Source organism: Lissotriton helveticus, chromosome 11, assembly GCF_964261635.1.
Source record: "Lissotriton helveticus chromosome 11, aLisHel1.1, whole genome shotgun sequence".
NCBI lineage: Eukaryota > Metazoa > Chordata > Amphibia > Caudata > Salamandridae > Lissotriton > Lissotriton helveticus.
This window is the reverse complement of record NC_136072.1, coordinates 109,530,932-109,603,020: the sequence shown is the minus strand read 5'-3', so window position 1 is coordinate 109,603,020 and position 72,089 is coordinate 109,530,932. Positions and strand designations below refer to the sequence as shown.

The 72,089-nt window shown below is 42.4% G+C and overlaps 1 protein-coding gene across 3 annotated transcripts; it reads left to right on the top strand.

Annotated features, from left to right (window-relative positions):
* The first annotated feature begins 23,932 nt into the window (after positions 1–23,932).
* Positions 23,933–67,800, top strand: ZMAT3 (zinc finger matrin-type 3). 3 transcript variants are annotated; one of them, XR_013602307.1, is made up of 5 exons: positions 23,933–24,052; positions 49,953–50,119; positions 53,861–53,952; positions 62,158–63,135; positions 63,378–67,800. XR_013602307.1 is itself a non-coding variant. In XM_078665792.1 (5 exons), the coding sequence occupies exons 3-5, from the start codon at positions 49,953–49,955 to the stop codon at positions 62,364–62,366; spliced, it is 468 nt and encodes a 155-aa protein (XP_078521918.1). In that variant the 5' UTR covers positions 23,950–24,052; positions 41,423–41,470; the 3' UTR covers positions 62,367–63,312. The 3 variants fall into 3 exon arrangements, 2 of the variants coding, with proteins under 2 accessions (XP_078521918.1, XP_078521919.1); XM_078665792.1 differs by lacking the exon at positions 63,378–67,800 and adding an exon at positions 41,423–41,470 and having other exon boundaries at positions 23,950–24,052; positions 62,158–63,312; XM_078665793.1 differs by lacking the exon at positions 63,378–67,800 and adding an exon at positions 33,993–34,080 and having other exon boundaries at positions 23,982–24,052; positions 62,158–63,312.
* Positions 67,801–72,089: the final 4,289 nt, after the last annotated feature.

Here is a 72,089-nt window from a genome sequence, read left to right as displayed (position 1 = left end):
ATGAACAGTGCCAAAAATTGGACGCACAAATAACACCTTGTGTACTGCATCTTTTGCTTCCCTTTTGCACTTCTACCTGCACGCTTATGCTGGTGATAATTTCGTGAAATAATGTGGCATTACCACATTATTCCAATTCACTGAAATGGTGGAAATATGCAGTGATGTGATTATGGCAGGTTTATACAATTCAGACATCTCTCCAAATGAGCAGCATCGAAACAGAGATATTCATCTGCCCTATTATAATGTCTTCTGGACGGGTGGTGGTCAGAAACACAGAACGCCAGGGTCCGACAGGCGGTCTTTATTCGACCGCCTGACGGACCTCCATGTAGTCCCAGAATGGCACGGTGCCTGTCAGGCACTGATATAGGGATTATAAAATCCCTCTATGCCGGTTGTTCTGCGGCGGTCATCCTGCCGCCAAACTGCAGGTAGACATGACTTTGGGGGCCCAAAGCAGGCCTCCCTTATTACCTGGACCTGGGACATGGGCCCTGGGGGGCACCTTTGGTGGCCCCCTACATATTCCGTATCAGGTGGTGCCTGCTATGTAGTGCAGGGATATGTGGGGGTTGTTTGTTTTGTACTGCGGCGGGTGCTGCAGAGCACAGCACCCGCCGCAATACAAAACGGGCAATGTGACCGCCACGGTGGTGGTCACATCCTAATTTGCCCTGTGGGACCACCGCCTTTTAGGCGGGTGGTCGCAAATATGATTGGATGGCGGACGGACGAAGGTCTGTCTGCTATCCTAATGACCCTGATAGTTCGGAAGTAGCAACAGCAATGTCAAATATTCACAGATACACTGCATTGTTGGAAAGCTTCTTATTGGAAAGCCTTGGGAAACAGGAATTAGGTCTGTGTATGGGCCAACCATGTCTAAGGGTCCCTCCCTGCACTTGGCCTTATTTCTAGGCTTAATGATTCCTTTTTAGAGAAAACACTGACATGATGAGGACCTTTGTTCTAAGGAACACATGTGGACTCTCTACTGGTTCTTGCTAGTCAGGGGTCTCTTCTAACACCTGCTTTGTTGCGTGAACCTGAGTAGGGCATCATGCCGGTGGGCCTCAGTCAGAATCAGACCTGAATGGGAAAGAACAAATACCACGACCGCCAAACAACACGTTGCCTTTGCAACGCTGGCTGAACAACGAATGTGTCTGAACCACTCATTCCATTTACAAAGCAAGTTGTTACAACGACATGAGTTAGGTGAAGTGGTGTTGGACTTTATAGTCCAACGCTTTCCCTACTGTTGCAGGGGCTGGATTTGGAATAGTAAATTATACTATTCCAAAGTCCAGGTCACCCCTAAGGCAAGTCGTTGTAAATTGGATGTGTGGTTCGGATGCATTTGTTGTTCCACCTGCGAAGTTAAGGAACACGTGGGAAGGGAAACAATGCACCATGGCTTCTCCAGTGTCTGAGCAAGCTCCTGTGCTGCTGTGAGAAGGAGCTCCTCCCTGGAATGAGTGAGCCACAGAGCTCAAATGGTCTGAGAAGCTGAATAGGGCCAGGCAAGCCGGAAAGTCTCTTCTCGGGGAGTTTCAGGCTAGCAGATAACGGTATACAGTCAAAAATATCGCGTCTAAAATATAGAATTGCATTAATATCGAGTAAATAATATAGAATGGACTAAATATCGAATGGACCGAATATAGACAACAAAAATATCGAATGTAATGGACAAAATATCGAATGGACAGAATATAGACAACAAAAATATCGATTTTGAGATAAGTAAGTTAATATGTAAATGTACAGGAATTTATATAGCGCAAATCACCGAGCGGTTTCTAAGCGCTTGCTTAGGGAACCCGTCCTGGTATTCCCCTGTGAGATAACCCCGGCAGGGTATCGGCAAGGTGAAAGCCAGGCATCCCGCCGCGAGGGGCTGTTGTTGAGATTAAGCAAGCTATTGCCCAGAGTCGCAGAGTGTGACCCCGTGAATCGAGTAGGCACCGGAGCGAGAATTGTCGAGTCCATGGACATTTTAGGACTCAAGACCCCGCCGAGCCAGGAATTGAACCCTGGTCCTGGGCTGACCTCTGCTTCCAGATATGCCTCCTCTAACCAGTGAGCCACACTTCTCCACTATCCGCTACAAAAACATATACATATATCGATTTACATAAATATAGAAAGTCAAAATATCAAAGTATATAATATAGATGTTAAATATATCGATTGTTTAACATTTTTTAAGTGTTTTTTATGTTAGTATATGTGTGAAAATGTGTGAATATTTATTTTATATTTTATTTTAAGTAATGAATTTTATGGTATTTAATTTTTGCGTAATTTAATTCTGTAGCAGGTTATAATTAAATTAAATTAAATTATAATTGGTAATTTATTATTATTAATTGATTAATTGATAATTATGTTAATTTTATTATTATTTTTTCTGTAGTGGGTTGTGGGTTTATAGGGGAATAGGGTGGGAAGTAATTTTATTATAATTGATTAAATGTTTTAATTTATTTATTGGTATTTATCTTGAATACATTGTTAATTAATTTTTAACTGGTAATAATTAAATTATAAATGGTAATTTATTTTTATTAATTGATTAATTGATAATTATGTTAATTTTAATAATGTTTTTGTAGCGGGTTGTGGGTTTATAGGGGAATAGGGTGGGAAGTAATTTTATTATAATTGATTAAATGTTTTAATTTATTTGTATTTATCTTGAATAAATTGTTAATTAATTTTTAATTAGTAATTAATTAAATTATAAATGGTAATTTATTTTTACTAATTGATTAATTGATGATTATGTTAATTTTATTAATTGTTTTGTAGCGGGTTGTGGGTTTATAGGGGAATAGGGTGGGAAGTAATTTTATTATAATTGATTAAATGTTTTAATTTATTTGTATTTATCTTGAATACATTGTTAATTAATTTTTAATTAGTAATTAATTAAATTATAAATGGTAATTTATTTTTACTAATTGATTAATTGATGATTATGTTAATTTTATTAATTGTTTTGTAGCGGGTTGTGGGTTTATAGGGGAATAGGGTGGGAAGTAATTTTATTATAATTGATTAAATGTTTTAATTTATTTATTGGTATTTATCTTGAATTAATTGTTAATACATTTTTAATTGGTAATTAATTAAATTATAATTGGTAATTAATTTTTATTAATTGATTAATTGATAATTATGTTAATTGTTTTTTTTATTTCTGTAGCGTGTTGTGGGTTTATAGGGGAGTAGGGGTGGGAAGTAATTTTATTATAATTGATTAAATGTTTTAATTTATTTATTGGTATTTATCTTGAATTACTTGTTAATTAATTTTTAATTGGTAATTAATTAAATTATAATTGGTAATTTATTTTTATTAATTGATTAATTGATGATTATGTTAATTTTATTAATTTCTTTTGTAGCGGGTTGTGGATTTATAGGGCAATAGGGTGGGAAGTAATTTAATTATAATTGATTAAATGTTTTACTTTATTTATTGGTATTTATTTTGAATTAATTGGTAATTAATTTAACTTATAATTGGTAATTAATATTTATTAATTGATTAATTGATAAATATATTAATTTAGTTAATGTATTTACTGTAGTGGGTTGTGGGTTTATAGGGGAATAGGGTGGGAAGTAATTTAATTGTAATTAATTACATTTATAAATTTATTTATTGGTATTTATTTTTAATGAATTGTTAATTATTTTTCATTTGCTAATAAATTAATTGTAAATTGGTAATTAATTTGTATTAATAGGTAATGATTTTTAATAAATATTTTTTATTTGTATTTTTAATTGATTATTATATTATATTAAATTGATAATTATTTTTAATTAATTTGTAATTGGTATTAAGATATATTTTTTTTAATTAATATATGAAGTATTTACTTTCCCTACTGTTGCACTCACTGGAGTGGGAATAGTAATTTTTACCCTCCCGCTATCCAATGCTTTCCCTACTGTTGCACTCTCTGGAGTGGGAATAGTAATTTTTACCCCTACGCTATCCAACGCTTTCCCTACAGTTGCACTCTCTGGAGTGGGAATAGTACTTTTTACCCCTACGCTATCCAACGCTTTCCCTACTGTTGCACTCTCTGGAGTTGGAATAGTAATTTTTACCCCTACGCTATCCAACGCTTTTCCTACTGTTGCACTCACTGGAGTGGGAATAGTAATTTTTACCCTCCCACTATCCAACGCCTTCCCTACTGTTGCACTCTCTGGAGTGGGAATAGTAATTTTTACCCCTACGCTATCCAACGCTTTCCCTACTGTTGCACTCTCTGGAGTGGGAATAGTACTTTTTACCCCTACACTATCCAACGCGTTCCCTACTGTTGCACTCTCTGGAGTGGGAATAGTACTTTTTACCCCTACGCTATCCAACGCTTTCCCTACTGTTGTACTCACTGGAGTGAGAATAGTAATTTTTACCCTCTCGCTATCCAACGCTTTCCCTACTGTTCCACTCTCTGGAGTGGGAGTAGTAATTTTTACCCCTACGCTATGCAACGCTTTCCCTACTGTTGCACTTTCTGGAGTGGGAATAGTAATTTTTACCCCTATGCTATCCAACGCTTTCCCTACTGTTGCACTCTCTGGAGTGGGAATAGTAATTTTTACCCTCCCGCTATCCAACGCTTTCCCTACTGTTGCACTCTCTGGAGTGGGAATAGTAATTTTTACCCCTACGCTATCCAACGCCTTCCCTACTGTTGCACTCTCTGGAGTTGGAATACTAATTTTTACCCCTACGCTATCAAACGCTTTCCCTACTGTTCGAACTCACTGGAGTGGGAATAGTAATTTTTACCCTCCCACTATCCAATGCCTTCCCTACTGTTGCACTCTCTGGAGTGGCAATAGTAATTTTTACCCCTACGCTATCCAACGCTTTCCCTACTGTTGCACTCTCTGGAGTGGGAATAGAACTTTTTACCCCTACCCTATCCAACGCGTTCCCTACTGTTGCACTCTCTGGAGTGGGAATAGTACTTTTTACCCCTACGCTATCCAACGCTTTCCCTACTGTTGCACTCACTGGAGTGAGAATAGTAATTTTTACCCTCCCGCTATCCAACGCTTTCCCTACTGTTGCACTCTCTGGAGTGGGAATAGTAATTTTTACCCCTACGCAATGCAACGCTTTCCCTACTGTTGCACTTTCTGGAGTGGGAATAGTAATTTTTACCTTTTCCGCTATTCTTCAGTAAAAATATTGTATATTTTGTATTAATATTACGTTCATATATATATATATATATATATGTATGTATTAACAAATAAATTTGTGTTTTTTTTACTTACATTAATTAATTATTAATTTTAAGGTTATTTAAGTATTTTAAGGATGTTTACGTTAATTATATTTATTATATCATTAATTTTTAATTACTTTAAAGCATTAAAAAAAATCGATATTTTGACTAACTATACTTTTTTACAATGATATTTTGGATTCGATATTTTTGTACTAACCGTTTGAGATAGGAATTCGATATCTTGGCATTCTATATTTTTTACTTGATATTATGGTAGTTCTATATTTTTGTCATCAATATTGTTTCAGTGATCCGCAGATAACCTTCCTTGTGGTGATGTCATGTCCTGGGAGCCTTGGGAGGTGGGGACCAATCAGAAGGCTCCATTCCAGTTTTGAGGATGGTGCCTTTTTTCCAGTACAAAGAAGCAAAATTAGTCATAAAAGTGAATGTGAGTGCTTTAAGTGAGGCAGATAGGGAAAGTATGGTCCTTGGCAGGAGGCAAATGCACGACTGTGCATCTGGTTGCAGTAGCTAAGAAATTGCAGAGGGTTCCCATTACTCCCTGTGCGCCCATAAGTCAATTTAGGATCTGGTGTGATGCTTACCTACTTCTGTGTCCTTGAAACAGTCCCCTGGCGTTTGCCACCCTCGTGTGATCAGTGGCAGCGCCAAAAGGGTGCTTTGTAGCCGCTGAATGACTTTGACATGCCAAACTAGTTGTAGCGTTGACCCTGGAAGGTGGTATTTGTGCATATCCTGGATTGATAGCCAAGCTTTGGTGACCTTATTGTGGATCGTGAGGCCAACGTGAACTGGCCCCCTACTTGCAATGGGTGGACTCGACTCCCTTACCGAGGCAAATACGCCTGTTTCATTCTCCCTAGTAGCTGCGTACTGTGTCTAGTCCAGACATGTACCCCATTTATTTTATCTCGGAAGACTGAGTTCTGTCCAGTTGTTATGAACAATGTTATCAGTGGGTAGCCCCCACTACTGGGCACATTGGGGCACCATGAATAGTGCGGGTATCACTTAGAGGTTCTGTGTCCTATGTGGTGGGGCCTAGATCTCATTTACTAGTACACAGTTTTTGCTTCTGGGTCCCTGTCCTTAGCCAGAGATGTTACTCCTGTTTGGAACAGCTGCATCATGTTAATTGCAAATGTTGAAGACATTCCCTTGTTCTTGGCATATCTACATTGGATTCCAGGAGATGGTGACATTGTGTTCCATGTCAAGTTTGAGTGCATTCATAACTCGTTAGAGTGCTCTGGCAGATCAAGTTGCCAGTGGTGTCACCGATGACCGCCTTGATGAATCCAGAATGCATAGTAGCTACACCTGTGATGTGTTTCGGGGGTACCCCATTGGACAAGACCACTTTTAGAAATTCCTGCTCAGTAAAGTCAATGAATGCTTCCGTTTGCGTGGACTATCTGATCTTGTGGGCTACACTCCCGTCGTCCCTCATGAGGATGTGTGTTGGCTGTAGTAATACATTGAAGAATACAACTAGTCTCACAGGTCCTGTCCTTGCATAGACCATTGTGTTTCACTTCAAAAAGGCTTTGCTATGCTCCCTTCAGTGCTTTTAAAGGATATGGGAGTGTGTGTATAGGTGTACATGATTAGGTGGCTTTTTAGGGATGACTGGATGTTGAAGGTGCAAGTAATTAGGTACATATTTGTCCCTTCATTTGTGTGCTCTCTTATTGCAACGGTAGTCATGTCTTACACTGCATTTGATCGGTGATTTGCACATGAAATATATTTTCTTCGTATATTATTTACCACTTGATTTGCTTTTAGGCAGGTAGGTTTATAAACAGACCTATAGTGCAAGTTGGGTTTTCAGGTGTGAGGATCATAGGACAGCTACAAAAGGAAGTGTCAAATTTCCATGCTAGAGACATGCACAGCTTCCGGTGGGAATCCTAGGCACAATTCTGCTTTGCGGTACACCATTCCAAGATGGCCACCAAAAACATACACCACTCCAAGAAAGACACTAAACATAAACTCTACACCAAGATGGCAATTAACAAACAAAAATTATTCCAAGATGGCACTCAAACACAAACACCATTCCAAGGCAGTGGCGTCCTGAAGCCCCCGCTTTAGCAGCTGCAGCGGAGGTGGGGTTCTTTACAGGATGCTTCTGTCTGCAACTGGACAGATACAGCATTAATAAAATAAAAGCGAGCAGGAGCAAGGAAAAACCACCGCTGGTGAAATAGAACAGGGAAAGAAAGAAGGGATATTGGAAGTAAGGGTGAAAAGAAGGAAGTATGGCTGGATGAGTGAGTGGATAAATGAAACTGTGGATAAACAAGTGAATGAAAGGATGAGTGAATGATAGGTGGATGAACAGGTTGAAGAATGGCAAAGTAAAGGGATGGGTGCCTGGATGAGTGAGTGAATGGATAGGTGGATGGACAGGTGAAATGATGGCAGAGTAACGTGATAGATGGATGAGTAGCTGTATAGGCGTATGAACAGGTTAAAGGATGGCATAGTAAAGGGATGAATGGGCAAGCGAAATGATGGCAGAGTAAAGGGATTGATGGATAAGTGGGTGAAAGGATGAATGGATGGCAGAGTGGATGGATATAGGCAGAGTTGACGAATGGATGGCAGAATGGATGAATTGATGCATGGTTGGATGGATGGCAGAGTGGATGGATTGATGAATGAATGGCAGAGTGGATGGATGGTAGAGTGGATGGACGGCAGTGTGGATGAGTGGATGGATAGCTGGATGGCAGAGTGAAGGGATAAATGACAGAGTGATGGATGGCAGAGTGGATGGATGAATGGATGGCAGAGTGAATGGAAGGATGGCAGACTGAATGCGTGACTGGTTGGATGAATGGGTGGCAGAGTGAATGGATGCATGGATTGCAGAGTGGATGGATGGGTGGATGGATGGAAGAGTGAATGGCAGAGTAAATGGATGCATGGCAGAGTGGATAAAAGGGTGGATGAATGGCAGAGTGGATGGATGGACGGTAGAGTGGATGGGTGGAGGATGTATATAGAATGGATGGATGGCGAGTGGATGTGTGGATAGATGGCAGAGTGGATAGATGGATAGAAGAGTTGATGAATGGACGGAAGGATGGATGTAGAGTGGACAGATGAAGGATGAATGAATGGATGAGTGGCTGGAGGAGTTAATGGATGGATAGCAGGCTCGATGGATGGCAGAGTGGATGGATATGGGCAGAGTTGACGAATGGATGGCAGCATGGATGAATTGATGCATGGCTGGATGGATGGCAGAGTGGATGGATTGATGAATGAATGGCAGAGTGGATGGATGATAGCGTGAATAGATGGCAGAGTGGATGAATGGCTAGATGGCAGAGTGAATGAATAAATGACAGAGTGATGGATGGCAGAGTGGATGGATGGATGGTAGTGTGAATGGAAAGATGGCAGAGTGAATGCATGGCTGGTTGGATGAATGAATGGCAGAGTTGATGGATGGTAGAGTGGACGGATGGCAGAGTGGATGGATTGCTAGATGGCAGAGTGAATGGATAAATGACAGAGTGATGGATGGCAGAGTGGATGGGTGGATAGCAGAGTGAATAGAAGGATGGCAGAGTGAATGTGTGGTTGGTTGGATGAATGGGTGGCAGAGTGGATGGATGCATGGATGGGAGAGTGAATGGATGTGTGGATGGATGGAATAGTGGATGGCAGAGTAAATGGATGGATGGCTGAGTGGTTGGATGGACGGCAGAGTGGATAAAAGGGTGGATGAATGGCAGAGTTGATGGGTGGATGGTAAAGTAGATGGGTGGCTGGCATATAGAATAGATGGATGGATGGCAGAGTGGATGTGTGGATAGATGGCAGAGTGGATAGATGGATAGAAGAGTTGATGAATGGACGGAAGGATGGATGCAGAGTGGACAGATGAAGGATGAATGAATGGCTGGAGGAGTGAATGGATGGATGGCAGAGAGGATGGATGGGTGGTAGATTGGGTGAGTGGATGAAGAGATGGCAGAGTGGATGGATGGATGAAAGAGTGGATTGATGAGTGGCAGGGTGGATGATTGGATTGCAGCGTTGAGGGATTGATGGATGAATGGCAGAGTAGATGAACGGATGGATGGAGACTGGCTGGATGGATGGTTGCTGGATGTATGGACGGATTAATGGATGCCAGAATGGATTGGTGGCAGAGTGTCTAGATGAATGGATTGTAGAGCGGATGGATGGCAGAGTAGATAGATGGATGGATAGATGGCAGATTTAATGGGTGGATGGATCGATGGATCAATAGAATGGGGAAAGATAGAATGATGAATAAAAGAATAAATGGATGACAGAATGTGAAGGTGGATGGAAGGGTGTAATGATTAATGTGTAGATGCATTGATGGAAGAGACAAGGATCTGTTCTAGTGAGAGTTCGGCTCACTTGCTTCGCTTGTTTGGTGGCATCAGCGCTTTATTTCAAAGTGAGGGCTATTTTAATTTTCTGGCTACTCCATTGTTCCAAGATAATGCAGTGTTTCTGACCACCTAGTAGTGAGGCCCTGTGTTTTACAGGGCAATTCTTCGATCAAATTATTTGGTGAATACAGGTTTGCACAATCAGAATGGTTCCAAATCATTTCACCGTTGGTTAACCTAAGGACTCAGCACACATTTTTAGCTTGTTAAGATCTACAACATCATGGAAAACATACAAACAAAAGATTCAAATTGTATTATCCTTATTCTCATTTAATAACAGTTTCACAGAATCTAAAAGTTAAAAAAGGACAAACATCTAATAGCCAGTAGTTAAATATATGCACATGCACATCATATTATGTCACTGTCATTCAGCTGAATAAATTATCACACCACATGTCCTCAAGAAGGCATTTAATTGTATTGCTTAGTCATTTAAAGCCACTGACAATGTTAAACAGTTAAAAGATTAAAACATGTCCAAAATGTATAGGAAATTCTGCCTTCTAGACAGGTCAAAAAACAAGAATTAGGTATGGGCTGACTTGTTCGAACCGTCCTTACATCTTAAAAATGAAATATACCAAAACAGTATTAATGCACATATTTAATTGTGAAACAAAATCAATGTTTCACAAATCTGGAAACGAATTATAGATGCTCCCCCCAATGCAGAGCAGAATGTCATCATTGCAGGTTATTGTTCCTGTTTATAAAAACGTTGGATGGAGCCATTTCCTACATTCAACTTGAAGACTGTGGCCGGTGTAGAGAATGTGAAGCATGGATTCCTTTTAATTTCCACAGACCCTAGATTCACTGTAGTGGAATATAACTTTGAAGGTTCTTATTAATTTGTTCTTTTTAAAAAAAAATGTTTTTATTAGAAAATGTGATACTCAGCATCAATAACAATCCATAATACCAGGCAAATGAAATACAGTCCTAACAAATCAAATCCGAAGGGACACATATCAAATTCAATGAAAAGATCACTTCCCTGACTTGGACAATATTCCATGACATCTTCTGTCCCATCTAGCATAGTACCAGGCTTCCCTATGGCTAACTTTCCTCATTTTATCTCCCATTGCTCGAAGCTGATCCCAGCAGAAGTCTTCCAATTAATTTGCTATTAACCAAAACCGAGTATTGGTTACTAAAAAGGACAAGAGATGGTTATGTTTATACAAATCCACAGTCAGCCAGGAATAGTTCCACTTTGAAAACTTTGGAGAGTCCTTAAAAATGTGTATTGAGGGACTTATTTATTTTATACTTGAAATAATCTTGTCTTGCATTAGCCTCCAGAATTATTTTAAAACTTCCTCTTTCAGAACATCATTTAGAGGAGCCCATTGTGTTTTTAGGTCTCACAGACCTAGCGCTGGAGCGCGCATTCGCTCCTTGCTCTGCGAGGCTTGTTGTATTCAATAAGATTTCAGAAGGGGACTTAAAGCCCCCGCCCATCATTCCCCTTGGCTGGCGTCATCATTTATGCTAAACGCTGGGCTCCGATTGAAAATGATGCTTTTTTGTTACCGCCCTGTCTCCTTTTTAGGTCTCGGACTGCGTAGGCTGCGCTTGCGCAGACTCGCCGGCGAGATCTTATGTTTCTCAGTGTGGGGCTTGAACTCGCCCCTCTTCTCCATTGGCTGGCTTCCTAAACGGAGGCCAGCCATTGGAGGAGAGGGGCGTCTGTCCATTTAAGCCCCGTCTTTTTGGAATTCGTGGGTGTGTTTTTTAGTTTCTTTCTCTCCTCTTCCCACTGGCTGAAATTTTACATTCCAGCCAATGGGAAGAGGAGAGATAGAAAAACACGCCCCCCAGTCGGAAAATGACGGGCTTTTCGTAGAGTCATTTCTGCTTGACCGCCGCCGGAGAAGCAAGGGAGAATGTCCGAGTCCTCCGCCCTAGCCGTGACGTTCTGAAACGTAATGTTTTCTTGTCCATAATCGGTGTCATTAAACGGATTCGGTGCATGTAGGGCTCACATCCATCCACACACCGAGGCGAGACTTCCGAAAGCGGAGCGGGCAGTCACATGCCGCGGAGCCCCTGCAAGCAGCAACTCAGATGAGGTGCGCCCATCTCTGAGGGAATGGGTAAATCATTGTTCTTTTGATTTTACTAGAACAAGTTTTCTGATGTTTTCAGCCGCTTGGTCTGAGCGCTTGCTGCGGTTAGTAATTGAGGTCAATCCTTGAGTTTAGTATTTGGTGGTTAACTTAAGTTGGCAGGAATTACCACCTCGGGGGCGCAGGAGGGGTGGCGAAGTCCCACACACAACTCGCTGTGCTCCGCTTCCCTCCCCCGGATGCATTCATGGTTCGCTCCGGGAGTGCTGTGTGAATGGATTTTCAGACTCTGACTGGCAGGCGGCTTCTGTAGAATGTTCCATGAGTGATGCACGACGTGCTGCTCAGCGTGTGGGAGTTGCAGCCGTTCTCGCCTACGCAGCCCTTCCTCTCGGGGCACATACTGCTTTCTAGGCTTTTATTTCATTTCGCTTGAAATTATGGGGATTATTTTTTTTTTAAAATGTTTTTATTAATTATAATCATCAAGTTTGCAATTCTGACAGTTATCAAATAATCATTTTGCCTGGTCGATCGACACATGTTCAAACTCAAATTCAGTATCCGAGCAACAATACATCTTACAGTTCCTAACAGTTCCTAACAGTTCCTCTAGTACCCGACCCCTCCCTGTCTCAACCCACTCTTTTGCTCTTCATCCGAGCTGTCTAAGTCAGATTCCGGCAGTGGATCACAAATGTGCCCTCGGAAAGAGTTCCAGGCTGCCCAGATTTTAGTCCATTTCCATGGGCTCCCTCTATTCTTGTATACTGTGCTTTCAGTGATCATAGCAAGATCCATGTTCTTGCACCAGGCTGTTAATGATGGTAACTCTGCTACTCCCCATTTCTGTGCAATGTCCCTTTTATCAATCATGAGACCCAACGTGACCCAAGTTTGTCCATGGCAGGTGAGGTCATTGGGCTCCCATACATTTAGCAGACATCTTCGTGGTTCTGGCATGAAATTATGTTTTTGATGTGTTTGTGCAGCACAGGCAGCTCCTGGTAATTACTTCTGGAAGCGCTGTTTTTCGGAAGAATGCTACTCCCGTCTCCAGCGCTTGTGTTGGTATGAGGACAGAGGTTGGGCCACTCTTCCTTCCCCCAACTGTTCGCACCATGGGCAGGGTCCCGTGAGAGGTAGCTTATTGGGTGTCAGTTAGGACAGGAAAAAAATTGAAAGAGGACAAAGGAGTGTAGGTGCAGGAGGGCGTTGCGGAGTCGGGGGAGAGGGATTTGGGGGAACATGGTCGGGAATGTGTGCGGAGTCAGTAGGACCTTTCTGGCCACTTAAAGCAGAGTGAACATGACTGAAATACGCACAGTACAATAAAGGCATTAATTCCAATACATGAAATACTAATATATCCTATATCTGACAATCTAGCTTTTGACGAAGACACACGATCAACCACAGGCACTTAAATAATTAGAAACAAGCATTTGCAAATCCAGTATGTCTCATTTTAAAGTGCTAAATGATTAGGCAATAGCACACTAGTGGGGGAGACATAAGAGAAAGTAAGCAAAAGAGCTATCGTTGTAAAGTAGTCCCTCATGCCGGTCCATGCAAGCACTCAAGTAGTTGTGAAAAGATGCACCCAAACAGCCACTAGCATTAGGTGAGAGGTAAATATTATATTGGGCTGAGTCAAGATACAATTGATAACGTTTTGAACGTTCAAGCCGATGTCTGAAAGGGTGCTAGTCAAAGCAAGAAAATTACTGAAATGTGTAGAGTGCGAGTCCTTTTAAACCCTGCAGTCTAATCTGTCTGTTGTGTAAACAATGTTAAATTATTGCTAATCTCTCTCTCCGAAGCAACCCAACCCAACATCAAAACCACTTCTTAGATGACATTACTATCTGATCTATAACATCAGCATTACTTTACCTGAGTATGCAACACCCTTACACTCACCTCGTCACAGTAAGAGGCCCAGTCACAATAACGCTCTTCCAAGTGAAGCTGAATATGCGATTAGTCATGCAAAAAGCTTTTTTATTGACTCCATGTTAGTCATTCGAGAGGCAATAACCTACAGTTACCTCTTAAAAAATGTAGGTCATGACTCACACAAGTACGGTCCCCGGATTCAAAGAGACGCAGTTGTAAATATAATCTCACCGAATAATAAATGCTCTGTAATTATGACCACATGTAAAAGCACCACAGTGCAAGTCAGAAACAAAATACCTTTCTTTCCACCCGCCATGTGAAAGACGGTGGGATGTCGCATCACCGAGGTGAAGTTTCAGATGGTAACTGCGTCATTGGTGTGGGGGGGATGGAGCAGGGTGGTAATGTGGGCGGGTGTACTTGTAAAGCGCACTGCGACTCCATGGAGTATCCTGGTGCTGAAGACCGCTGGGGAACCCGTCCTGGTTTTCCCTGTGAGATGGTCCCTTTCTGGGTATCTTCAAGGTGAAACCAGGCATCCCCGGCGTCTGTGGCGGGGCCGTTGTAGAGATGAGGCAAGCTTAATGCCCAGAGTTGCCGAGTGTGTTCCCTGGTTAGAGTAGGCACCGAGGCGAGAATTATCGAGTCCGTTTTGACCCTGGTCCACGACCCTGCCGCGTCGGGAATTGAACCCTGGTCCCGGGCCGTTCTCTGCTTACAGTCTACAAAAATGCAGTATCGAGGGGATACTGTGAATGATCTCTAATATTTTTTGTCTTCTGGGTTCCGCTGCTTATTTTATGTTCTCAGTATGCAGCACACATCATTTTGGCATTCGTTTCTTTTTGTGCGTGTGACGCCCCTCCTGTGCGTGTGACGCCCCTCCTGTGAATATGGCCCTGTCCTGTGCTTGTGAGCCCCTGTGTGTATCTCTACTACACTCTACTACACTCTTCTCACTCTACTACTCTCTACTACTCACTCTCTACTACTCTCTCTACTACTCTCTCTACTACTCTACTACTCACTCTCTAATACTCACTCTACTACTCTCTACTACTGTGTGTGTGGCTCTGTCTGTGTGTGTGTGTGTGGCTCTGTCTGTGTGTGTGACTCTGTCTGTATGTGTGTGTGGCTCTGTCTGTGTGTGTGTGTGCGGCTCTGTCTGTGTGTGTGTGTGGCTTTGTCTGTGTTTGATTGTGTGTGGCTCTGTGTATGTGTGTGTGTGTGTGGCTCTGTCTGTGTGTCTGGCTTTGTCTGTGTGTCTGTGTGTGTGGCTCTGTCTCTGTGTGTGTGTGTGTGTGTGTGTGTGGCCCTGTCTGTGTGTGTGTGGCTCTGTGTGTGTGTTTGTGGCTATGTCTGTGTGTGTGGCTCTCCCTCTGTGTGTGTGTGTGGCTCTGTTTGTGTGTGTGTGGCTCTGTCTGTGTGTGTGTGTGTGTTGGGCTCTGTGTGTGTGTTGGGCTTTGTGTGTGTGTTTGGCTCTGTGTTTGTGTTGGGCTCTGTGTGTGTGTTGGGCTCTGTGTGTGTGGCTCTGTGTGGGTAGCTTTTTTTGTAGGTGGGTCTGTGTGAGGGTGGCTCTCTCTGTGTGTGTTGGGCTCTGTGTGTGTGTTGGGCTCTGTGTGTGTGTTGGGCTCTGTGTTTGTGTTGGTCTCTGTGTGTGTGTTGGGACTGTGTGTGTGGCTCTGTGTGGGTAGCTTTTTTTGTAGGTGGGTCTGTGTGAGGGTGGCTCTGTGTGTGTGTAGGTGGCTCTGTGTGAGGGTGGCTCTGTGTGTGTGTAGGTGGCTCTGTGTGGGTGGCTCTGTGTGTGTGTGAGTGGCTCTATGTGAATGACTGTGTAGGTGGCTCTGTGTGGGCGGCTCTCTATGTGTGTGTGGGTAGCTTTGTGTGTGTGGCTCTGTGTGTGAGTGCAAATGCAATAGGTCTCGCATTTGCAAGAGATTAAGCTATTGGCATTGTAAATGACAATGCCATTTATTTATATGTTTGAAAAACAAAAACATAAATAAACATATTGTCATGAGCAATGCTAATAGCTCTAACTTTAACAATGCCGAGACCATTGCACTGTAAATGCTTGTTTGTACAGCCATCCCAACTGGATGTTTTACTTGCAGCGTTATACAGTCTCCTTCAAGTACTCTGTGAGCACTAGCTTCCTCATTCGCGCAATGGCGACAGCTTGTTCTAAATAGCAGCGCTGAACCACGTGCCTGACTCGGTCTGCTCTGAAGGGTTAATAGAGCTGTTGTTATTTGCAGTGCAGCAGCAGTGAAAAGCGCTCCCCTGGGGCAGCTATGTGCCTTAGATGATATCACCACCTCTAGGATGGTGGCTGCCCCAGCCTCTGCTCGTAAACACGATTTGCGTTGCGGGCACAAGGGGACACACAAGATAACATCTTCTCTCTCCTCCAAGTAAACTCCTAGATGCTTACGTTTGGCGACTCCCTCTATTTTGATTTCGTTGAGAAACTATGATCTTTCTCTCCAATACCGTCTCCCAAAAATGAGAACTTAGGTCTTAGAGATGTTAATTTTCAAACTGTTCTGATTAGCATAATGCACAAGGAATTTTGTGACCAGATTATTGTCAAAGAGGACCAAAATAGCAGGTAAATATGTACAGATTTTCAATACCTAACCAACCTCACATTTATGTATCAGTGATGTCACTGACCATGTAATGAGTAATGTAATATGTGAGTTCATAAGCAGTGCATTACGGGACGTAAGTTATAGTTTGCTCAGGTAACTATAAGTGTTGAATTTCTATGGTTTTGTACAAGGGAAACCTGAGCCAAACTATAACCTCCCTGTAATCTTTATTTTTTCAATGAAAGTCTGCTGTTTTTGTAATTCTATTTCCTGACTATAACGTCCTCATAACCTTTGGTTTTTTTAAGTGAATTTCTAAGGTTTTTAAAATTCCATTTCTTAACTATAACGCCCCAGTAACCTTTGTAACCCGCTATGTGGGACTTACTTGGAGTTAACTGGAGGGGTTCTTGGCCCCAAGGATCCGCACCAGCCACCGGGACTTCATCCCCCAACAAGTGGTGCACCAGGAGGTCTCTTTGCAGAGTGGTTGAGAAAGGGGGCAGAGCCTTCGGCAACATGTCCTAGGGCTGGCCATTAAAAAAAAAAAAATATTAGAGAATGGGGCCCACCTTCCCCTGGCCGATTTCGGCCCCGTGGAGCCCATCCCCTGGGGTTAGGCCTTTTTGCAATGATGAAGGGGGGGGACTTGCGGCCCCTTCTTCCCAGGCCGATTTCGGCCCTGGGGACCCCATCCCCCTGGGACCCTGCCTCTTTGTAATAGGGGAGTTGGCCGCTCAGCGACTCTTTCCCAGGCTGATTTTGGCCCAGCCTTTAAAAAAAATAGGTTTTGTATTATGGGAGGGGGCCGCCCCATCACCTGGGGCCCGGTCATGGTTACCTGGGTGTTTCCAGGCCACCCAGTTTGCAATGAGCCCCCCCCCCCCAGGACATAGCTAGTGAGCCGGGGGGCTGGGGTTCCAGGGCCATTAACCGCTTCGATGCGGTGCACATTTCCCCGCTGTGCGGACAAATTCTATGTGTGTGAAATCAGACGGCCCCCAGCCGTCCGACGCACACGCCCACCTTGACGTCAGACGGCCGGGGGCCGTCCGACGCATGAAAGAGGTTATTGGCTCAGGAATGGGCACCCCTCCCTTTTACTTAGCTTTGCAGCCTTGGGGTACCTGAGACCTTCAGAGGTCTTTGGAGTAGCAGCGGGACCTTGGGGAGCTCCCCCAGCATCAGTTACGTGGTATTGGAATGAAGACTCATCTTCCATTTCCCACCATATAGGTTCATCATGTGGTCTCTTTTGTCATAGCGCCAAGACGCCCGTGGGCGTTCGCGCACTCTATAAAATTATAAATCAATCAATCAATCAATCAATCAATCAATTAATCATTTGTATTGTCACCATTTTCCTGTCTGGTTTTCTTAGTGCCATGATGGGGGAGTTTAAAAGGGGGTGGTGATGGACGGAGCATCTGAATCAATGAAACACTCACACCCAGTCAAAAGATCTGGGTTTAATCCATCAACGTTCTTTAGCCCACTCTGCCACCCCAGTTCAGACATGGCTATATGCAAATCAGTCTGACCCTGTGCCTCATGGGAACAGTCCAGCCCAAACTGCCAAGCCATGTCTTTCCTGGACCGGAAACAAGCTTCCGAGGACCGGTTTCTGGCATTCCAGCCGTCTTCAGCCCGGCTTGCTTGAATCCAGTGGCAAAGTGAGCAAGGGACTCACGTCTGAGCATACCCTGCCACACTTAGATGATGGGGGGGTTTGTTGGTTTCTCGTTTGAGTATCTAAGCTAGTGGCTTGCAGGGTTTGTGGCTCTCCCGGTGCAGTTTCTGCCTACACTCCCACCATGTAAACACATCTAATCTATCCCAACATTTCTCCTAATTTCCGTCTGGTGCTCACCAGTTCCGTGAAGAATTTCATGGGTTTCTGTTTCTTGTCTCTGTAATTCTGTTACTTTCATTTCCAATGCTCCCAGTTCCCCCTGTAGCTGTGTTCAGATGCCATATATTTTACTCATACATTGTGCCCACATTGCAACTTTCATCGCCTCCCATTCTGTTCTTCTAATGGTCTTTGATCCCCAGTCACTGGTCAGTTAGGCCGATAATGCTTCACACAGTTTTTCCTTACACGGAAGAGAGGTCTAAGAGGGCATCAGATAGAAGTTATCCGTCTAATATATAATTAAAGTCCCCTACCCACAGCATTTTGTCTGCCATGCAACTAGTCAATAGGTCCTGCATCACAGCATAGAAGTCTTTATCATCATGAAGGTTGAATATTTTTACCCGGTGCTAGACTTTGAAGTGGGGGCATTCCCTTTACTACGTCTGGTTCTGGAAAGTTCTTCCCTTTTCCTGTCATGGCTCCAAGAAGTATGGGGTGTCAAAAAGCTGGTGTCAGGGTCCTTTTGTGTGTGCTTGAGGCAAGCCCTTTGAAGTGCAAGTTGGGCAGGGCACAGCTTAACTACAGCCATCCGGGCAGGATGTCCAAACCTAGTTCCCTTTGTGTCACTGTCTGGGGTGAATACACAAACCCCAATAGCAGAACCATTCACTGGTAGAAGGCACAAATGGTTAGGACACAAAAATAACTTTCTAAAAGTGCCATTTTAAGAATTGTGATTTAAAGTCCACAAAAGATGATTTTAAATTACTACATATTTGATGCTAAACATGAAGAAATCGCTATCTGCTCCCAATCCAGAGTTAGCACTTATTAACTGCATTAGTGTAACCTCTCTTATTGCAGTCCTTGGAGACCCTCAACATTTGGGATCAAAGTCTTATTTAGGCAGTAAAAGGTAAAACATGTGGGTTTCATATTGGATGCATATGTTTTTTCTTCAACCCCAAATGCATACTATGACTAAAAACTGTTCTCACAATATTATTAGTCTGAAACCTACTCTTTTGCTACTTCTCTTGAGGAATTGTGCTCTGGTGGTGGGTACTGCAGTCAATGGACCGTTGGATTTGTATAACATGGAATAAAGGTGGTGAATACCACCACCTTGTGCGAGAATGGGAGAAAATGGCAGAGTGTCAGGATGCACTGACCTTGCGTGTGGGATCCAGCAAGAGTGATGTCCTTTACTGTCTCCTAAAACCTCCACCAGTGACCACATACACAGTAAAATGAGGCCCAGTGGTAAAAGCAGGGAAGGGGAATGAGATTAGTGAGAAAAAAGAGACACAGAACTCTACCAATCTGACCCGTCCCTTATGCTGGTTAAGCAATTTTGCAGGATGCAGTGGGCATCTCCAAAGACAAGAGATATGTTGGAAAGTGGAGTATTATGAAGAGATGCTGGTTAGGCTTCACTATGCAATACTCTCACAGCACCCCAACGATGGTCCTAGAATTCACAATAATAAATCCTTACCTCAGTTCTGGTAGAGTGGCAAAGAGCAATCAGGCTTAGAGGACCATGTGTTAAGCATTTCAGAGTACCAACATGGACAATAAGAGATTGACATGACTCAAAATAAATCTGATAACAATTTATAAAAATAAAGCAGATTAATTTTTTTAGAAGCAAAACAAATCTGTGTAAATCAATGCTGCCACGACAGACAGTTCGATTTTACCTGGCTCGAGAAGCCCGGGTGCAGAGTCGTCCTGGCTGTTCTAGGTGCTGAAGCAGGGGCCGCGTGGAGTTGGTTTTTTAACCACTTACACAGTGCTTGTGAGGAAATGGGTTCCAAAAGTCGACAAAAGGGCCATTGCTTTGGTTGGCTGAAGTTACTGCAGAGTTCCGTTGAGTTGCAACGTCGAGTAAAGGGGGTGGTTGCCGGAACTGTCACCAACAAGCCTTGGCAGAGGTAAGCTCAGCAAGAAGTTATTTTGACGTTCGGAGGTCTGGGGTAAAACGGTAGCTGACTGAAACTTGCTAGAAGTCAGGACTACATTTCCCACAATGCACAGGAATATCTACTTTTTGACCAACCCTCTAAGGGCCCAATGGCAAGCGATTCTTTGGTTCTGGTACGTTGTCTTAATATGCGGACTGCAGGGGGCTAGTGCCCCAGTCCAGGGAAGACTGGAGTTGCATTTGGATCTCAAAGGGGTCCTTCTGTCTGGGGGAACCGGTCTTTAGTCCCAGAAGTGTTGCAGTTGTGCAGTTTCAGGATGGTTGCCACAGGTGCAAAGTATCCCGCCTTTGGTTTGTGCAGATCCTGTTGTCGCACACTTGGTCTCTTCTGTGCCCTTTTTTGCAATTTGAATCAGAACTGAGGCTCTAGTGCCAGGGGTGCCCCTTAAATCCTAGATTTTGTGGTGTGGGTGCAAGTGGCCAGTGGGCTACTAGGCCCAATGGCCAATCCGCCCCTGAGGTGATCACATCCGGGAATGCTTACACCTTTTCTACCTAGAACCCTCTATTCTGCCACTTTTAAAAATGGCAGAAATCTTCTTAGCTGTACAGACCAGGAAGCCCAGTCTAGAGGTGTGGCTAGCCTTCTGGGAGTGTACATCTCCTGACTACATAATTATCCCGTCTGCTGGGGTGAAAATATGCCTGGGGCAAGGGGGGCTGTTTTCTCCTTTGGGAAGCAGCCTGGTTGCATATCACAGGCGGTGCAAGCTTTGAAGGGCACCACCTTGACGTGCCATTTCACTAGCCAAAATGTCTGGAACGGAGGTGTGATCTCCTTCCCGTCCAGGTAAATGTTTCTGCCTCCTTAGAGAGCTTACACCTTCTGGCAGGAGGGTCAGATTTCTGTCTTGGCAGCTTCAGCTGTGGGCTGACACCCATAGCACAGGAGCGGCTGGGGAAACCAGGTGGGAATTCTCTAAGGTAGCCACCTGAGTGCACATCGACTTTGATACAAGAATCATGTCAGGGGTGATTACGCAAGTGGTTTGATTCCAAACATGCCATATTTCGGTGGTACCATATTGGCGCTGACAAGCTCAGCGGTGCCCAGGTACCAGCCAACATTATCCTTTGGACTGCTGATCACTTAAAGTAGCCCTTATAGAAAAATGCTATTATAGGGACATATAAGATTGCACTTATATGTCCTCCCCTTTAATATAATACACCCGGCCTCCTGGGCTCAGGAGGCCTTCCTTAGGCATATATTAAAAATAGTGCATTGTCCTTGCCACACATGGTGAGAGCAAAGTCGCGTTTGAGCAGCATGCACCGCTCCTGCAGCCAGCAATGGCTGGACTGCTGTCATCTGTTTACTTTGGTCACTCCACTCAGGGTGGCATAATCTATGCTTCTGGCCCTGGAGAGCCCTGCAACTCATATGCCCAGGGTACCACTGGTACCATTTACCAGGGACCTATAAGGGGTTTAAAGTCCATGCCAATTTGGGTTACAGTTCACATGTTTCAGTTTTAGGGAGAGAGCACTGGGGCCTGGGCAACAGGCTTCAGTGCACTTTTACAGTCACAACCATCAGCACTGGAGCAAAAATTGTGTGTGTGAGTGTGGGGGGGGGAGTTACCATACAAAAAGTGCACTTAGCTACAAGTTATCTTTAAGTAACTTGTCATTTTGAGTTCTATTCTTAACTACAATAGTAAATGACAATACCTTAACAATATCACAGTGTAACAATCTCTCTGTACTTCAATATCAAACCGGTAATTCTTGAAAACTAAACATGCAAATGTACACACACACACACACACACACACACACACGCACACATATATATACAGAGAGAGAGAGCGATCTATTATAGGTAGCTAACTCACAATACAGTCCTCAGATGAAGGAAAAAGGCTTGCACACCAACCTCTTCTGTCTGTTCGTTACAATACAGAGTGCCCACGTGGATCCATTTCAGCAGTCTTTGCCATTATTTTGTTTTTCATGAGCAAATGTGTGTCAAAGCTTTGGCCATAGAGAGTGCCTGCGATGTATCAGTTTTGGCCATTTTGGGTCAAACACAATGGTGATATCTCCTCCCCGTATAGTCTTTATCAATAGTTCCTGTACCATCTCCATTGACTTAAGAAAGAATGTCGGGTCATCTGAATTAGAAGCCTAAGTATTGACCACAGTATGTTTCCATCCATCTTTAGCACTTGCATCCAAGTCGGGTCCTGAGAAACACCTTTGTGGTTTTAACATCGAATGGCTAATTAGGTGTTGATAAATACTCAACTTAACTGTTCCTCGCACCTTGCCTCTTGGGTTTTTCCTTGTCTGGGGTTATTGCTTTCCTGCTACAGTGAAGTCAGGAAATATTGATATGGTGGAGCCTTCATAGTTTAATTGCTTTTACAACCATTCCAGGTGCAATATTCCCATAAAAACATGCAGCCTTTCTACAACTAAGGTTGCATAACTGTCATCCCACCCTCATTTGGCGGGCCTCACGATTCTTTTAAACATATGTCCTCAATCTCATTCAAAAGCTAACTGAGTGATAGGTATGAAGTTGTTTCTACCCATTAGACTTAACATGATTGATGGGAACCTCTCAATGTTTCCATGCCTATCAATACTTTATACAATAGGAAATGTACCATATATTTAGCACCCTGATACTGTACAAAAAAGAACCGTCCAGGCAGAAACACAAAGCTTTAACAGAAACCTTTACATTTTATGAATTTTAATGTATTCACAATCACAATTTTCCTGAAAGTTTTTTTTTGTCTCACGCCTTTTCCTGCTTTTGGGCTAATTTTCCATTTCCCACTTTTTAGGTCGTGTGTTGGCCACAACCTTTTGATTTTACTATAATTACAGGAGCTTTCAGCAATTCAGCCACCCCCCTTCATCCATTGATCTGTTGTTGTGTCACTCACATTTCTCATCTGCCCACTGTAGCATATTCTCTTGGATAACACCATCGTGAATTAGGGTATTTTGCTCTTTCACAAAGGTCACATCTACATACGAAGTAGTTCCCTTTAGTGCCAGCGACTACTATGGCAATGTGTACTTTTTGAGCTACAAAATTTTTTTGGGGTTTTAGATTGATGAGAGTCTGTAAGCCTCTTTAACACGTTTTGCAAAACCAATGTCAAAATAAAGCAATTGTTGACAAAGTCAAAGGACTAGCATCCATCGCCAGACCTATTGGCTTTGCCAATGCTTGTTATTGTCTGACTTGACAGCGCAGCTGTCGTTAGACAAGTATGTGAGCATCACTAGAGGGGCTTTGGTCTGCCCATATTTTGTGAGTAAGAAATACATGTTTTGATTGGGCAGAAGTTGAATGCTTCCACAAAAAAAGTTCTTGGTCTCCACGCAGCTGTGCTCATTTTGTTTATCTATCCGGTTTCCTTAGCTTGAATTTTCAGGGGCATTCACATGACATGCGGTAAACGTGTCTTAGATAACTAGGTAGTTTATGATGTTTGTCTTTCTCTGGCAGCAGCACAGATGGGAGGAGGGCACATGATTAACCTGCATCGATTTATGTGTCCGGTTTGACAGTGAAGCTGTCACCTTACCTTTCAACTTACACTAATATTGTTCCACGGCTCTTTGCTTCCACACAACCACACATAAAGTTCCCTAGCTATTTATTTGTGATGGTTCGAATCACATTACCATATTCCTTTAAAACCAGATCTCTTGCCATTGCCAATGCTTGTTTTTGCGTGGGCCGTTTGTCCTGTCTGGTTCCCATGGAAACTCTCTCGTACTTTGTCCCTCTCGGGAGTCTGTAGCTGGGAAGTGCCGTATGTAAGGCTGTGCTGTAAAGAAGGCTGTGAGGAAGTAATGTCTGCATCCTCTACGTTGTAAACCTCTCCTCAGCTGGGGTTTGAGAGCCTGATTTCGGTACTGTATCCTTGCGCGCGCTTCTTTTATTTCAGTCGATTGATGCTCTGCTTAAGAGAGGTTGAGCGTATGTCACGTTTTGAATGTCTCTGCTGCAGAAAGGATGCTGCAGCCAGTCCAACGACTGGCTGCAGTTCAGAATGTAAATGGGTATCAATCAGTGTGTGCTTTAAATCTTAAGTTTTATATGTTTTTTTCTGGTATTTTTCGTTTCCAAACATGAAATCTTAATATCGGTCCATGTTAACATTCTTGGCTTCATTTTCATCACACCTAGAAGACTGAGCTTCAGTCTAAGAAGCATTGGCAAAGCCAATAGGTCTGGCCTTTGGGACCTATTAGCTTTGCTAACAGTTTTAACGGTGCCACAGAGCAGCCCCTACACTGTGCAGCATGGATAAAGAGTAAACAAAAAAAGTCACTGATACCCGCCTGCCCACAATATTTTGAAGGCACATGCATCACACATGTGTGGTACCAGTGCTTAATTGGAGCCAGTGGTTGCAGGTGGGGTCCACCGGCACACATTTTTGGGGACCAGCACTAATTTTATTTCACCAGACTGACTCAGAGCAAGAGAGAGAAAAATACAAAAGGATTGAAAGAGGGAGGAAGAGAAAGACAGAAAAAATGACTCATAAAACAGAGATGAAAAGGAACCCGAAAGAGTGAGATAAAGGGTAGGGAGTCTCTGGTGGTGGATGAAAGAGGCATGAGGTGGAATCAAAACTAGGCAGCCTTAGTATATATCACCCAAGCCTTCACAGTGGTGGACGCAGGCTTCTTAGTAAAACCTTGAGCTCGGGCACAAATTCTTTTACAAATTAAGCACTGTGCACACCTACAAAATGACACAGCCTTTTTTTTACTTAGCCATCCAGGGTTGGATTGGTAAATAATAAAAATACAAAAAAGTAACTCAAATGCATTTTTTTCAGTTGGGGGCGGTGAGCAGCAGCACGGAAGGTGCAAGGGAGGGGAAGGAATTGGGGCACGATGGGGAAGGAATCAATAAAGCAGGGGGCGAAGCAACATGGGGGCAGAAGCAATATTGAGAGCGAGGGTGGGGCAACAGTGTGAGGGGAAGCGAGAGGAACACACAGTGAAGAGAAGCGCGAGGATTTGAAAGCGGAACAAGGAGCTGTTGGAGGGAAGCTGAGAAAGGAACACGGAGAGTCTAGCACATGAGGGCTAACACACTATGGAGGGTGTGGGGATAAGCACATCGGCAAAGGAGAGCAACATGGAGGGCAGCAAGGTGGGAAGAGCATTCCACAAGGGAGACAGCTGGGAAACACATGCACTCTTCTGGAGAGCTTAACCAAAAAGAAAAATGTAGTGCTTCAAAAGTGAGCATTGGAAGGACACAAGTAATGCATCCATCCTTCAGGGGAGGAACAAACACAAGAAGTGGAAGTAAAGCCCACATAAGCTGATTAATAAAAAACAAGCAACTCAGAGTGACAATAAAGCCAGCCAATGGTGAACGATGGATGGGCTCTAAGATCAACTTTAGCTGACATTAAATCTTTACACCAATGTCAAAAAAGGGAACCCCTGAGTCTGCTAGAAGTTCCTAGGATAGGGAAACAATGCTTTAAATAATAACAATTCCTAGGCAACTTAACACCTGTCTGAAATCAGGTCTCATACATTCTTCGTTTTAAAATCAAGATATATACATGTATGACCTAAATAAAATTACATATTTTTAACTGTGTTTTGTTAGTACACTGAGTTTCTGTCTTTCAACCCGAATGTGTGAGACCTGATTTCAGACAGGTGTTAAGTTGCCTAGGAATTGTTATTATTTAAAGCATTAGGGGCCAGATGTAGGTAATCCCAGATTACCGATTCTTAAATACCGAATCATATCGATTCGGTAGTTAAGAACTGGCAATCGGGATGTAGGTAATTTTACCGATTTAATTACCGAATCGGTATGAATCGGTAATTACCGAATCAGTATTTACTGATTCGGTAATTGCCATTCATTCCTATGGGTCTGGAGGCCGATAGGAATGAATGTCAATGACCGAATCGGTAAATACCGATTCGGTAATTGGGGCAAACGTTGAAGGGTGGCAGGGTGTCACTTTGACACCCTGTTGCACCCCTCAATTGTGCATGGGTGCACATGTTGCAGACATACATGCCCTTATGGCATGTATGTCTGCAACATGGCACTGTTTAAAAAGCAATAGAAATGCTTTTTAAAGGGTTTTCATAATTTACCACCAACTTCTAGTTGGTGGTAAATTAAGAATTCTTAAACCCCTGTAGCACTGATTGCAGTGCTACTACATGTCAAAATACAGATTCGGTAATTATACCGATTCTGTATTTTACCGATTCGGTAAAATTACACAATCTGTATTTTAACATGCCCCTACATCCCAAACTCCAAATACCGGTCGGTAACGGCCGAAATCGGCCGTTACCGACCGGTATTTGCCTTCCTACATCTGGCCCTAGGTCTTTACACCAAAAGACAACTTGCACTGTCTGGTTGGCGAGACTTAGGGGCAGATGTATCAACATCCAGATTAGCGAATCTCAAATAGCGATTTTTTAGAAATCGCTATTTGAGATTTGCAAATTGGTATGTATGTAGAAAATCACACTTTTTTTTGCGATTTCTTAAAATTCCTTAATTGCGATTATCAAATTGCGAATCGCAATTAAGGAATAATTTCTCATTCATTTCTATTGGCCAGGAGGCCCATAGGAATAAATGTGAAGTTATTCTCAATTTGCGATTCGCAATTTGAGAATCGCAAATTGAGAATAATTTCAAGGGTGCAAGGGTGTCATAAGGACACCCTGATGCACCCCTGAAATACACATGTGTGCGCATATGGCGCACATAATGCCCTAAGGGCATGTATGTGCGTCACATGGCACCTTCACAAATGCAAAAAAGTGCTTTTGTGAAAGAAATCGCGAATCACCACCAACTTCAAGTTGGTGGTAATTTGCGATTTCTTAATGAGAAATCGCACAACTTGGGTGCTTCATACATTGCATTTAAGGAATCGCAAAATTTGCGATTCCTTAAATGCAATCGCAAAATAAGGAATCATAAATTTGCGATTCCTTATTTTGCACTCAAATTTGCTACATACATACCATTTAGCGAATATGAGTTCGCAAACGCCGAAATTCTGCGAATTTCGGCATTTGCGAACCCATTTGAGCTTCATACATATGGCCCTTAATCACTTACATTTCTTTGTGTCATTGGGTAAACAATTTAGCAGCTAGAAGAAAGAGTTGAGATGTTCATTCTCTTGACAGTTCTGACAGTCACGTTAAGTGTAACCAGAAGACTCCATGTTATCGGGACACAGCCTTTCTAGTTCTGGGTTTTGACTTACCATATCAGAGCGTCTCAGAGCTGTAGGCTTAGTTCAATTTAATTGAACTAATTGGACCAATACCCCTGATAACAATGACATTTAAAAGCAAAGTCCATGAATAGAAGAGTGTCTTGGTGACATGGAGCAATCTGCCCACCCTAGTTTCAAATGTGCTTTCCTGAGGTTCAGCAGCAAACTATGAAGTATCTTTTAAAGAACACTAATACAATATTTCCATTCTTATTTTAATTCACTGTCTAAAGCCCATGCATGGTTAAGACTGGCAGCCTATTGCAAGACAGTCCAGTCCATGAATGGAGCAAATGGTTTCAATCCACCCACCATGACTGCCTTCTGTCTCTTGAGTATGGTTAGCTGCCTGACAGCCTTGTTCCAGTCCAGAACCTTCATTGAACAGATGGATGCATTCTGGGAATTGTAGTCTTGGTTTGGTTCACTTGAGCTAATTCATGTAATCCATCTGAAATCAATGGGCCAGACTCACAAATGTATTTTTAGGCATAAACGTATGTTAACTGTTGAAAATGCCTTGTTTATGCCTGCAAGGAATTTTCGAAAGGGTTTCTGGCAGACGTAAGTGCATTTACTAGTACAGATTTCATCCTTGCGAGTGCTGAGAACCTGCAGTAGTGAATCAAATTCAAAGGCTTGGAAGTGGGCATTACAAGTTTGTGAAAACTGAGAGGCGCACTGTCATGGCCCGTGCAAGTAAGAGTGGTGGGGTGGGAGTCGACAGACGACAGCGAGGTCAACTTAAATTTAAAAAAACAAAAACACTAACCTTTCGCTCGCTTCAAGGTAAGTGTTTTTTTTATTTAAATTTACTTTGTCGTCGTCTGTCGACTCCCCCACCCCACCGCTCTTACCTGCATGAGCCGCCCCTGGAAATACATACGTTAGTGAGTATTCACTAAGTAAAATCTGACTCCACCCTATTGTATAAATGGGCAGAGATTTACTCCAGCCTATGTCTGCAGTAACTCCCCTTCCAGAGAGGAAATGAGAACGCTCACCCCAGACTTGGTGCGGCTGTAGGGGGGGGGGCTTTCTACACTAGGAAATATGTTTTCTCCATGAAGATAAAAATTAATTGCATTTGCACATTGGGCTACTCTTCCCACTGTGCAAAAATCCACTTAACAGGTTAAGAAGTATGTGTTCAACCCTGCACCAGACCAGACTTTACAGGCCTACTATTACACCTAATTTTTTACTGGAAAAAGGGTAAAATATATGTCCAAGCAGAGTAATAGAACTCCGTCCATACTGTTACAGTTTTATTAAAGAACCAATAATTTTTTTTTTAATTTTAGAGGTTTTTGTGGAGCACGAAAAAGCCCTCAAGCATCAGAACAGTAGTAGCTTGAGTAATATACAGTTGCATTGGCTAAACAATAACACTTGTTTCTTCGGTTTCAACTGTTTCAATAGTTTCCATGTACTTTCTATGGCCTATGTTATGTCTGACCTTAGATAGCGCATGAGTAGGCATTCAGAGAGGGGTTGCGTCATTAGACGTTGATCACGGAGAAGTGTGAAAGTTGAGGACTTCACTGAGGTAGATTGTGGGTACTCGTTATCCACAAGAAGTGAGAGTAAGCTATTGTCAGAAGAATTCAAAATGTGGTAGAAATCAGTGTATGCTCATATCCTACATGACAGTTGGTGATGACCCCACAACCCGCAAATGGCTTTCGTCTGGAGATACAATTTGACAGACTATGACGAGGCAAAATTAAATAAATAATTTTTTCCTCATCTATCGAATTCCCCCCCCACCGGCCTCACCACTCTTACCTGCACGGGCCTCTCCTGACGCTTTCATCTGGAGATAAAATGTAATAGAAGTCAGTGTGTGGTCATATAACAGTTGGTATTGATCCTACAGCCCTCAAATGGCTTTCATTTAGAGATAAAATGAAATTTGGTTGTGGGAAAATTGATTAAATGGGTAATCTTTTGTGTATTGAAGGCCTGTGGGCTGGTAATGAAGCTAGAGAAAGATTTGAGGAAGTGCTTTTTTTTGTTAAATTGTAATTGCATTTACATAGCACTTATAACCCCTGACGAGTGGTCGAAGCACGTTTCGGCGAGTAGTACACTACTTCGGAACCCAAAAAGAATTAGTGTTGACTTAGTATAGGGATATATGAAATTAATTTGAGCGATGAACATGTGAGTCTGTTATTTGGATTGAAAAAGATAGTGGAGAAATAGAAGAGGGAAGGGCTTGTATTTTTTATATCGCTTGGTACCAAAGAGGGAACTATTTGCATTTATATAGTGCTCGGTACCCCTGATTATTTAAAAAAGTAAAGTCCGTCCTGTGTATAGTTTACTAGCCATGTTTCAGAGTGCTGTACAAACATATAATAAATAGAAGATGCAAATGTCTTATTCCAAGTGCCCCATTAGTTAATTCGGAAATTCTGCCTCCCATAGAGTTACCAACACTGCGGGCGCTGGCAACTATGATGGTGTGAAGTTGCCAGGGGTTTTAAGGGGAAGCTTTAAGTTCTGCTGAGAATTGAGCAATTGCCAGACAATTCTGGAATATAGCAGCTGAGTTTGATGGCTCCCCCCCCCCCCCCCCCCAGGGATTTCCTATGCTTTCAGCAACCAGAGTTGCCAGATGAAACTTGAAACTTGGAGGTCTGAAAGGGCAGTTATACTTGAAATGGGAGCCTTAGAGTGTACACAGCTTGACTCTGTCTGACTAATGGATTTGGGAATTTGGTCTGTAATTCATAAAAGGAAACCCCCAGGCTGGAAAATGTGTTATCAGATGAGATGGAGTTGCAGTGACCTTGTGGCATCTCTCCAAGTGATACTGTCCCTATTTTCACATTGCAGGCTTCGTTTACAATTTTTTTCACGCTCGCAAACAATCAAGTTTGGTAAATATGAGGGTTTGCGACGCCTTAAAAACTTTTTGAAGTGTACAAGTTCCAATTAACCATTCAGGAAAGTTTTTTCAGATCTTTAACTGGGTTTAGGAAACAATTAATAATTAGTATTTGGACGAGTGTGTTTAGGGCGTCCCTTCCAAATATCGATTCCTTTTGGTATGTTTCAAAGTTTTGTGACCAAAATCCGGTCGCCAAACTTTAATATTTAACCACCAACTCAAAGGAAATAATAACCCATTTGTAAACGGAAAAGGGGTTCCTAAAAGACAAAAATGTTGACAGAAATGGTTCTTAAGACCAGGTGGGACCACTGCCTACTAGTAAAAAAGGTTTCTGTAACTTTTCAGTACTTTTTCAAACACATCGCTCTTTCCTTTAAGGAAACCTGGCTGCATTTAAAAAAAAAAAAAAGATTGTTTTATTAAAACAAAATCACAGACATGGTGGTCCACTGACCCCAACAGTCCACCATCGCTGTAATAGTGGCGAATCGTAGTGGGTCGCAATTGGTGTCCTTACTCATGAATATTGATGAGGTAGGTCAAATGGTGACCCACTACCATTCGGTATTTGTGAACCGACCTACTATAACATAGGTCAGTTCGCAAAATTAAAACCGGTTCAGTAAAAGTCAGTGCGCAATTTACGACCACTTATACTGAATCTATTCTTTATACATGAGGACATGCCTTAGCACAAACTGCTGCGGGCTGCTGTGCTATTTATATCTGTGCTAATTAACTAGAGGGTGCTATTTATCTCTATGTTATACATTTGAAGTGATATGCTACTGTAAATGGTTTATTTTTGCTGCAGTTAGTGCTGTTTTTCAGCACCAAAATCATTATTTGCATTTTGAAATACAAATATCACTGACTGTTGCGTAAACAAATGTGTAATACACGAGGAACACAAAAAGATGGCCTATTAGTCGTATTTTTTTTATATTGATAATAACAATTCCAAAACATTATATTGTGTTTGCTTATAATACGAAGTGTATAAAATGTGATTAAAGATTACAAATAGAATCAGAAAAAGGGAAATATCAAATTGTTCTCCCTACCACCTACAGTGTCTGGTAAGTAACACTGGTGGGATCCGTACTTTAAAAATAAACTTATCTCCTCGTCCCACCAGTTTTACTTACCAGACACTCTCCCTCAAGTTGGAGGCATCACTCACCTGGGTAAGCGAATATTCGGGTGGGGAACCCTATGAAGATGCCACCCACAAGAATCACCCCAGCGGAGATGATATATACCGCTGGAGGACTTTAGGGTTTGAGGATTTCCAGGACAACAACTGTGAGACTCTGGCATAATAACTGTGATGGTCCACTCTTTCTTGATTATATAATTACGCCTTTTCGGAGCTGATGGACCCCTCAAAGCATCTGTGTCCCCTCTTTGATTATTGAAGAATTTATCCTGCCACAGCACACCCCTGACCACTAGTTGTTCATCCTACATAGCCCAGGTGACCATTTTTGGCTGTTCTTCTCCAGTGTACCGCTGATGATCAAGTTGATGCTCCACTGACAGGCTCTCCTTCTGTTGTCCTTCATCCAACTCCACAGACACTTTATGATGCTGTCACATCATGATGTAATAGACCGGTTTGTGGGGGATCCAATATATTTTTGGGCTTCTTCGCTAGTGGAATAGTGGATTAGAAGAGCTAAAATTGCTTGTTGCAGTGTATCATCTCTTTTAACCACTTATCCACTGTCAAGGGCAAAAACACAGGCCACCCACCTTTTAGTGAGCAATAGGGCTAGTGAAGTGAACCACCTCACACCTATGGGTACGTGTATAGCACATCCCAGCAATGACAGCTCTGGAGATGGTGCAATGGACTGTTATGTCTAAAATGACTTGGAACACTTTACCCCAAAGACGTGATAAATTCCTGGGCAAAACCTGGCCAATGGCTTAAATTCTGCATCTGGTGTGTTGCATCTTTCACAACAGGAGGTAGCTCGCAGCGTATGTTTAAATACTTAGGAGAGGAGTTGTGAGTGTCTCAAGGGGAGTGTCTGGCAGTGAATTATGCACATTGAAAACCAACAGTTGTGAATTTTCAAAACATCTTTTTTTTTTTTACATATGACAATAACTTTAACCCTTCATTCAGAAACATTGTGTAAGTCAGTGTAAAAAACCTCATGCTCAACATGTACAACTTTGCATTGGCTTTCCAACTCTATGCATGGACATTTACCATGAATCGTATGCCCATAGCCGTCTAGTTAGAGGTGATCATTGCACCTCAGGGAGTTTACAGAAAACTTTATCTTTGCATATGTAGGCTTGTCATGTCAGTGAACCAGAGAAAAAGTGGCAAATATCTCAAATCTCAGGTATTTAATTATGCAAATGGAGATTTACATTTCTTTTTTTTATAAATGATACATTATGATTGGGAAAATGCCAGCATGGTAAAACCAAAATATATATTTTCTGTATCCTGCCCTGCATCTCTCACAATCACCAAAAATAAGCATTCTAGAAAGTTATTTTGATACAAGGTGCCAGCTTGGGCTTTGAGACGTTTTGTGAAATCATTCCCTTTAAGTAGCAGCATGTGGGCCAGAGAATTGTCTGGGCTTCCTTCACAAAACTATTTGTGTCTGTGTGAGTGTGACTTACACGTGCAAATGCAAAATGTTAACAGATATGTTTGCACTTGCTCTGTATTTTTTCATGTGGGAAAATTTACACTTGTATATTTTCACATGATAAAATTATTCACAAAACCTTCTTAGGTAGATACAACTGGTGTAGATTTCCATGCATAACCTTAAAAAGTTTTGTGAGTGCCTAAAAGTCGGAAATCCGTACCTATGAGAGGATTGGAAACCTACAGGTGCAGATTTCTATCTATTTCTTACCCCCTCCCCCTTTAGTGTAAAGTGCAACCTATCATAGACAGCAGTTAGAGGTAGCTACTTCTACTCCTGACTGTGTTTTGCTCCCTTTAAAATTGCCCTTGCTACCTACCCCTGAGACCTAGGGTCATCAGGTCAGTGGCAGGTAAGAAAGTAAGCAGGGCTGTTTTCTTGAGTCTTTCTTTCCTTTCTACCATTACCCTCACCCCTGAACAGCAAATAGGAGTCTGTTGAGGAACAAAGTCTGGGCGAGGGCTGAGCCCTGTGATATAGTTGTCACGTGTGAGTGATGTCATTTCCGCTACCTGTAACGTTTTGTTGCCAGCTCACTGTTCATTCGGGACGGTTACACATTTTCTTGGAAGGCAGTAGCAGTCAGCTCATATACCAAAAGGCTGACGTATGCTGTACAGTGGGCCACAAATAAAAGCTTACAGGCCAAAACGTCATGTAATCCTATCTGTGATACACTCCATGACTCACCCCAGACTGAAGGCAATATATGATGAGTTTCTGAGAATAAGAAAGGACTCTATTGATTTGTGTCTAATGGGTTTCATCGTATACATTTACAAAAGGCTGAAAATTAAATGAACTATTTTCATGATGCTGTTGTTCGTCTTTTAAAGCGTTCACGTTTACCAATGACGCGTCTTCTTTTCTCGTTAACTGGTCCACGCACAAGAATGCATGCGGGACATACCACCTTCTGACAGCTACTTGATGTTGGCATGACTGACTTGTACCACCTATGTTCGCAGGGCAAGAACCATAATAGAAAACGACTGTGGCAAAAAGAGATTGTATTGTTTGGTAGAACCTGTTTCACGGGCTTCATTATTACCAAAGGTGAGTTGTTAATTATTGGGTCAAAATAACTGTTCTTCGTATACCTCCACGTATTTTCTTGTTCATATGACTGGATTATTTTCCTATATTGCATTATGATCTCAAACAGAAGAATTCTAGTATTAGCAAAGCCAATAGGGGTGTTCTTCATCGAGAGGCAAGCGAGTGTGTGATTGTGTGAAGATGTGAGTAAGTTAATGTGACAACGAGTTTACAATTAGGTAAATGATTGATTACCTGGATGGATTAGTAGGTATGTGTCTAAGTAATGGTTAATGAATTGCCCATTGCATGAATGGATGAGTATTGTGTTGTTTTATGTTGTGATATTTTGTTGTGGTGCATTTGTTGTATTTTTCTTATCAATGTGGTAGACTAAGTGGTTTTGTCTTTCTGTTTTCTGTGTTGGATTGTTGATGATTTACTGGGGTATTGTGTTATTGTAACACAGTGAAGTGTTGAATTCTTATCTAAGGTTTTGCCTGAGAGAAATCTATTGTTTTTAATATAAACTTAAAAGGGACTTACATCCCGCCTCCTCTCTTTCCTGGTGTCTCATTGGTTCCTGTGCATGCCACTTACCTTTTCTCCATTTCTGTTAACATCCGCTTTGGTGGAACTACATTTTGATAAAGTTTGCCTTTTACCATTGCAGCATATTTACATAACAATTTATCACCAGAGAGATTAAGTGATTTGCATAGAATCACAGGATGTTGCGCAGTGCTGCCAAGACTCGAACCGAGACACCCATCTCTCAAGTCAGCAGCTTTACCCCATGCACCACATCCTCTCCCCTCCCGTGTTATCTGTCACGGAGCTCTTTCCTTCTGCCGGATGATGATTGATGAAAACAGCTCTTTAGTCATTACATAGGCGAAACGGATGTATGACGTTACAACGCATGCTTTTACCACGCATGCTGTTACAACGCAGTTTTTACAACGCAAACCTTTACAACGCATAGCGCTTTGGGGTGCTGGATAGTGAATAGTTTAATTTACTATTCCAACTCCAGTCCCCGTGGACACTAGGGAAGGTGTTGGATAGTAAATTAAATCTATTCCCTATCCTAGAGCGCCCCCCAGTGCAATGCGTTGTAATGGTTTTCGTTGTAAAACCTGCGTTGTAAAAGTTTCATTGTAAAGGATGTGTCCCAGGCGAAACCGATGCCTCACCAATGCTTCTTGGGCATTTATTGTGCTGGTTAAAGTAGTGCCCTTTGTCCCAAAATGTCTGTATCGCAACAACAATAATGCAAGTCCACCATTTACAAAGGACAACTCAACCACCTTGGGCAAGTGGGTGCATTGAAAGGATTTTAATGTGTCATACTTGAATTAGCGGTTCACGGTGGGAGGAAAGTAAATGTTACAATACAAAGCTAAAAAAAATATTTCTTGTGCCAGAGACCAGGAGAATCAGTTGACCAGTAAACTTCATGTATGATGACTTTTACATTCACATTTGAGACCAACACATGAAAAGACACAGTAATAGTAAAATATAAGAAGGACTGTGGCTAGACAGGCATCCATCTTTGTAGGATACAGAGATTCAGCTTATAAGGTTTGTGTAGCCTGCGAGTAGTAAAAATGCAAGAGAATGTTTGAAAAGCATCAGAAGAGATGCCCCAAGTTCATTCAATTCACAGAGTGTCAAGAGATGCTGCCGCACTCCACCCAAGAACCACAGGATTCAAAGCTGTCTCCTTGCAAGCAGTGATTTTCCACAGAGCGACTCTTTCATCACAGGCCTACTGAGGCTAACCACTGCTCAGAACCCGCTTTCAAGCCTTCAGGCATGCTATGCCTCTCAGTAGCTAGGCACTTGGTTGCACCCATATATTATTAGAAAGGTCACTAAAAATCTCTTAAAACAGAGGTCTTCAACCTTTTTTGCTCTGAGACCCCCCAGAGCAAAATATTTTAAAGTTGCCCTCCCCAATCAAAACTCTATTGCAAGGACTGTGGAGTGGAGGGGAAGGGGCTCAGTGCAGGAGGGGGCGGGGTTTATGAGATCATTTCAGGGATACTTTTTCAGTAGCTCATAATCCACAATAAATCTGAAATCTACAATGAGCAAATTCATCAAACAAAAACATAAATTGTCCAACAAATTATTCTTCCGATAATCTGTTTGTTGTGTTCACCTTGCACACCTGGTGCCAACGCAGCTACACCTGTTGCACTAGTGATAGATAGCAGCGGCCCTGAGTAGAAGGATATCTCCTCTGTCTCCTTCACCCGTTTCCCACCAATGCCTGATAATCACTACAGTCTTTTAACAGGATCTGTACCTTTTATTTTTTGGGAGTTACATTACACACGGTCAGATTTTTTGTTTTGTTTTTAGGCACATGGAGATTAAGTGATTTGCCCACAGGATATTGAGTCCTCATCGGGAGCCAGCTTGAACTATTTGAGCCAGTTGTAACTCCACGAAGGGTTTTTATTATTGAGATGTAATGTGAGGGTGTCACCAGCTGAATTCTTGAGTGCATTTTTTAATGAACACTCATCAAAATGTTTCTAGGGCTAGTTTGATTACTTATTAGTAAAATATATAGATAAAAATGATGATTTACATATTCACAGTGTTTTCTGTCACAGGCTTGGACTTTTCAGCACAATATATACACATGCCACTATTCCCCACTGGGCCAACTAGGATTCTATTTTGTGATTTTCTGGCAGGCATCTGAAATTATGCGATTCTGCTGCATTTTCCCCACATAATTATGGATTTTGCTGCATTTGCCACCTGTTGCATAGTATGCGAATTTAAGCCAAAACATTTTTCTAGCTCAAACAGATTCAAAGGTATTATTAATGTAGCCACGCAGTGGACAGTCCTTCCTAAAAGGTGATTAGTCAATTGCTCGTTGGTGTGTTTCGGTGGTAAACTGGTACTAATTCATTTTCGTTGCCCAGACAGTATTCACATGTGTACAAATGGAAACATAATGAAATACTATCATAAAATGTGTCACATTAAGTCATATTATTTGCAACATAATTTATGTTACCCTGCTGCATAACTTTAGTCCTTCCCTGCTGCATATATCTAGTGGTGCTGCTTTCTGGCCACAAACAGACATCTGTCTTGATTGCATTAGGCAGCTGGGGTTTTGAGGTCAAATTGATTTGTTTAACTTGCATTTATGTTCCATTGAACGTGTGCACATTTTTCTGTACACAGTTACCTGAAGGTTACAAAAATAACAGACCTGCTACAGAATATATTGCTCTCTTTTAGCCACGTCCTTGACCCTGCCACCAAACTCACTGATCCCCTCCTCAGGGCATCCATGATCACAGTTCATACTCTTTGTTAAAGCCCTTCAACTGCTTTATGTAAATCAAGATTGCATGTAGACACGTCAAATGAATAAAGTAGCGCTTCCATGCCTTCCTCACTTGAAAGTACATCAACTCAAGAGCCATTTTCCCCTCCCTGAGAATGCCGCCCCCCCCCCCGGGGTGTGCGCCCCACAGTTTGAAGATCTGTGTTTAACTGAGGTCCCAAACCCTCCCTCTCTGGGACTTCATGTGTTCCTTGTAGGCTTCTGGAATTGTCTCAATACACTGTCTCTATCTCCGTCTCCTTTGTTCTTCCAAATAGGCTCTTTTTAGGTCTCGCCTAGGCAGCACTTCCGTTGTCTTTTCGAGACATGCTGTTTTCAGGATATGGAAGCGCCGCCCACTTTCCGCCCATCTTTTTAATTGGCTCCTGTCCCTGTCCTTTGTAAATGGTGGCTTTTCATTGGTCAATAGGGTTAGTAGTTCCTCCTTCCTTAGTACCGCATTGCCTCTTCTTGTAACCTCCCATGAGGACACCCCCTGTTACATGTGTTGTTAATCCCCAGTTTTTAATTACAGCCTCAAGGCCCTAATTTCTTGAAAGACTTCAGGCAGGACACACTTAATCCCTAGTTTTTAATTATAGCCTCAAGGCACTATTTTCTTAAAAGGCTTCAGGCAGGATACACACTTGGTCCAAAGCTAGGCTGACAGCGGTTACTTCACTCACTAGAACATCTCACATTTATATGAGACTGTCTATAAATTTCCCTTCATCAGCTCCACACAGACTACAACCTAATCCGAATTTAATGTAATAATTATTTTGTCACATTTCAAAGCTACTAATTGTATATATGGACATAGATATTTGAATGTACTCTTAGTACTATCTTGCATGCAATGCATTATGGTTAGGGTGGATTTACCATATTTTCTGTAGGGTGCAGTACCATATGTGACCAAAAGAGGTCCCCTTACATATGGTACTGCACCCTGCAAGATGGCTAGGTAAAAATCATTGCCATTTATAATGCCAATAACTTCAACTTTGTAGATATGCAGTGCTGGTGCCTTGCTCACCAGGGACCTCTAGGAGCAGCTTGCAGTACTGCACCTAGACATGCAGTGCTGGTGCCTTGCTCACCAGGGACCTCTAGGAGCAGCTTGCGGTACTGCACCTAGCCATGCAGTGCTGGTGGCTTGCTCACTAGGGACCTCTAGGAGCAGTTTGCGGTACTGCACCTAGACAGGCAGTGCTGGTGCAATGCTCACTAGGGAACTCTAGGAGCAGCTTGCGGTACTGCACCTAGCCATGCAGTGCTGGTGGCTTGCTCACTAGGGACCTCTAGGAGCAGTTTGCGGTACTGCACCTAGACAGGCAGTGCTGGTGCAATGCTCACTAGGGGCCTCTAGTAGCAGTTTGCGGTACTGCACCAAGACATGCAGTGCTGATGCCTTGCTCACTAGGGAACTCTAGGAGCAGCTTGCGGTTCTGCACCTAGACATGCAGTGCTGATGCCTTGCTCACTAGGGACCTCTAGGAGCAGTTTGCGGTACTGCACCTAGACAGGCAGTGCTGGTGCCTTGCTCACTAGAGACCTCTAGTAGCAGTTTGCGGTACTGCACCTAGCCATGCAGTGCTGGTGGCTTGCCACTAGGGACCTCTAGGAGCAGTTTGCGGTACTGCACTGAGACATACACTGCTGGTTCCTGGCTCACTACGCAAGCATTTGCAATGCACTAGGTCTCGCATCACTGAAAGTATGAGCCATTGGCATTGCATTATTGTTTGCAATGCCAGTACCTCAAGCTATCAGTAATGCGAGATCCATTGCATTGCAAATGCTTGTTTTTCTCATGTTACCCTTCCATGAACCCCCGCCTTCAGTGTACTTGTCTAGGTACTAGACCTGTGTGTCTTTTGTGGTCTCGCATCCCACTCATACATGGCATCATCAGCCCCTGCTGGGACCTGCTGTACTCCCACAGCACCACCCATGCTTTTCCAGATAAGTGCTAGTATGGTAAACCAAGAGAACAGCTGTGATACTGAATGGTAAGTAGTTACTGCAGTGGTAGGAGGGAAAGTGGGTGGGTTCACTTTACTGTATCAGAGGCTCACAACGACAGTTTGCACGTACAGGCTCCTGAGGTTGATCCACCAAGGACAGTCAAGGGCAATGTTGCATGCTCACATGTTCACTGTAATAGCTTGTGCACACATTGCTATGAAGCGGAGAAAAAAGGGAACAATGAGTTTACTTACTGCTCCATGTAAGTGTGGAAGCCACCTACATTATTTTTCAAAGGGCATATGGAGGTTTTGCCATATCCAGTGCTTAATTTGTAAAAAAAAGAAAGAAAAGAAGTACCATCAGGAGGCCACAACAGCCTGCACCACCCATTGCCACTGCCTGTGCAGCCCATGATAGTAACAACACAACTACTAACTATCATACCCCTACAAGTGTGACAATTAGGACTATTTCAGGCCCTCAAAGCTATAAGAATGTCTTGGGTGACAGGTAATAGTAATTTTTTATGTATATTGAATGAATAAGTAGCTGCTGTTGTTATCATCTCTAAATTAGCCAGAGAGCGCCACCTTCTGGCAGACTGTCACAAGCAACAGTGTTGACAATTAAGTGTCGTGCCGAGCACCGGAAACCACCGCCTCAAATTAAGCACTGGCCATGTCACACCCAACCATTAAAGGGCTAATGTGCATCTACTGAAAATGTAGCCCCTACTTCACTTTCAGACTCTGTGCACCACCAACCTTTTCCTTAGAAGGGGTCCTTGCCTCTACAATGGGACTATGACTGTCTCTCTCGCTGCATACTCCTTTAAGACGACTGAACCCCTGTGGTACCAGGAATTTTTTCTGGTCATTTCACAACACTGAGCACATGGTCAATTAAATATATTTCTCCGCCTGGGTGAAGCCCATTCACTGTCTGCTCTTAGCCTTCTTTGCCTAAGATCATATTTCAGCCTTATGCGTCATGCTCACAGGCATTTAATACCAATCTTCTGTAGGTCAAATGACCCAAAGTGGGAGCTGTTTTGGTGATTGCTCTTAAGTTCATATGTTACAATATAGTCATATTCTTAAAGGCGGGCAGAGAAATACAGTTATGCCTGAAAGGCACAGAGGGAAGAATGAGTGAGGGTGAGGGTAAATTTAAAATGTACACGTGTGTTTAATTAACATGAATAGGTCGTAAATAATATAAGTAAACAGAATTTATAACAAACCTTTTCAGTTGACTTGACTATGCCTCAAATTTATTTCCATTTGTGGTATGTTGCGCATTTTAAAATGGATATGGGTTCTCATTTCTGACCAATTCCAATTAAAATATGCCCTTCAGCATTTTGAAAAGCACAATTGATTTTTAGAGGCTTGTCGAATTTTTAAAATGTATGCTTCTTCGTGTTCCTGATGTCCTGGGGGATGGAGCAGAGCTCTACTGTATCTTTACAAGGCCACTTCCTCTGGCTTGCAGAAGTTGTGTATGTAATTTCAAATATGCCTTTTTTTTATCCCTAATGTAGTTTAATGTATTAGTATTAGAACAAAAGTAATTTTGCTGGTGAGGTGTTTTCTATTTTAGCATTGGATATTGTGATGTAACATTTGTTTCACACTATACTGACAGGGTAGTTTTTGTTTGAAAATCTATTTAACATGATGTTTTTGGGACGTTTGTCAGGAAGCTTTTCCCTTTACTTAGAAAGCAAACTTAACCTTAGTCTGTTTATTGATTCAATACTCAGATTTTTCTCCCTGATGCATTATTCTGCCCTTGTGCAAGACCATATCTAGTTCTGGCTATTGAGCTAGAATGAAGACTGAGCCCTGTAGTAATTGACATTTATTTTGTATTTTGAGAATTTATTGACATTTTGATTTGAACTGACTAATTATTTTAGTCTTCTGTAAGGATTTTGAATTTTAAATAAATCTTTGTGGATCTGACATTTCAACCTTGTCTGAGGTAAGATTAATTCAACTTAGTTTATCTCTATTCCAGAGTCACCATCGTCCTTTTGGACTCACACAAGGCCACCTGAAAACAAAAGTGAGTGCTTAAGAGCAAATCATTTAGTGCAAATAATTTTTTGGAGAACAAAATAGCGTCAACACATCACGAGTGTATTCGTCCCGGTGCAGCTTTCAGTAGGTGCTGGACAGGCTTTACTGCATCTGATTGTTAACCGTTGTGCATCTTTCGACATGTTTGGTCCATCTTTTAGCCGGGAACATGATGTGATTTCGAATGATAGTGCACTGGGTCCCTGCTAATTATGTCCACAGTGCCAGATGTGTTTCCTAAAACTGTACCATGATTTGCACAACTTCAGGAACCCCTGTAAGTCCCTAGTAAATGGTACCTGTAGTACCTAGGGCATTGGGACTGAAGAGTGTCCACTAGGGCTTCAGCACAAATTGTGCCACCTTGGGGACCCCTCACCAAGACCATGCAAACTGCCATTGCAGGCTGCATGTCTTGGTGCAGAGAAAACTGAAGAGTGTACATGGCACACATTCCTGTGTGCCATGACCCCAGACACTACATGAGGTACAGGTAAGTCACCCATACTGCAGGCCTTACAGCCTAAGGCAGGGCGCACAATATCACATGTGTGGTCCTATCTGCCTGAGCACATATGACCTTACTATGTCTAAGGCCGTTACATTGTAAGTGCACAGGAAAGCTATAGAGAGTACATGTGCTGGGCACCCTTAATTACGAGTTCCCCAGCACCATGATGGCTTCACTTTACCCAAGGATGTTTGGTACCAAACATCTCGTCTTGATAAATCTCCACTGATGCCAGTTTTGGATTTATTAATAAATGCACACAGAGGGCACCTTAGAGGTGCTGCCTGAGAACCTACCAAACACTGGGGTGGTCTCTGACTAGTCTTAGCCAGTCTGCACCCACTACACATGTTTCTGACCTTATGGGGTGGAAGTCTGCACTCTCAGAGGCCAGGAACAATGCCTGCTCTGGGCGGAGGTGCTTCATGCCTTCTCCAGGTCAGAATGTCATTCCAAGACGGAAGCTTCAAAGGTGATGCCGCCTTTGCAATGCAACCCAGGCATGCCACCCTAAGACGCGCTGTATCTGCCATGATCCTAGCCAGGATGGACTATGGCAACTCACTATATGCAGGGCTCCCTCAAAAACATCTGAACCGTCTGCAAATTGTTATGAACGATGCTGCAAGATGGATTTTCAATAAACCACGGAGAACGCATGCTTCTCCTCTATTGCGTGAACTCCACTGGTTGCCTGTCAAACAGAGGGTTTTGTTCAAAGGGCTTTGCATTACGCACAAAGTCCTGTATGGAAGGGCGCCAAGTTACATCAAAGCCCGTTTGGCCCCATACAAACCCGGCAGACGATTGCGTTCTTCAGATGCTACCCTTCTAACTCAACCGCGTTTCAGATTATCCACCCTGGGTGGTCGTGCTTTTTCCAACATCTTTCCAGCTGTCTGGAATAGTTTACCAACCGAACTGCGCAAAGAACCCAACTTGTTGCCTTTTCGAAAAAAATTAAAAACATTGCTTTTCCAGCAAGCACGGGGTGTGCTGTAACTTGTTGATCGGCTGTAGAATTTGTTCGGTATATACCTGGTAAAGCGCTTAGAGACCCCGGGGTGATTACGCGCTATATAAATCAAGTAAATAAATAAATAAATAAATCTCCTGATAGTGGAGGATGCCAACCCCGCTGTCCTGCTCCACATTTGGTGGGAGGACTGGTGGGAAAATTAGCTAGATTAGGAGGTGGGCCCACATTCAGCCAGCACCACCCCTAAGGTGGAGCAGGTGATGTGCAGTCCACTTTTTCGATTCCTCCATCTTGTTTGATATTGAATTAGCCAATTAGGGTCAGGGTTCTGTCATTCCCCAAAGGAACTGGTCACATAGAGGGTGTAGACGCCCTAAAGGTAGGTAACCCACTGGCTACTACCTGTTTCCCCCTGTAACACCCCTGAATTTAGTATTTTGCTGGCACCCCTGGACTTTGGATTCGAGGGACCTAAGAAGACATCGGACAAAGAAGAGCTGCTGACCCGAGAACAGAGTACATGCTGAAGAACGTTTGTGCAAAACCCTGCCTGCTGCCTCCAAGGATTCGACCATCATGGTGTGCTGTCTCGTCCTGCTGCTGTGAGGCCCCCAAGAACATCAGAGCACCTCCAGCTCTTTGCCAATCGCCAGAGAACTCCCTTGAAGTAGAGGAACTACTTCCCCACTGCACCGAGCAGGCACCAATCCCGTAGAGTCTGGTTTACCAACTTGCTGCATCTCGGCAACTCTGACGTAGCACCCAAGCAAGAAGAGGTACACCAGCTTTGGAAGGTCAGATCTGTGCCCCCACCAGTGAGAGGACACCAGGACCTACTGGAACAATGCTGTAGCATTACCCAAGGTACAGGACCACCTGCAGCTGACACCAAGATGAAGATTCCAATCCGGACTCTAACTGCCCAGGAAGCAAGCACCCGTCAAGGGACATTGACACCTCTGAGATCCACTGTGTGAGTGGCCCAGCTGATTGCCCCTGACCGCGAAGTCCATCTTGACGTACAGAACCTGGCTGACCTATTTGCTCGGCACCCAGCCCACCCAGCCTGGGTACAGATGAACCAGCTGTGCTTTGTGACCCTGAGGCCCTTGAGACCCGATACCTTGTTTGGGGTCTCCAGACTTACCTGCAAGTATCCTTGTGCTGCCTGTTTTGAGGTAGCCCCCTTCTTCAAAGCGCACCATCTACCAATGGCCTTGGCACCCTGCTACAAGCTGAATCCGGGATACTCCTGATGATCCGCTGGTGAAGCATTGGACCCTGGCCTGCTGCTACCCTAAACCTCAAAGGTGAACCCCTAGAACCGACTGTACAACTTTTTATGCATTTTTGTGTTTTTCTCCATAGACTTTCATTGTGCATAATTGCGCACAACTGTGAGTTATTGTCGAACTTTGAAAAAGCATAACTAAAAAGTACTTACCTGTGAATAAAGTTTTTGGTCTTAAAAATTGTATGAAAATCTTGGTTATTTTTTAAAACTGGTCTCGGATTTATTCTTGAGTGTGTGTTTCATATATTGCCCCCTGTGAGTACAGCAAATGCTTAGCACTACCCTCTGATACGCCCAACTGCTCACCCACTCTACCACAAATAGAGCGTTAGTATTAACTACTTTTGCCTCTGTATACCAATCTGGGTTTCCCCGGACTCTCTGCACATTGTACTTCGTTTAAGTGTACTATATAGAGAGCCAGCTTCCTACACCCTTTGTTATGGAGTAACAGGAATGTATTAGCTGTGAAACATGGAGCATAAGAAGGTATATCAAATGTTCAGTAAAAAGCCGAGAAATCACTTAATGAACGCCTAAAAAGGAGTGGGTACTTTTTTGCCGTGGACGGTGTTGTTATTCTGCATTTGCTCTGCACAGAAGTACTTTTCCCCAAATATTTTGGTTAAGCCATGCCACCTGGAAGTCAGCCTTCTAGTGGGCCAGCACATGTCAGAACCGTAGTGTCCTATGAGCTAAAAAAAAGTGGCCCAATGTACGGACCTGACCTGCTATTACTCGTGATTTCTCTACCACATAATTTATCTCTGTCTGTTTTTAGTGTGTTTTTATAATTTGTGTAATTTCTTATCTTAGATAGTGATTTTTTAAAACTGTTTTGGGGAATTTGTTGTGTTGTGTTGGGGGTGTTGGGGAAGGAGTGGGCAGTTTTTTGACGGTCTTTGTATTGTTGTTACTCCGTGTTTGAATTGCACAGGAGTATGCTTTCTGTTGGCCGTTTTGGTTAGGCCGTGTCACCAGGAAGTCAGCGTTCTAGTGGGCGGCACATGTCAGAACCAAAGTGCCCTATGAACTATAAAAAGTGGGCCAATGCGCAGACGATCCCTACTATTACTGTTGTTTTCTCTACTACAGAATATATCTCTTTCTGTTTTTACTGTGTTTTTATATTTTGTGCAGTTTTTTATCTTAGATAGTGATTTCTTTTAACTTTTTTGCGGAATTTGGTGTGTTGTGTTGGGGGAATGGGGAAGGATGTGGCCTTTTTTGCCTTGGACGGTCTTTGTGGTGTTGTTACTCCACTTTTGGTCTATGCAGGAGTATGGTTCCTGTCAGCTATTCTGGTTATGCTGTGCCACCGGGAAGTCAGCATTCTAGTAGGCTGGCACATGTCAGAATCAAAGTGCCCAACGACGTATAAAAAGCGGGCCAATGCGTGGACATGCCGCTGGCGTGCCAAAGGCAATCCTGTCTGCACTCGTACGTGCCCAAACGGCACCAGGGGCCTGAGATTCTGGTCTGTTGAACAAGCAGGTCATCCACTATTCCTCCACCCACTTGATGACTTATCGCCCCGTACTGCATAGTAAGTGCACCTATTACATAGACCAGGGGGGCTCCTGCTGTAAGCACTGCGGCTTTACTATCGGCCCTACTGGTGGCGATAGGTCTCCAATGGGGGACAGTAATTCAATGAGTTTCAGCATGTATAGTATTAACTGCCGCTCTCTGGTTTGTCATCACGCTGAAATCTCAGACTTTATCTCCGAGTACTCACCGGATGTCGTGTTGCTTACGAAAACCTGGTTTAATCAATTTCAATTTTATTTATAAAGAGCGCATTTAATTAAAACCATTGCACATTCTATTCATTCAAATAAATATAACCCTCTTATTATGATTATCATTATTATGAATAAAACAGCGATAAAACAGCTTTATGTATGTAAAACAGCACACGGCTTAATCAATCAGTCCACACATGCAGAGGAGGTACTAGCTCTTCCCACTGGCTACTGCACCGAAAGGTGGGACAGAACTGTTGGCGGTTAGTGGCATTGCCATTATTCATAGAGATTCTCTCATTCAAAGACTAGATTCTTTTAATGTACATGAGTGCGAAAGTGCACTGTTCCAAATTCAATTCAATAAAAATTCCACTATTTCTGGCCTATTGGTCTACAGACCTCCTGGGTTAGTTAGAGAAACTCTGGTGCATTACATTTCTCCTCTAGGGTTGAAATTGGCTAATTTTAATATCATAGGTGACCTCAACTTGCATCTTGAGCAGAACAACTTCAGTCAAGCACACTAACTAGTGATCTGAAAGCCATTTAACTGGCACAGTTAGTGACAGGCCCTACACAAGCGGTGGAGCATTTATTGGACCCTGTTTTTTCTAGCTTACCTAACCTCTGAGTATCTACCCCTTTCCCGGTGGCATGGTCAGACCACTTCATGGTCCCTATTGAATTGAGAATCCCATGTGCTTCAGGTCTGGCAGAAGCCAAAACTGTTATTGGAAGATCTTGGCACAAATTAGTTATTGATAGCTTTTTAACCTTATCCAGGAAAGTATTCCTAAGCATGATTCGATTATCGAGTCAGCTGTGCTAAAGCCTACCTCCTGGTTAGTATCTGCCTTGGATGACCCCATTGCTGGGCATACCGGTAAATAGAAAAAGAGGTCCTTTGCTTCCTGGTTGGTTGCAAAATTGATTGAGGAAGAAAAGCGATGTAAGGTGCTTGAGTACACCTGAAGGAAATCTTACGATGCCACAGCAAAGCAATTATACGAGGACCATCAACGTTTGTCATAAAATGGTCAAACATGTCAGATTTTTACACAGACAACATGTAAAAAAGCAGCAATCCTTCAAAATACATGTATGCCATAGTTTAAAGCTAGCCTAAGCCTGCAGCACACTCGTATTCGGTTGAAGCACCTGATGAGAAATGTGGCAGGCTTGAGCACTATTTCATAAAAAAGTCAATGACATGTATGTATATTTTCCAGGTGACATCCTCAGATCTGTTACTGGATGTCCTTTTTCAAAGACTATGAGTACTCTGCAGGGGGTGGGCTGGTTGAGTTTGAATTGCTGGACGCTATCTCTTTTAAATCTCTATGGGTAAAGTTAAGTCTGGCGTTCCTGATGGTCCTATCAAACCAGAAATTATGCTTAAAGTGCATGAGATCCTTATTCCTAGATTTGTAAGTCTAGCAAACCTCTCCTTGTCAACTGCGGTGGTGCCCACTGCATAGAAACATGTTAAACGTATTCCTCTTTTAAAAAACCCTCTTCAGAACCCGCCCTGTATAAAAACTATCGACCCAGTAGTGGAGAAACAATCTACTGGTGGATTTCTTAGAGAAGTAGCAACTGTTAGACCACATTACTGAATCCCCTCTGCTCACTGTGACTGAGGCTTAGCCACAATCCGCTGATGAGAGAGGTTCTGCAGTGCTTATTCTATTAAGCTTAAGCGCCACTTGTGATACAGTGTCCCATGTGGTGCTCCTACAGCATTTACTAGAGATTGGGGTTTAGCGCAAGGCTTGAGCCTGGTTTGCTTCTTTCTTAGGAGATCGATCCTTTCATGTGATAACTCCTCCTTTTTCATCTACTAAAATAATCCTAGAATACAGCGTCCCTCAGGGCTCTGCCCTAAGTCCCACCCTCTTTAACATTTATGTAAAGTTGTTGACTGATGTGGTAAAATATTTTAGGATTTATTTTGATATTGTATGCAGATGACACCCAGCTTTTTTGTCTCACTGTCGGTGGGGTCTGCAGAGAGCGCTGTCAGTTTTCGGGCTTTATAACCACCATTGCAGACTGGATGCACTCTAAGTGCCTGAAGTTGAATGCCAAAAAAATGGAGATCCTGTTGTTAGGCAAACATTAGCATGAATTGGGGGATCATTTGTGGCCTAGAGTGCTAGGATCACCCACCACCCTGGCCTAATAGGTTGTAAAAAATCTAGTGTTTTGTTTGGCACTATTAGAAGTCTTAAAACTATCATTGGCTTCTTCCACCCCCAGGTCTGAAGGATGATAATCCAGCCCTTAATCACCTTCTGCCTTGACTATTTCAACATCCTGTATTTGGGTGCCACCCGATGTGTAAAAAACAGGCTGCAGATTGTTCAGAACGCAGTGGCAAGATTACTTTTCCACCTGCCAAAATTCTCCTCAGTCTCTAAGCTACTTTGCAAGTGGCACCGGCTCCTAATGAAGAAACATATTAATTTCAAGGCTCTGTTTATAGCTCACCGGATTATGAATAAACTGGGTGCATCAAGTTTGTTGTCCTTGCGTCTACCTCATAGCCCTACCAGGTCTATACGACCGACTTTGGCGGTGATGCTCTGCATCAATCTGGTCGCGAAGGGAATACGCTCTTTTGAAGTGTTAGTTCTGGCACTATGAAACAACTTGCCTTTACATCTGTGGTAAACTTCCAGCCACCTCTGGTTTAGGAAGCAGCTGAAGACCTGACTATTTGAGACAAAGGTCTCTATGGGGCATATTACCAACATATAGCCATATTTATTGCTAAGTAGGGTTAGCGGCAATATTTTTATCGCCGCGCATCACCGGTTTTTATCGCTGAGATAACTTGCTATTAGCTAGGTTTATCTCAAAAGCGATAGAAATCAGGCGAAATGCATGAATATCGCTGAGAATACAGCGATATTCACGCATTAGCGACGAAATGCTCTTAGCCATGTTATCCACCTCCCATTGGATAACATGGCTAAGAACTGGTCTGAGCAGGCGTTGGGTTTTGGCGATAGCGGGAATATTTCCATCCCTACGCCGGCCTTGCTAATAGGCGATAGCGACGTTAGTGACTGCTTTCAGTCGCTAACAGGTTGGGTACGCCCACTTTGCATGTCATTAGCGATAAATATCGCTGACATGCAAAGCGGGCCCCAAATCGCTCGCTATCGCCTAAAAGCTGTCGCTAACATCAGCTTGCTAATAGAGCGATAGAATTATCGCCGCTTAGCCGAAAACGGCCGCTAAACTGGCGATAATTGCCTATCACCACCCTTGTTAATATGCCCCTGTTTCTGTTATGAGTTATCTTGATTGAAGAAGGCCAGCGCTGGGAAGCCCATTTGGGGGTAGCCATGCACTTAATAAATCAGTGTAACATAACATATAACATAACATAAAATAATGTAACATATGAGTATATGAGTTCAGTGGCAGCTGCAGGTGAAGCAGTGGGTCTTCCCTTACATGGCACATTAGAGTAAATATAGCTGGCTGCCAATTCCAACTACCCTCCCTCTCGGAGTTTGTTTAAGTGAAAACATTTCTCATGCCCTTGACTCAAAGAATTTGTTTCCTAATTTTCTTTAAAGTGATAGAAATTCCAGTTGGTTTCTATGGAAGATGATTACAAGATAATTGCAAGTCCATATGTTTTAGATATCTAAGTAACTATTGTGGGAAACAGATCAGTTGTATTTTGAAACTGGTAATTGATGTCTAATCATATTGAATGGGCCATTGATATCGTCTTAACTAGCAGATTATCCCTTTCGTTCAGATGGAAATTTACCTTCCACAGTCCAAAAGTCATATAGTGCATAAATATTCAGAAGAAGTGATTGCAACTTGTGACTGTGTAATGTACGGTTGTGAGTGGGATTGTGACAGATGGAAGAAACCAATGCTGTTCTTAAATATTATTTTGCTTGTTATTAGATGGCTTCCACTAAACATGGCTGCCGGGTGATTATGGCAACGGAGAATGATTACTGTAAGCTGTGCGATTCCTGCTTTAGTTCACCAGTGGTTGCCCAGGCGCATTATCAAGGAAAGAACCACTTGAAGAGGCTACGTCTTGCGGCGGCTCGAAGCAATTCTTTCTCGTAGGTATTAATACTTTAATCACATAATGGTAATTTTCATTACTCTAAGTGCAGGTCTTCCTCATCACAATACTTGCATTCCATCCTTTCCTGTTCCCATTCCAGGCAATCTACTCCCTTCACTGTCTCAAGTTGATATAGTGTTGGATGTATTCAGTGGAGGTGGGAAATTTTGTGTCATAAATAATGGACAAGAATTTAATGATAAAAATAAGAGATTAAACAGAATCAAGTTCTCTGAAAATGTCCATAGGAAGCATGTGGCAATTGAAAAGCAATTTATGTGGGAATATTAACTAATGTATGAGGCAAGTAAAGGCTAGTTATGTGGCACATTAGGCAATTGTAGGTGATTAATGCAGCACATAGTTTGTCATCATGTTGGTAAAGTTGTTGGCAGTACACATGAGGAAAAATAGACAGTGAACTTGCACCTGCAACACATCTCCCTTTCTTCATCAACAAATATTTCCTACACTCCTCAGTCACCTCCAGAAGAGGAAGCAGCCAACAGCAAAAATAGGATACCCAACACCCCATGATTGCAAACCAATGCAAGTCCAGCCACCTGAAGGCAAAGCAGCTCTTGAGTAGTTTAATGTTGTGGATTGGGCTGTGCTCAGTTCCTAACACCCACATTCCACAATATCCTCGGAATGTTTCAGACAAAGGCCACTTGTTCTAATGTCATACTGTTATCAATGTTATTTGTTTTGTGCAATATTTATTGAAAAACAATGCAATTGTCAATAGCAGCAAGTCATTGTTCCTGATTCATTCTATGTGCTGCAAATTTAATTTCTGTAGAAATAGATTCTCATTCATATTCACTGCATTTTATCTGTGCATACAGCATGCAGAAATTAGTTGGTACATTACAGGAAGTTCACAACTAACCATATTCTTGGGGCCTACTTTTGTCATTCAATATATCCCCGAATTATGGACATTGGCTGACATGCGCATCATGGTTGCTTCAAAATCAGGCAATAAAAAGGTCACTCCATTAATAGTGCAATATTTTTCTACTCCAAACCCATCGCAGGGCAGCTCTCACTATTTTCTTACTTTTTCTTGCTAGCCCACGATATTCTTTCCATGGACCCCATATTATAGCAAACCTTTGCAGACATCTCCATCCCTTATAGACCACTTTCTCAGTCGCCATACACCAATCCATGTTACTGCACCATTCATGCATGGTTGGTTATCCAGTGTTGCCCCACTTGCGCCCTAGGCCTATTTTTTCTACTATCAACTACAAAGTCACCAGTAATTTTTGATATTTCTTCACGTCCTGATCCTCCCAGATTCTGAACAATTAGATACACACTTTTAATTCTAATGGCTGTCTTATATCTTCTTCCTTTTGGACGAGAGCCTGTATAAAATCAACTGCCTCATAGGATACATTAAAATCTCCCACTAAAATAAGAGAATACCATTTATTTGAGTTCTCTAAGAAGTTTGTCAAGGTTGAAATCGTAGCAGACTCCTGATTCTGATTGTTGAAGCGATTGTAAATGTTAATCAGCTTTAATGCAAAGTTCTCTTTGAAAGGGTTCTAGATCAAGACCAAATATATCGGCTGTCTAAATATTTAACCTACAGAGATAGCAACCCAAACATGTCCTATCCCAGATAAGTAAGCCACCAGCGAGACGACCTGCAGGCGATGATCTAGCTTGAACACTGAAATTGGTAAAACCCACCCTGTGGATTGCTTCAACTGCCCAAGTTTCCTGGAACAAGCAAATGTGACACATATCCACAAGTTTACTCCAATTAGAATCACTCTATTTGGACCTTAACGCCTTAACCGCTGCGATTTTTACCGCCGCGGTGCGGGCGTTCTAAAGGGTGGGCGGGGTTGGGTTGGCCGTTGGTCATGCGCAGCACTGGGGAGGGAGTGCTCGCGATAGCCAACCCAGCGCCATTCCACAAGATCACTTCAAGATGGTGGCCATCAGCTCTATAATGTCCTAGATTAAGGGACTCTCCGATACATTTTTCCCTTCTAGGTTGGGACCAGGCTCTTGGTGTAATTGAAACCGAGGTAGCCTCTCTTGTGGGGTTGTTAAGCTGTTATTTCTACAATAACTGTCCCTCTGTAGGCAATGAGTTGATTCTTTGAGAGGGTTCTCTTTACATTCATCAGCGCCCATCTGAAGTCAATCTAAGCTACCAAGATCAGTAAGTGGTTGAAACCTATTACGGGTTGCTATTGCGTAGTTCTGTTGACCCTGGTGTGTATTCTGAATTAGAGAACCACTATCGGGTATTGTTGCATACCTATAGAAATAAGCCACAGGCATAATGCCAATTCCATTGCCTTTGCCCTCCCAACAGAGCTTGGCACCGCAATTAATCAATCATTCCGCAAGATCACGGAATCTATCCAATGAAGTTTGAAGCGTTAACACAGAATCCTCTAATTTGCTAAGTATTTCCAATAAGGGTGAGACACTAGTAATCAATACAGACTCAAATGTACTGATTAAATAGTCCAAGCCTGAATTAGGTCGTAGCGAAGTAGCAGAAGTGGAGGTCAGAGTCTTATCCATGCTAGGAAACAAGGATGAAGTGGACATATCCACCCCAATATATTGTACATTTGAGGCCTTTTTTGATCTAGTACTTGGTGCTTGATTTGTGCCCATATGTTTAGTTTTCTTTTTCCTCTTCATTGGGGGGCCACCCGCATTAGATGTGGATGGGTGACGCAAAACTTAAGCAACTAGCGGGTCCCCAAAAACAGTCTCATCATCATCATCCCTGTGGGTAGTTTCTTTATGTGCAATCAGATGGTCACTACAGGGATCAGATTCTATAGCGTTATGATAATGTGACCAATTTCCATTGATAATCAGCGTTCTGCCAGCATAATTTCATTGTTGAGCACCCTAGCAGCACGCACCAGAAAAGAGTCAAGAGTAGTATCTTGGGGACTCTTGGGGGAACCTTCTTTGTCCCCCATATTTTTCAGTTTCACCATCTTCAATATAATTATGTCATTGAAGTCTAAAAAAATGACTCACCTACCTCCTCTGTTAAAAACCACAGTCAAGGGCGGTGGCCCAGCCCAGTCTCATTTCGCCACAGACGGGTGCAGACGGGCCCGCTCTTGGCCCGGGCGAGCGTCCGGCAGAGCTAGAGCCCCATCGGAAACTTTTGGGCGCCCCCGGATGCAAGGGAGGAATGTCGGGGCCGTGCCACAAAGAGAACCGGGGCTTAGGGTACATCCCCCACCACCCCTACCGGCAAGATTTTTACCTCCTGCCCAGTGGGATCCCTGGTGGAAATTTGTGGCCCCACTGGGCACAAGGGAGCAAGGTCGGCGGCTTTCTGCTGCGAAGATGACTGGGGCTTGCAGTCCAGCCCCCACCGCCACTACCGGCAACCGCCTCACCTCCCTATGTTTTAGTAACATTTTATCACTTTGACATAGAAAAAAGTTTGCATTTAAAAAAAACAGTGGACTCACATAGTTTCAGTGGCCGTGTCTATTACCCAGGTGCAAATTACAGTTTCCAGGTTGAGGGTTGATTTTAACCTAGTAAAGACTGTGATGAGGAGGACTGACGATGTAATTTATGTATGTTAAGGTTGACTATAAACACAAGTGTCTTAGCTCCATAAATAAAATATGCCTCATTTTCTAAAATAAAAATGTCACATTTTGTGTAAGTAAGAAGTACAATCAAGAAATATATGTTAGTGATTCATTTACTTCCCCTTCAGGGATTCATCGAAACAGAGTAATCAAAAAGAAGGAAATGAATACAAAATGGTACAGAGCAGAGGAAATGGAAACAAAGTTCACGACAGCACAGGTACTTTGCCACTTTGTGTTACACCTGTTATGCAAACTAGATAGGATGTCTAGTTTCCACAGTAACCACTTGAGAAATTATTTATGTCTAGAAATTAGGTCATGTTAAATGCTGTAAAAGTATACATTTTCAACCTGTTTACGCCTACAGATTATTGTCTGATCCTTTATTTGCACTCCTCAGAAGTTACTCTTCTGATGCTCATTTTTGTAAACCCTGCTGGACAATACTTGTGTGTAATGTACAGATATGTTGCTTACATGCATGATGCCTACATTTGCCTTGTGTACCTGCCCTTATCATACATCTGTGCATCACATGTTAGGGCCATATTTGTTTATTTTTAGGTATCTGTATATAAATGAATTAAGGGCAAACCAACTTATTAAGCGAGGAGTGCTACACAGTGGAAGACATGAGTACAAAGTAAGGGATTAGTAAGGCTTGTTTGCAAAAGGAAGGGCTCTCTTTTGGCTGCCAGGAAGGGTAAGCAATCATAGTGGGTTCTTATGGTTTGGGCTCTCCCATGGAGAGGGACATCTTTAATTTCTTCCTCAAATGCTGGAGTTGAGGAGTTTTGTTGGATCTCTGTTGGGATGGAGTTCCAGATCTCAAGTGCTTTGTTTTGTTTTCCTTTTTGCCTTTCTTTTCTTTCTTTGTAAGGTTGGATTATTCATTTTCAGAAGTTATAATTGTAACAGTTGAAATTCAACATCAGAAAAACATATAAACTGGAGCAGTATTTGCTACAAGGAATGCCTACAACGTTTACGATTCAGCAGTACATTTGTATGTATGTAAAGATATTAGGTAGATAATTGAGAATGATGTTCCTTAAAGATTCACAATACGTAACTATGAGATACTTGGAGATCCCTTTTACGTTAGTCTGCATCTCTCGGCTATGGTGTAACTTTATTTCTTTGTTTTAAGGTTGGTGATCCTAGCTGTGTTTGTTACTTTTGGCACCACAGGATGTGTGGTGGGTTGGACAATTTGCCACATTTGAAGGTGATCTTGACGTGCATGGGAAGGCATTGTAGCTTTTGGACTGCCGGGGTACTTGATGAGTATTTATTGCTGCTTAGTGCAAGATTCTTCACTGGGATGAGACTCATTTCTGGTATGGCGACAAGAAGGTTCTTGCTGCCAGCTAGGTATGACAAGAGCAGGGCTTTGATAACAGTTCTGAAGCTATGCTCTAGGATCACTGATTTACTTTTGGTAGTAGGTAAGAGCCAGGGTGTCTGTGTCTTCTGAGAGATGTGAGTCTTACAACAGAGGCTTCTGGGGATTTGGGACATTTGGTGAGATGACATGTGGATCTGTGAAAATAATTTGCAGTAATGAATTATTTTACCTGAGATTATTTGGTTTTGTTGGCCGTCAAGGTGAACTCTATTTTCATGGGGGACTCAGCTTCATTCTGTATTAGTAAACAAACAGGAAGCAATGTCACGTCTCATTCACAGGAGGTACCACCCCCTGGAAGTCTTACTCACGGTACACGGTAATGACTATAAACTGCCAATCTCAAGCTAGCAGAGATTGTTATAATCAACCAACCAGCAAGCAACGGGAAGGATCCGGATTTAGGAAAAAAGCGTCACCCCAGGGGTAAAGCCCCCTGAATGCACATCCAAGGTTCCAAAAATGGAGTAATCCAATGTTGATCAAAAATTGAAATGCTAATCGATTCACTATTAGAGTTTATTCCATCATCACGATTGCTTAATCTTCAATTTTTAGAATTCATTTTATTCTGTGCCATAGCAACACAAAGGCTTGAGTAAATCTTGCTTGCACAAACCCAAACAAAGTTCCTGTGTTTTTCATTTTTTCATGACCGTCGACTTAGACGCCATTACTTTGTTTGCAATCTCCCCTGATGAAGGGCTTTGCTTGTCCGAAATGCCTTGGGTTTGCGCAAACTTGATTCAGGGGACATTATCCCTGGGGTGATGCTTTTTTCCTATTTCCAGTCACGCTTTCGGATCAGTAAGCAATACCCTATTTGCACGCACAAAGCTGATTTACCTATGTTAATAAATTTTTTGCCCAAGGATCAGGATTTCCTACTTAAACATGGTCCCACCACAGCAAAGACTACAAGGTGCCAGACCCAAGGCCAGCTCAACTCACTAAAAGCAACTGATCAGAAAAAACCAGGAAGCCCCCTCCTGGAAGTCTGGAATACTGGATAGACTATAAAGAATCAATTCCAGGCAAATAGCCATTCATTGCAAACAACCTCTTAGCACCTGGGCTCCACTCCACCAATCCATCCCAGCGTAGGTTGAGCAGAGTCTAAGACCTTGCACCCCATGTACTGGTTACATGGTTTAGTCATCTGAGACACATTGTGCCTGATTCCCAACTGTAAATTTATACTTTTGTGTAACTTTGCGATTGTTTGTGTTCATAACTCACAAAGGGATTTACAAGTAGTATCTTTACGGATGTGGAGTCTCTCCACATAAAAAGATATGATTGTCCTTTTTATGTGTGGAGACTCTGCACTCGTGAAGATACTATCATACATTCCTCTGTGAATAGCAAATAATCATAAACATACACAAAAGTGTATATTTACCTTTGTGAATCAGTCCTTCTGTGCTTACTCCCGCTTTGCCCCATCCTTTGGCCAGACCCTGTTCACTTTGTTGTCATAGAAACAGCTGGCATAGCCTTTGACCATGTCCCTCCAATTCTGGGCACTCTCACAGTGCCATCCATTACTCTCAGTGCCCACGTCCTTTGCCCCCAGTCTCTACTGGGTTCATCTTTTTTCTGTGCTCAGAGAGGACTGGGCACTGAATGTGCTCCAAGTCCCCATTGAATGCCGTCAGCTCGGGTCCTGTATCCTATAATATCTGGTCCAATTTTCCCCATGTTCCAGGATCTTGGTGATTAGAAAATGATTTTAAAATATTTGGAGAATTTAGAACTAGGCCAGACTGTGAAGTTCAATTTAAGTAATTTTCCACCTACTGTGTGTGCCTTAGTACCGCCAGATGTTTAAGTGTGCTTACTTTGCCCCACATGAACAAGCAAAAATGGAACCCATAGTGTTCCATGTATTGTACCAGTGACGTGGACAAATATATAAAGCATATACAAGCACTCCACAGCACTACATCCTTCATGTATTGTACCATTCACAGGCTCACATACAACCAGCACATGCATGTAACATACACAAGCACCGCACAGCCCTGCATCATTCCTGTATTGTACCACTGACAGGTGCACGTACACCCAGCACGTGTAACACACACACACACACTGTGCAGCACTCTACATCAAAACAATGTAGGCTAAAGGTGAGTTAAGCACACAGCAGTGGAACTTTGAAAAAGTGAGCCTATAGGCCTCACTTCAGTGACACATGTTAAAAGGACCCGTTCGCTCCATCAGATCAATACAGGGTATGCTGCCACCACCACGCTTGTACTGATTAACTCCTGGTAAAGGCAGTAGCCTTTCACTTCTATGAAGGTAGTGCTTTGGGTGACCCTCTCATTCCAAAAAGACTGCATTCCATGAGACAGGCCTAAGCCATGGCGCATTCATAATTAGTGTTTTCCCATGTCAACAAAATCAGCATTAGGGATCCAGACATCATTACAGCTGGGGCACTCAGGGCAACGGTGCACATCCCATTAGGATGTATGTCATCACAACGCATGCTTTTACTACGCATGCCTTTACAACGCAGGTTTTACAACGCAAGTCGTTACAACGACTTGTGTTGGGGGGCTCTGGATAGTGGAATAGTTTAATTTACTATTCCAACTCCAGTCCCCATGGATAGTAGGGAAGGTTTTGGATAGTAAATTAAACTATTCCCTATCCTACAGCGCCCTCCAGAGCAAGTCGTTGTAATGACTTGCGTTGTAAATGCTGCGTTGTAATGGTAGTGCGTCGTAAAAGTTGCGTTGTGATGGATGTTTCCCGTCCCATTACCATGAGAAGGACCTTTCTGTCCCAACAGGTTCCCACTTAATTTGCATACAGGCAGTACCGAAAATAAAAATAAAAGCTTATTGTTCAATAATTGAAACGATTAAAAACAATTAAAACAAGCATTGGCATAGCCAATAGGTCTCGCTTTTGGGACCTTATAAGCACATCTTCCATCTCATTATTTTGCAGCCTAGGCACATGTTCCAATGCCGCCCAGCGAGTGGCGCTGTTTCCTCACATGAGGTAAAGAAGGAAGAGAAATGCACGGCCGTGAAAGTGGCTCTCGGGGGCGCATTCCTTTGAAGTGTCGGGTCTGATGCAATTATGCGAGGCAGGCTGGTTAGGAAGCAAATGGCAAGGGAGGGAGGCTGAGGCTTTGATGAGGGGAGTCACAAGTGAAGTGAATAATTAGGGGAGGAGAACTGGCAGGCTGATAGGCAGAAGGCTCAGGCAAGCTCGTGCACGAAGGAGCTTGCTGTCACGTGATTCACGTGAACTTAAAGAAAACCGCAGCGCAAGAAGCCCTTGGTTTCACGAGGATTTTCAGGACATGAATTCTCGCTCCGCTCGATGCGCTTGCGCGCATCGATAGGTCGCGAGACCTAAAAAACCCTTTCAGTTGTATGTAGACATCATAGAATTACACTTCAGCCGTCGCATATTTTATGGATACATACTCAGCTTTTTCAAGGCTCTGACATTCTAATCCAACGGAATATGAAGATCCTCGAGTGAAGTACAACATTTCATTGATCCCTTCCCTACGTGACACCCTTAGAACCTATTATGAGTTTGGCGGACGGGTTACTCCATCACAAACGTGACGAATATCTCATCTGCCGTATTACGAGTTCGGTTATATACAATGGAATATAATGGAACTCGTAATATGGCGGACAGGATATCAATCACGTTTGTGATGGAGTAACCCGTCCGCCAAACTTGTAATCAGGCCCTTAGTGTTGCCAGAGTTAAAAAACACCTAATCTTGTCACAGTCGCTTAAACAGTGTGATAACCCTTACAACTGTTACTTCACCAGGCATCATATGCCATCTTCAGATTTTCATAAACAGTTGCCAATAATAAGGCAAAGATCTAGCATCCTGTTTTGTTCGTCACTTGTGTTTGTTAGAATAACGTTGCTCCTATGACACCTAAACGCTGCCCACATAGTCTATGCTGAAAATCATTGCTTCTAAACAAGCACCCCTTACAGTGTAGTGTGCTACCTGTCCACATATGAGCTTTGTCACCACATCAGATGTAGGAAGCCTGTGGAGTTGTGAGCCCCGTCATAGTTTACAGCAATATCTCAATTTGCACATTGCGGTGAGTGAGCTTCGTGGAGTTTGTAGCCAACCGGGCTTGGTATGGACTGCAATCCTCAGATGGCCTCCAGAGGATGCTTCATTCCTGAGAGAGCTGGTGAGATGGAGTCTCCTGAGTCCCGACCAGAGACGGCTGCGTTGTTAAGGCGGAAGAGCGGCACCCCACTGCTCTCAGAGCAGTGGAAAAAGGAAAGATAAAATTATAATAATATAGTTATTATCATTTTATGTTTAGTAGCTATGCCGCTGGGTTAGGGTGGGCGGGGCTGGTGTCACAGTCTAGGAGGAGGAGTGGTTTGTGCACAATAAGTGCGCATGACGGTTTGACTGGCCATCTTGGGCTGGCAAAACAATCATGCACACTTAGAATGTTCTCCAACTGGCTTTCATACACAGCCTGGGTGGAGAACATGCACAGGCTCCCCATCCCTGTCTGAGTGCTGAACCACGGCACTCAGACCAATCACAATGCTACTAACAGCAGCTTCTTGATTGGCTTAATGGAGCCTGTGTGCTTTCTGCTTCCGGGACTCACCAGGAAGAGAAGCAATGGCGGAGGAGAGAGAACGCGTCAGGGAAGAGGTAAGTGTTTTTTCTTATATTTATTTTTTTCACCCCCTTTTTTCTTCCCTACTGCCCGCCACCCCGTTCCCTTCCAGCCACCACTGGTCCAGACCCGGCTTATCTTGTATCGTCGGTAAGATGTCGCTTCACATATGTGTGGCTGGAGAGCAGCCTCTTCTCCTTTCAGAAGTTGCCTCTACTGGTATTTTTCATGAGATCTGGATGGGGATAACATGTAGAGAAAAAGGAGGTAGTAGGAAAGATAATTTGAGTTAGAAGGTGGGGAAGCATGATAAATTGGCAAAGGGTGAGACACTGAAGGGAGGAGGGTGGAAAGGGAATGTGGAGTGGAGGAAAATAACAAAGGAAAGACGGGAGAAGTAGATGGCTTAGTGCAGAGTTGAAAAACAAGAGATTGTAAGGGGTCTCTTGGTCAACAACAGCATGGGAAGGGTGTATTATGCTTATGCACAATTTCAGTACCTTTGCTGTCCAGCAGTCTAGGGGCCTGATTTAAAAGTAGATGGTAAAAGAGAATTCTCTGATTCCTTGAGCACTATTTGTGAAAATGACTGACCAGTTGAATTTCCTTCATCGAAGGGACAGCATGGAGAAGAAAATAACACTGGTGAATTCTTCTTCAGCGTTAGCATTCCTCCATAAATAGGAGAATTGTCTATAACCACCAAGATCTAAAACAAGGTCTGCCCACTGGAAGAGGCAAAGCAAGGCCCCAGCATTACCCTGGTTCACTCTTTGAAATATGTTGAGTTCAAGGCACTCACAACACATGAACAATAGGTCTTTAAAAGGAAGGGTCTACATATGCAATTGTTGAGGTCCACTTCATCAGTTACTGATTGATGTTAAGAATGGTTATTTTGTAAAATGTGACTTGTGACTGTCAATCAACAAAACGACTTTTGAGGGAGAATCCCGCCAAGCCCTCCTAGGGTCAAACTGGCTTGCTCGCTTTGCCTCCTTACAGCCTTTCCTAATGCGGATGAAAGTGGTTGGTATTTATTTTTCCTGGCTACTCCCTTGAATGAATGTAAATACAATATAATATACATGGGACCTGTCCCTGACTCCTGAGTGCTTTTTATCTTCTAGTCTATGGAAAGAAAGTCAACAATTCAAAAAAGTCTTTATTGCGATTTTCATCTTAAAAGACACAGTCGATTAAATACAAATTACAGCTGGGCGCAACCATTGTTGCACTATAAAATCTGTCGTTACAAATTTACTATTAGGGATAAAAATATAAATACCTATATTTACAATTTTAAAATACAATTCATTAAGACGGGATTAAATATGTCACACGCACAAGACTTTACACATATCTACTAATCAATTTCATTTCATAACGCACCATATCCAACAATATCGTTGACTAGGTATTAGGACCCTCTGTTTTTCTCCCGTAGGACCCAAGCCCAACTCAGGAACTTAGCTACCCCTATTACTGCGGTAACATTGCAACCAGTTTTTAATAGCCTTTTAGCAATCAACGCAGAGCTTGTTCCCAAGGTTCTACATAATGGTTTGAACCACGTACTTCGGGGTTGTTGGTAGGCCGGGCAAACGTATAGAAGGTGATCGATATCTTCTATGCAATCCGGGCAGAAAGGGCATTTATCACCAGTGCCTAGTAACCATTTGCATGTAAACTTCCTAAGCGGGAGTGTCAACATAAATGTCTCCTTCCTTTTATTATTTGTATTTTCCATAGTACAGTGCTGCTATGAAGACCACAGGCGCTTCAAGACCCTTCTTCATGGTAATGGATAATGTAACACAAGGGTGCCACATTGAACCAACAAAGGTGATGGGTGGAATGCTTTCAAAGGTCACTTCAAATGGCAATTATTCAAGGCTGCATTCCACTGTGTTTTGCCCTCTGACCCACTCCATATGCAAATCAGTCTTGTTCCTGCTCCAATAAGAACAGTTCAGCCCGAACCGCCAGGCCACACCCCCTCTGAATAAGAATACAAACCACCTCAGACTGGATTGTGTCTACTTGGGCCTCATCAGAGAGCTGCATCTTGGATGCTATGACACGCTGACATGGTTGGCAGGAGATCTGCCTTTCCCTACACCCAAATACTGAATTATTTACTTAGGGCCAGGGCCTAAAAATTAACATTTTTGGATTATGTCATTTATGCCACTTTTAATTTAATTTACAAATGTGTAATACCACTACCCTGAAAGTCTTTAATGATTTAAACCCTTGTGAATAATGTTGGGCATCCCAGATTATAAGCAGGCAGATTGATAGAAAGTTGTGAATTTGACTCACTTGCACTATGTTCTTCCCACTCCCACTGTCTCTGCAGCTCCCTACTTGACTCCCTGCTCCCGCCAGCACATCCCCCGTGACCTGGCCATGTGCGTGACTCCAAGTGGGCAGTTCTACTGTTCAATGTGCAACGTTGGCGCCACTGAAGAGGCAGAGTTTCGCCAGCATCTGGAGAGCAAGGTGCACAAGAGCAAGGTGTCCGAACAGCGATACAGGAATGAGATGGAGAACCTGGGGTACCTTTAGCAGCATCATGAGCCAGCTCATTGTTCCTATCTGCACCTTACATATTGTTCCATACACTGTGCTTACATGCGCTTAGTGGCATATGGGTGTTTACATGTTAACATTACAAGTGGACTTGTTCTGGCCTTTACAATTAAACATAGTCTACTTTGGTCAAAACTGTTTTACTTAGCTATTTCAATTGTGGGTTAAGAAAAGAGTGATATTAGCTCTCCAAAGATGAACACTGCAACTTATGTCATAATTGCACTTTTTTCTCTGTGCCATATTTTACCAATGTCAGTCTTAACCACATATATTGCATGCTCATGGTATTCCTTCCTTATGTAACACACCTATAAATACTATATGTGCTATATTCTAATTTATGTAAGACTGCTCACACCTGAGCTTTATTTTTGTGGTGCCTTATCAGTATCGAATGGGATGGTGAAACTAATTGTTATCTGCCCTGTGCACTTGGAAGGGTGTGGGAAAGGCGGAAAGTACCACAAAGGCCCAGATGAGGTATACACAAGCTTTATTGGAAATGCCACAGCTGAGAGAGTCAGCTGTCAGCACTTCCTAAAATTCTAAAGTTCCTTCCTTCAGAAGGCTACATTAGTCACACATGGGGAAGAGGGAGATACCTCCCCTCTATTCACTAAACATAGGTAAACGAAGGGGGAAGGGAAACAATGAATACATATATAATAATAAATACAACAGGGCTAAAGACAACAGAACAAAATTGAATGTCTAGATATAAGAGATAGAATGACTAGAATTAGCTTTGACAACAACAACAACAGCTTTATTGTATGATTAATTAAAATCCTTTTAAAAAACGGCAGAAAGTGCAAGTTAGAAAAGGTAATAATAAAATACATAAAATCTAAGTAAAACAACAAGGTTAAAATGCGAAGATACTATAAAGTCACTGAACGCAAATGACTTAGTACCAAAAAGAAAAAGAAAAAAAAGCGGTCCATTTAGAAACAACGCATGCAGAATTTGACATGCTAGAATTAGCTTATGTAAACACAACATGGTAAAATATTTATCCAATGAAAATGAAGAGCTATATGCTCTTGAGGAAAAGAGCTGAGTGAATAAATACAGTGGAAACATATGAGGTAACATGTTGGGAGTTCTGCTATGAAAAAACACTCTGAAGTCCCTCAAGTTCCCTGGCAGCTTAACTGGACGTGTTCTCTCCCTGTGCGGGGTTTCACTCAAAGAACACACGCCAGTTCTCCCACTGAGCACCTGACTGTCATTTTTCTTCTCAAACTCATTGTTACAATTTAGGTTACCCTAGTGGATGATCACATTTGTGCTACTCTCCCCAAGCTCCATATCTTCCCATCTTCAGTTTTTACTGCATTGTGAAATAACTTGATCACTCTCAGAGCTTTTGAAAACTTCCACCATTTGTCACTCCCCCACAAGGTATCTGATAATTACCCAATCATCTACCCTCACTTCAGTCGCCTTGGTGTGAAAGTCTTGGTCATATTTCCTTTTCCTCAAGTCTTGGAGTCTTTTGCTGTCTCCAAGGTTGCTTAGTGTGAACATCAGTCCAGCCCTCTTGCCACCTCATACAGGCTAGGACTAGTTTTGAATTTGGCTTCCTACCGCTCAGTAGGTCAAAATGAGTTCTATATGTGGTTTGATGCGGTGTAAGTTGGAAAACTTCCACCCTTCTAAACGCTTCTTTTTTCCAACACACATTGTTAGCTTTAGCAAGCTGTATTATTTCCTTTAAAGTTTTGTCAAACCGTTCCACTGCCTCATTAGACTCTGGGTGGTAAAGTGCGGATCGGAGATGTTTGATAGCATTGCTTTCAAGAAAGTCTTGCATTTATTTGAACACAATTTGTCCCATTTTCAGACAGAATTGTGGATGGCATGCTTTCCCTTGAGAAGATTTCTGCTATGAGTTTTATGATACTCTTCGAACTGATGTCAGAAAGAATGTTTATTCAGGTCACCTGGAGTATAGATTGATTAAAACCACAATGTATTGGTGGTTACCTCTTCAGTCAAGAGACGTACAATATCAATGGCAAGATCATTGTCAGGAACAATTGCACATGTACGCTGACCTTCTGCCACCCTCTTCCCACCTGCGCAATATCTGGTCCCTTCTGCAATCGTATCTTCTAGAACATTCAATTGCTGAGCACAATGCTACAGAATCACGCTCTCACGAGACTGACACACACACATGAGAAACACATCTTCGCCCCCTACGTATGAGACTGACAAGAGGCCACGTTCCATGACATCTGATCGCTCAGGAATATAGCTGCTTCCATCATTGGACTCAATAACATCTGTCGCACTGTTTAAATGGTCTATCTGAAATGTCATCATGGCACAGTGGTACTGTTTATCTCTGAATTTATATCTCATTACAAAACTCAATAAAGAATTGAAAAAAAATCAATGGCAAGATCATCCCATAGCTTTTTTAGAAGTTTATGAACGTGCGGTTTCTTAGTGACTAGGGTTTTATCACTTTTGCTGCGCATTAATCAATCTGGCGTCATTCGCCACATAGGGCGAAACATGTGTCGGCTGTCTTTTCTCTTTTCAATAAAAACTTACAATCAAAACAAGAGTGAAATGGATTAATTAAGTGGTGAATGGACATAATATGGAATAACAGTATCTGCCAGCAAAATATTCAGATAATAAGGATTCATCCTTGCTGATCAACTATCTATCTGAAAGGAAGGAACACATGCGCTTATATATATAACCCCACTTGTTTTTGCAAAGCTATCACGGTCCAGAGCTTCGAGCATAGTTCCTTCAATCCCTTAGGAATCATCATCTAGACCCAGGACCCCTGGACCTGTTGCTTTTGTTGGAATTCAGGGGATCCGTGTGTGATCACAAGGCAGCGCAGGCCTACACATTCGTACTAGAAACTCCGGACACCCAAACCCAGGTCGCCTTACTCTATGCTGCTCTCTGCAGAAAGAAGCAGCACATGTAAAGAAATAGCAAGGGGAAAATGAATCCTTGTGTTTCCTTCATACAAGATGTGTCTAGGCAAAATAAACTCTGCTTGGAGAAACACCAAAACTCCTCGAATTCCCTAAGCAACAACCGAGCCCAGGAGCTTGGCATTCACACGCGGAAAATACAGGTTGCCACTGATGCAGTTGCGCCCCCACCCCCCACGGCACAAATAAGTTCAAACAAGGTTAGTGGTGAAAGTCACTGTACCTCACTACTACCCAACAGCATGTTTTAGGGTGCCTTACTCCCTCATCTCATCCTCGTCGCCAGTGTGGGAAAGAAGGAAAGCACCACAAAGGTCCAGATGAGGTATACACAAGCTTTATTGGAAACACCCCAACTACAACTGAGAGAGAGAGTGAGTCAAGCCGTTAGCTTCCTTTTTAACATTCCAACTGTCAGCGCGTCTTAACATTCTAAAGTTCCTTTGTTTAGAGGTTCCATTAGTCACATAAGGAGAAGAGGGATATACCACAACGGGTCCACCGGGTTGCTAGATGTAGCAGCTACACTGATGGGGCAGCTAAACATTTTCCAGCATCATTACTGGGGATGGAGCATTACCCAACGTATGATGTTAACAGTGGCAAAACACAAAATGATGCCCCTGTGCAAAAAATGACGAGGGGCCCCTGAGTCTCCCACATCTCACAGATATTCATTGACCTGGGGCTTAATGTGGGTCCCTTGAAGAGGTGGGGGCTGGAGGGGCCTGCATTGAACTCTAGGATGCTGATGTGTGGCTGCTGAGAATGGCTTAAAGTCATTTGTTGAGGTGATACTCAGAGTGCAGAGGTGCTTCTTTGACCTTGCCTCCATGCAGCATAGGGTCTAATAACACTCAGTAGCTGGACATAAGAGCAGTGATGGAAGACAGTGATGTTTTTCAGAAAGATAGCAGTCGGCTGAGTAACAGTATTGATCTCAAACAATGAGAGCATTGACATCACCAATAAAACATGGCATTGGACCAAAAGAGTTGATGGGTTAACCATTGTGCATGAGAGTTTTGGGTCCTTCATGTGAAGCCATCCAATGCCAATACCAGTGTCAGTCCAAAGGGCCTCTCCTGGAAACAAGACACAGGGCGTTTAAGGGTGAACTAAACATATGAAGAGTTTTAGCAATGAGAATCACAGAGTCTGCATTACTGCACATGGCTCATAATTGAGTCACTGGAGGCATGTAGAGGCAAGGTAGTTTCCACAGTGGGGCTTACAAGTGTTTACGGTCACCTTGTAACAAATATGTCCTAGTTGCTTTACCCTCCCGGCATCCTGCCACACCAGCGCATCCTATGTTTCCTGTAGGCAAACACCTAAGCACTTTATTCAGGACCCAGCTGAGAAATATTTTGGCATTTATCTTGTGTAGGTAAGCCTGGTTATGACAGCAATGAAGCTGAGCTAAACTTTAATGATTATGTTATGTTGTGTTGTGTTATGTTATGTTATTTCATGTTATGTTATTTTATGTTATGGTATGTTCAAGTAAATCTATAGAGTGCACGTTCTCCAAAGGTCTATAGGCTCTATATGACTTTTACTTAGCTGGTTTATGAAATACATTACCTCCTGAGGTTTTTACTTTGGCATTTAATTCCTTCTTACCTCAGGTCACATTATGCATTTAATAATGGGTTATTTGGGAATTGTAATTTTTTTAAACAATAATTAGTCCTATTGGCCGGAGGCTCTGGCCTCACCTACGAAGGTGGCCATTAGGGCAAGCTTCAGTCTGGTGCAGCTTAAAATACTTCAGGGATCTTACCTGTCTTGAAATGCGATGGTAAAAACGGGCAGGGGGTCGCATCTGCTTTGTTGTAGGCAATGTGGACCAAGAGTGTTCCTTTGCTCACATCATCTGTGATTGTCTGGTGATCCAGACCTTTTGGGTATCTGTAAAAGCATTCATGAGTGATGTATGTGGTAGTGATTTGCCACTCTCAGCTTTAAAGGTGCCTTCTTAATGTGTGGGATGCTACCGACCTGGTTCGTACTGAACAAATTTGGAAGTCTTTGGGCATGATTGTTGCTAAAAGTAATATAGCTTGTTCATGGGGGAGGGGGGCAGGGTCCACACCGCTTCTCAGAGACTGGAAAAGGGACATGGACTGGTGTCTGGTGGCAGAGAAGGTGGTTTATATAAGCAGGGACCGCTCAAGGGAATGGGAGAGGATCTGGGGCAAATGGAATGTTTACTGGGGGAGTCCTGGCAACGTGACAATTACAATGTCTACTGAAGTCTCCATTCCGGGATGAAATATTCCGGTTGTACCCAGGATGGATGTGTATGCTTAGCCTGATATTGTTGGGAATGTGACTGCAATGCCTTTTCATTGCTATCGATGCATACGATTACTGCAGTGTATTTCCATATGACTAGATTGCTGTAACCTTAATAAAAAGCTGTTATACAACAATACTTAGCCCTGTAATAGGGCATTGTGTCTCTATGCCTCAATGGACCATGTTACATTATATATTATCCATTTGCCTACACTTTAGTGACAGTTGCCGGATTGCATTTATAAAGAGCTACAAGCTTGTAGGATTCCATCCAATTTGGATTATTTTCCATTCAAATCATGTCACCATTTTTGCCATTTTGAAATGGGTAAGTATGGAAGTAATGTGGGATAGTTTTGTCTTCAAGCTGGTTGACAACTTACAGAGTGTCTCTCACTTCCCTTGAATGGAGTTGTTGTACTCCTGAGAAGTCTTTGTCGACGGGATTCCATGTAAACTAAACTTAGTTAAGCAGCTAATCTCATTTGTAGGGCACTGTCCGCCTTGGTTTATTTTTACCACCTCAATTTACCTGATCTTTTTATACACTTCAATAGGAGCACCGATCCTGTAAACATTTTACACCCTCTAAGAATGTGTTTAACTCCCCTTACGTTTGTTGTATCACCCGCCAAAAACATCTAACACACTCCTTAGACACTCAACCGATAGAGGGGCATTCAGTTGGCATTGCACAAGGCATGTTTTCTGCAGGACTTGTCACTGCTTGGTCACTGCTTGTTGAATGAGTCGCAGTTAATTATCTATATCTGACAAAATGCAACACACTCTTATTTTTCTGCCCGAGTAAGAATTGGGGGCATGCAACATAACAAAGGTTTCCCAATTCCCTCGCAAACGCCCTGTAATTCTCGTGACTGCTACTATTCCTACCTGTTCACAGACGTTGGGTTCTTTTAATGTATTTTGACGGAAAAAAGTTGTCCTGCAACCATCCAGTTTTAAAGCTGGAAGGTAATGTGTTTTAAAGTACAATTTTGAGAAAAATTACACACTCGTTTACAGGACCAAATAGAACTCAGAAGGAAATGCTGACGATTTGTTGTACAAAACTAAACGAGTGTATAGATCTCAAAAGCCGGAAATGAAGCAAACTATTGTTAAGAAAGTAATCCTAATCTAAGTGAACCGTAGCTTGCTTAATAAAAGCTTCGGAAACCCCTATCCTGTTTTCATTCAGCACACAAAGAAGCACATTTCCACATTACTGATATTTCTCTGTATATGTGAACCTCCTACCGTCAATCTGGTAATTGCATTAGACAAATGTTTTGTGGTTGTAAAGTAGCACAAATGCATTGTCTTTAATATGGGACTCCTGAGGTTTAACCTAAGTACTTCTATTTTCATGAAGATTTATAAATTGGCTTTAAGAAATATTGTTCTTGATCAATGCAGAGGAAAACCTCGCGAACTTCAGTTCACAATATCTGGGCTCAGAGGGGAGAGCTTCACATGACTGGCATAATGTTGCTCCACACATTCAATGATGTACATCAAGGGGAAATGAGGGGTGACAAAGAAGGTGTTCTCGCAGTACATGAATAAACTTTAAGCGATTGATTCACAAATAGAAAACGTGATCCTAGAAAGTTCTCATGCTCATTACAGATGTGTAATTTACACAAGTAAAATTGTTTTCACACAAAAGAAACTAGGGGTGTAATTGCTTGATCATTAGCTGTGATTGGATGCAATGTATGCTATGCTTGAGAACCTTGAGCACCAAAAAATGTGCTATCAAGGAGTGTCAAGGACATGCAATACAACCAATGGTTGACACCTACCAGAGGACACTACAGAAGAGGTTTGATGATTCACAAAAAACTTATGTTTAAAGTTGACCAACATTGGGAATTTTACAGAGGCAAACATGAGGGACCGATTTTGGATTTGTTCATAGTTTTCCTAAAACAGGATCTAATTCTCAGTTGAAAAAAAAAATATATATTTTTTTTACTTTGAACTTGGCTACCTACAAGTTCCCCATTTGTGGCATGCAGCCACATTCCTCTTTATTTTTAATGAATCACACATTTTAACTGAGCAACTAACTCTCATGCAAAACTAATGAACATACGTATTTAAAATGCAAGCAATTTATCATAAAATGAATATCCTACCCAGAATTGGGAGCATACTTTCTTTGTGCAGTCATAACTTAAATTTCCTCTACACTTTCTAAATCACTCCCCTGAACATTTTGTGCTGACGTTTAGAACATTTTCCATTTATTAATAGCAAATATATTTTGCAAGCTTTCCACTGTTATTTAAAGAATGTGATTTCTGGTGGACACATTTAAATGTAAAGACTATAAATGGTTTGCCTTCTTGATCTGTGATTAGTAAATATATTCATCTAGGAGTTTTTGAGAGAGGTGGATGGTGTGGAGGAAATCAGCATAAGTGATCATTTAAAAAAATATATTTTCAATTGAAGATACAGCCATTGTTACATTTGGTGAAATTCATATTCATGCCTCATTTCTGAATTAGGACATTTTGTTTTCACAATGATCAGTAGTCTGTTTTCCATGAAATTTACTATGATGCGATAAAATGATCTGTATGTATGTTTTAAATCAAATGAAAATAATAAATATGGTACAATACAACTTTTCCTTGAGGTTCTTTGGGAATTGAAAACAATGGTATTTATGCTTTTCATTTCAAAGGCAACACATTATATAGCATAAATATGCCAATAATGTTAGGGTGAGTTTATTCAAAATGCTAATGTTGGATAATTCATTATAACTTAGAAGGTACTGTCTGACATTCTGAAGACAACAGTTTTCAGAAGATTGCTTATTTATCTGACCTGGACATCTGAAAGTTCTGTTTCCTCCTCATTCTGGTAGATTTCATTGCATTGCCCACTGATTAAAGAGACTGGTAGTCATATTAATTAACTTTATTGTAATAACTGTCTGTGGTTAAGACATAACCGCAAACTAAAAGACCATTTTATTGTTCACTGTAAACAAGCCGGTATCTCTCCATTGAGCAGCACTTTAGCTGAGGTGTGTTCCCATGCCACCCTGAAACGCTGGCACCGGAAGTGTTGGCAAGAGAACGTCACTCAGGATGTACCATGATGGCAGCAGTGCAAACTCTAGCTCGTTTTTAAGTAACATGAACTTAGAGCCTGACTTTGAATTTGGCAGATGGAGTAGTGTCGGTTAGAATGGCGGAACACCTTACCTCCACCAATTCAAGGGTACACCGTCCGGCATAATTTAGAGATGAATGAGGGTCCAGCAGTCATCTCTATACATTGAAGGAAAGCACTATCGCAGCCGTAGTCGGTTTTGATGATCCTTTACCAAACCTTTGACATTTTTCTGTTTTGCAGAAACAAAAGGCCACAGCAAGTTTGTTTTTGAAAAACAAAAAAATAATTGACTCTCACACCTGGGAGCCTTTTCCTGTGGTGTGTGGGTCAATATAGTTTTTTCCTGGGACTCGGTGACAGACAGTATAAATCAGGCATTACACTTTTTGCCCTAAATAGGGCGGACATTGTAATGTCCTTCCGCCAACGGCCCCTGCTCCATTGGGCAACTGGGTTCCATCGGGCAACTGGGCTCCATCGACGGAATACTTAAGAGGGTGTGGCAGGTATGGTACTATGGAGTACCCTGTCTGCCAGACTCTAAATCAGGTCTTTGTAAATCTATGCAGACATTTACCTATTGCCAATAATACCATTGCAGCACAACAGGAGCATGTGGTCTTTGAAGCCTGGGGTTGTTACTAGAAACATGGGCGCGTGTGGGGGAAATGGTTGAGTCAGTTTGTTTGAGACTGCTACGGACATGTATTCCTGGTCACTGATTTCGTTCTATGTGATGTACTGCTTGAGGGTTACTGCCTGATGCTCCTGATGCTGATGCTTTATCCTATACAGAGCTGTATGTGTGCTTACGTTCTTTGCTGGTGTTTTAATGGTGAAAAATTCAATAAAAACTTTATAAAATAAATAATAATAATACCATTGCAAACTGGCAACTATAAATAATAAGACGATCCTGGTCTCATCGCGAGTGTATCTACGGAAGTGGAGAGTTATCAATTGACAGCTTTTTGTTGTAAAAAAAATAATATATATATATATACACCCACACACATATATATATGTTGTCAACAAAGCAGTTACATCGCACTCGGGAGTCTTTTAAGTTGATTTGTATTCTTTGCACAGAGCCAGTCTGTCTCACTGAGGCGTTTCGGCCTCACACGGCCTTGCTCACCAGCAACCAGCGTATCAAGGTGTCCGTTACTCTCCTGATAGTGCTTGTCATAGCATTTGGAGTGTTACCTGATATATATATGTGTATATAGACCCTTCTATCAATGCAATTAGAGCATGGTATTGACATTGTATGTATTATAAATAC

What these genes read in the sequence shown, in the direction of transcription:
- ZMAT3 (XM_078665792.1), top strand. Translation starts at nt 49,953, where the DNA reads ATGGCTTCCACTAAACATGGCTGCCGGGTGATTATGGCAACGGAGAAT. An exon ending in GCTCGAAGCAATTCTTTCTC is followed by an intron (nt 50,120 to 53,860) that starts GTAGGTATTAAT and finishes CTTCCCCTTCAG; the next exon opens with GGATTCATCGAAACAGAGTA. An exon ending in CAAAGTTCACGACAGCACAG is followed by an intron (nt 53,953 to 62,157) that starts GTACTTTGCCAC and finishes CTGTCTCTGCAG; the next exon opens with CTCCCTACTTGACTCCCTGC.